The following is a 72,089-nucleotide window of genomic DNA, read 5'->3' as shown; positions in this document are numbered from 1 at the left end:
ACAATAGAATAAAGGAAGTTTAGCAACAATAGCAACAATAGAATAAAGTATCTAAAAGAATGCTATTTCTGTATGTGAACTATTTGACCCAAAAATTTCGAAAGTTTGCATTTACGTAGTGTTTGAAAAGTTCTTGCACTGAGTCATAGAGTCGTAGAGATGTACATCATGGAAACAAACCCTTCGGTCCAACCCTTCCATGCCGACCAGATGTCCCAACCCAATCCAGTCCCACCTGCCAGTGCCCAGTCCATATCCCTCCAAACCCTTACTATTCATATACACACCCAAATGCCTCTTAAATGTTGCAATTGTACAAGCCTCCACCACATCCTCTGGCAGCTCATTCCATACACGTACCACCCTCTGCGTGAAAAAGTTGCCCCTTAGGTCTCTTTTATATCTTTCCCCTCTCACCCGAAACCTATGCCCTCTAGTTATGGATTCCCTGACCCCAGGGAAAAGACTTTGCCTATTTATCCTATCCATGCCCCGCATAATTTTGTAAACCTCTATAAGGTCACCCCTCAGCCTCCAACGCTTCAAGGAAAACAGTCCCAGACTGTTCAGCCTCTCCCTGTAGCTCAAATCCTCCAACCTTGGCAACATCCTCGTAAATCTTTCCTGAACCCTTTCAAGTTTCACAACATCTTTCCAATAAGAAGGAAACCCGAATTGCACTGGCTGACACATTGTCCTGTACAGCCGCAACATGACACCCCAACTCCTGTACTCAGTACTCTGACCAATAAAGGAAAGCATACCAAACGCCTTCTTCATTATTCTATCTACCTGCGAAGCCACTTTCAAGGAACTATGAACTTGCACTCCAAGGTCTCTTTGCTCAGCAATACTCCCTCGGATATTACCATTAAATGTATAAGTACTGCTAAGATTTGCTTTCCCAAAATGAAGCACCTCGCATTTATCTGAATTAAACTCCATCTGCCACTTCTGAGCCCATTGGCCCATCTGATCAAGATCCTGTTGTAATCTGAGATAACCCTCTTTGTTGTCCACTACACATCCAATTTTGGTATCATCTGCAAACTTACTAACTGTACCTGTTATGCTCGCATTCAAATCATTTATGTAAATGACAAAAAAAGTAGAAGGCCCAGCACTGCATTGAACACACCTGACTAAAATGTCAATGTAAACAAACAAAACTTGCTCACTCCAAGGTTCAAAAAGGTTTATTTATTTAAATACAGTGAGTGGATTGTTTAAACTCATGACGTTTTTTTTAGATGATCATGAACTTGCCTCTTGTTTCTTGAGAATAACGCCAACAGAACATAAGGTTGACCCCACGAACATGACAAACGTCGTGTGAATATGAGGGTAAATGACAGAAACTAGTGAGATATGTGAGTTCAGAGCTCAGGCAACGAGCACATTTTGAAACAGCTGAACCCAGGGACTAGTAAAGGATGGAAACAATAGAAGCAGTTGATCTGATTGTCTTAATCTCAGCGACAAATAAGCTCCATGATCTCATCACACCTTTTGTGCAGGGTAGTTCATGCCTTCCAATCATTATCGATTTCTTTGAGTCGTGACCAAACAGGTGGATGAGAGTAGAATGGTATATGTGGTGTATATAGATTTCAGTAAAGTGTTTGACAGGGTTTCACATTGTAAGCTTCCGCACAAAATGCGGAGGCGTGTGATTTAGCCGTTTGGATCAGAGGTTGGCGAGCTAAAAGAAGACAGAGGGTGATGGTTGACAGAAGATGTTCACCTTGGAGTTCAGATAATAATCGTATACTGCAAGGATCTGTCTGTCATTTTTTATAAATGACCTGGATGAGGGCGTAGAGGATGGGTTAGTAAATTTGCGGATGACACAATGGTCGGGAGAGTTGTGAATATTGCTGAAAGATGTTGCAGGCTACAAAGATACTTAGAGAAACTGCAGAGCTGGGCTGAGAAGTGGCAAATGGAATTTAATTTGGAAAAGAGTGAGGTGATTCACTTTGGAAGAAACAACAGGAATAAAGAGTACTGACTAAAGTTTTGGCAGTGCAGACGAGCTCAGAGATTTCGGCATGCATGTGTATTGATCCCTGACAGTTGCTAGTGTTGCTAAGAAGGCATACAGGATGTGTTAGCTTCTATTGGTAGAGAGATTGAGTTTCAGAGCCACGAGGTCATGCCGCACGTGTGCAAAACACTGAACTTTGGAGCATTGCATACAGTTCTGGTCACTGCATTGAAGGAAGCATGTGGAAGTTTTGGAGACAGTTCAGAGGAAATTTACAGGATGTTGCCTGGTATGGAGGGAAGGTCTTATTAGCAAAGGCAGAGGGACTTGAGGCTGTTTGTGTTTCGAGAGAAGAAGGTTGAGACATATACAAGATAATCAGAGGATATTATAGAGTGGATGGTGAATGCCTTTTATCCTCGGATGCTGATGACTAGCACGAGAGGATGTAACATTAAACTGAGAGGTGATATTTTTGGAACAGATGTCGGTACAGTTTCTTTACAGAGAGTAGTGGGGGCGTGGAACGCGCTGGAGGCAACAGTATTACACTTCCCCACTTTGTCGGTATTGACATGCTCATTGGACAGACATATGGATGACAATGGAATACTGTAGGATAGACGGGCTTCAGGTACATTCCACAGGTCCACGTCACAAAGAAGGACGAAGGGCCTGTACTGCACTATAATGTTTTATGTTTTATGTGTGACACTTTACCCCCAGTTGAAACAGGTGAATAGCTTCTTTCCACTGTGGATGTGATGACGCCACAGCAGATGGGGTGACTGACTAAATCCCTTCCCATAGTTGGATCAGGAAAAGTTTTTAGATGAAGTGTGAACACGCTGGTGTGCTTAGAAGTTCGATGACTAGGAGAACATCTTCTCACAGTCAGATGAACTGATTGACTACTAGTGTTCATGCGATCTCTATGGTCAGGTAAAATGATCAGCTAAACACATTCCCACAGTGATAGCAAGTTAACTGTCTCCTGTCAGTGTGAATGCATTCGTAGTGCATCGCTTCCTCGCGACATTTAGAACATCCCACGTTGACTCAGCACGTAAAAGGTCTCTCAGCAGTGTGAACTCGGCAATGTCTCACCAACGTTGATGAATGAATGAATCTCGTCTCAAACATTATACAAGTGAATGCCGTCTCTTCCCAGGATAGATGACTGAGTCGCCCTCCGCTCTAACACAACTTGATAGGCCCCTCCCTAGTGTGCATCACCGATGAATTTTCAGCTTTGATTGATTAACGATTCTTACCAGGAGAACTCACATTTTCACAGCTTCTCATGTGTATGCATGTTTTTATATACTGAGTGGCCAGAAAATGTTTGAATCCTTATCAGCATAGAGAAGCCTTGTATGGTTTCTCCCCACTGTGAACAGTGTTTTCTCATTCCCTGTACAAGATCAGGTGATATTCGGGTTGTGATGTGTTTGACGATTCTCTCCCAGATCCTGACACGATTTTGGTTTCAGTTTTCCAACTTCAACACCTCATCTTCTGAAACCCTGTGAAAAGGGTGAGAAATAGAAAACTCAAAAATCACCAAACCATGTTATGAATTATGAACTGAATGCATGCTGCACATGCAGAGCAGAATTTAATAGTGGTGCAGTGAAAACAATGTCTTGCCATTAACGATTCTGAACGGTGTTAAAATCGTGAAGTCAGCAGTACGTGGTCAAGCGATTGACTTTGGTTTGAACTTAATTTGATGCGGTTGCCAGAAGTAACTGTAACACAGGCAACAGAGCTAAAATGCAATGCTTATTTGAATGGAGGAAGTCATACAATAACAATGAGAAGAGGAGTGTGGACTTCTGTGAAACCGAGAATTGGATGGACGCTGATTCAGACGCAGAGTAAAGGTGTCTCATCAGCCCCAGACAATGCAATTTTTCACAGATAACAAACACATACTAAAAGTTCGAAATTGCAGATAAATGTTGAAAATGACCAAAACGGAAATGTTTTCACTGCTTTTAATTTAGAGTGTTCTGCAGGAACTTCCAATGGGAAATGCAGAAACCTGCAGACAGGAGATGAGCTATCGCTTGAGAAAATATTTGGAGCAGGTGAAGTCGCTGTGTAATTATTGGTGCATAATTTTATTGCACGAAAACCAGAAAACACTACACGTTCCGATAGATGTCCTTGAGAGGATGCAGGGGAGAATTACGTGAATAGTTTAACTGATGAGGAATTTTAATAGCAACGTGGTGAGAGAGAACCTGCGCTGAGGTCCGAATAAACTGAGGTGAACCAGTTTATACTCAGTTTAAGTTAGGTTGTTAAACGAAAAGAACCTTCCAATTAGCTGACAGCAATATAAGTGCAGAAAGGGATTAAAGATTTTGAGAAAGAATTTCAGAAAGAACACGAAGTAGAAACTTTACATGGCAAGTGGGCACTATGTGGGTTTCGACGTTTGTATTCAAAATCTGATTACTATACAAGTTTTGGCGAAACGAGCCATTTTGTTCAGTTTTTAGGTGATGCCTGATTCATACTTCCTGGCACAAAATCACTTGAATACCCTTTAAACGAAATTTACAAGTGCTGGCATTATAGTAGGGTAAAAATTCAGAAAAAGTAATGCATGTTTCCCTTGGGTTGAGATTGCTGTGTGGCAAGCTTTCCTTTCAATACCTAGGTTTGACTGCCGGTTTTGGCTACAGAAATATACAATGAGTTTGGAGGTCTAAACACGTGGCTGCACATCTGATCCATGGGAGTCAATGAGAGGCTGAGCTGCTACTGGAGCTACCTTTTCGCCAGGACTCTGTATCTTTGAAATGCCTAGAAGGTTGCAGATTCTCTGAAGTCTTGGAGTGTACCTGTGGCCCCACGTTCACCAGGTCAGTTAACCACGTCCTTTCATACCTCTACTGGGTGGCAAAGGGAGAGTGACAACTGTCTAAATTGTTCCTCCTGTGCAGAGAAACGTTCATCAAACATTTTAACACTTCTGTAAAATGACTCATTAATCCTTTCTGCTTTTGCGGACAATAATCCTATCTTCGCTAGTTTCTTAACTGAATTGAAAACCCTCAACTCTAGTAATGTATCAGGAATTTTTTGACGATCTTCAAATTATCAAAACTGGTCCCAGTTCAGATATTCAGAACTGAACATCCGGATTTCAATTTATGGATGACCACGGAGGAGACTGGAAGATAGCAAATGTGGTTCCCTCGTCCAAGAAGGGGAGTAGGGATAACCCTAGTAACTATAGGCCAGTGAGTCTCACTTCTGTTGTGGGCAAAGTCTGAGAGAGAATTGTAAGGGATAGGATTTATGAGCATCTGGATAGGAATAATGTGATCAAGGATAGTCAGCATGGTTTTGTGAAGGGCAGGTCGTGCCTCATAAATCTTATTGAATTCTTTGAGAAGGTGACTAAGGAGGTGGACGAGGGTAAAGCGGTAGATGTGGTGTATATGGATTTTAGTAAGGCGTTTGATAAGCTTCTCCCTGATAGGCTACTCCAAAAAATATGGAGATATGGCATTGAGGGTGCATTAGAGGTTTGGATTAGGAATTGGCTGGCTGGAAGAAGACAGAGGGTAGTAGTTGATGGTAAACGTACATCTTGGAGTGCAGTTACTAGCGGTGTTCTGCAAGGATCTGTTTTGGGACTATTGCTGTTTGTCATTTTTATAAATGACCTGGAAGAGGGGCTAGAAGGTTGGGTGAGCAAGTTTGCGGATGATACAAAAGTCGGTGGAGTGGCTGACAGTGAGGAGGGATGTGGCAGGTTACAGTGGGATATAGATAAGCTGCAGAACTTGGCGGAAAGGTGGCAAATGGAGTTCAATGTAGCTCAGTGTGAAGTGATTCACTTTGGTAAGAGTAACAAAAAGATGGAGTACTGGGCTAATGGTCGGATACTTGGTAGTGTGGATGAACAGAGGGATCTTGGTATCCATGTACACAGATCTCTGAAAGTTGCCACCCAGGTAAATAGTGCTGTGAAGAAGGCATATGGCCTACTGGGCTTTATTGGTAGAGGAATTGAGTTCCGGAGTCCTGAGATCGTGTTGCCATTGTATAAGACGCTGGTGCGGCCGCATCTGGAGTATTGTGTGCAGTTTTGGTCACCATACTATAGGAAGGATGTTGCCTGGTATGGTAGGAAGATCGTATGAGGAAAGGCTGAGGTACTTGGGGCTGGTTACATTGGAGAAAAGAAGGTTTAGGGGTGACTTGATAGAGGTGTACAAGACGATTAGGGGTTTAGATAGGGTTGGCCTTGAGAACCTTTTTCCACGTATGGAGTCAGCTATTACGAGGGGGCATAGCTTTAAATTAAGGGGAGGTAGGTATAGGACAGATGTTAGGGGTAGATGCTTTTCTCAGCGAGTCGTGAGTTCATGGAATGCCCTGCCAGTAGTAGTGGTGGACTCTCCCTCTTTATGGGCATTTAAACGGGCATTGAATCGGCATATGGAGGATAGTGGGCTAGTGTAGGTTAGGTGGGTTTGGTTCGGAGCAACATCGAGGGCCAACGGGCCTGTATTGCGCTGTATTTTTCTATGTTCTATGTCCTATTTTCTTTGATAAAGATTCTGCATAAATTTCTTTCTTTAATATGCCGTGCACACGTTAATAAAGCCAAGGGCTACGTTTTTACAAACAGTAAAGCATGAGCAACTTAGTCTGTCGCAAAGGTTTATATACATGCAACCGCAGGTCAAACTGAAAATCCAAAGGTGGAGAATTCGAATGTTGTGTCTCAAAAGGCATGTAAACACGCATTTTGGGGAATGTGTTTGATGTACAAGGACAAATAGCTGCATGCGAATATAACAAGTAAATAACGCAGTTGTGGATTTGAAATTATCAGCACTCAACAGCGCCTACTCAATGTTACAATATGTTTGGAAAATATTGGGCAGCAAGTTAAAGGGAGGCTGTATGAGAGTACAGATTAAATAAAACATTTTTTTTAGAATAATTGCAGAATATGCAACTTTCAATAGTTAAAATATACCAGTCAAATCCTTACAGTTCTGGGAATTTGAAAGAACGAAAAATTAAAAAAAAAACAGCCCCAAGCTGTGTGAATCTTTGGAAATTCTTTGGGAACTGGAATCAAAAGAGTATAAAAGGTGAACTATCTGAATGAGCACAGTCTTTTTAGGCAGTTTCGATTTCTTTAAGGCTAGGACATTGACACTAAAGTTCTCAGTACATTTACAAATGTGAGACATTGAAAGTATTCTCGTGACCACAAATCGAGAAATCAATGTCATCTCGGCTTCAAGTGAATCATAAAACTTTCATGAGAAGTTTATAAACGTTGAGATTTGCATTTGAATGTCGCAGGTTTGAACTTTTCAGTTGGGACTGTTCTTCTGTGAACGGTCTGCTATTGCAAAAGAGTAAATTTAATTGAAATTATGACTGAACGGCCTGGAGGTCCTGTGAACAAATGGTTAATGGAACGGACACGTTGATGGGCAAAATACCTGCATTCAGTGGGACCAGGGCTAAGATGTTGAAAGCACGTCTCTCATAAATGGCAAATCGTGACTTAGAGTAGATTCCCTGTTGTGTGGAAAGAGGCCATTTGGCCCAATAACCTTTCCAAAAAAACAACCCCACCCAGACCCATTGCACACTGACTAATGCACAATGCACTAGGGACAATTTAGCATTGCCAAATCATCTGACCTGCACATTTTCGGACTGTGAGAGAAAACCCACGCAAACACCTAACAGAAGGTCGCCGGAGACAAGAATCGTGCCCAGACTCCTGGTACTGTCAAGCTAAAACGCCAACCACTGGACCACCGTGCCACCCTCATTTCAATGCTGTCTGTTCTAATCAATCACCCGTCCAAACCTTTCAGGTCATTGTCCTCGTTAATAAGTTGTAATCTTCACAATTGAGCACTATACCCCTCAGCAACAATATTGATATGTTCTGTATAACAATTTCTCTTTTTTCTCCTCTTGAACATTGTGCCTCTCAAAACTAATGACCTTACGATTCTGCGCACACATTCCAGAACTTGGATGCCTTTGTATCAAAAAAGTGCACATCTCAATACTTATTAGCTATTATGAGTTTTTCCGCCTCCTCTACCCTTGGACTCAGTGAATTCGACGTTGCTCAACTCCGTCTGGGTGACAAAACTTTCCCACACAAATCCTATAAACCTGTTGCCCTTTAGCTTGAATATATGCCCAGAACCACTGATTCTATACCAAGAGAAAACGTTCCTCCCTCTCTACCCAATCAATGTCTCTCATAATTTTAGTCATTTCAGTCAAGACTATTTTCAATGCCCTCCACTCAAAAGAAAACATCACCAGACAATCCAAATTCTCATCATAACTAAAACTCTCCAGCAAAAGCAACACCCTCATTAATCTCTTCTGCACCTTCTCCAGTGCAGTCATATAATGTGCAGTCATATACACATACAATGTGTATTCAATATATGTATGCAATAGATTTTTGTGTGGCATAACCAATATTTTCTGCAGTTTCAATGCGAGATGCCTTGGCTTATAAAGGTACGTATTCTAATATTATCTAAAGTTCTTTTTCTCTCAGAGCTTCTACCTTCCTGAACTCATGAAAATGCACGCCAAGCTCGTGCTGCTGCTCGGTCCTTCACAGGATATCATTTATTCGTTTTGCCTGTTTGTCCTCCCAAGTGCAGCACCTCATAAAGATTCGAATTTAAGTCAATTTACTCTTCATCAGATCATAAGAGTTGCCCGCATTGAACTGTACAATGCATATCTAAGGCAACTCATGAAGGATTGAGATGATTTGGTCGCCCTTTCTTGAGAAGGAATGTAGCTGCTTCGAATCCAGCTGCATTCTTGAACTGCCGCAGTCCCCCCGTGACTGACAGACCCACAATGCTCCTAAGACTTGAACTGCAGGACGTTAATCGAGCGACGCCGAGGGAACGACAATGTTCTTCCAAGTCAGGACAGAGCTCAGAAGGGAACTTCCAGGTGTTCGTGTTTTTGCATCGTTATTATTATTGTTATTATTATTATTATTATTGATATTGATACTCATATTAATTCACAGAATGCGAGAATCTATGGCTAGACTAGCATTCAATGCTCATCACTAATTGCTCAGAGGGGTAGCAAAGTGTCAAGCACATTGCTTGAGGTCTGGAATCACATCTTGGACAGGTGAGAATGGTAATTCCTTCTGTAAAGGGCATTTTTGAAGCAGATTTTTTTTCTGACAAACAACAATGTATTCATGGTCATCGTTATTCTCCCAATTCCAGATTTTTTTTTATTGAATTCAATTTATAACGTATGTCGTAATGGGATTCGGACCTGGCTCCAATGAAAATTGCCTGGATTTCTGAATTAACAGTTCAATGGTAATATCACTAAGTCATCGCCTCCCCCTAAATTCCAATATATCTGATCCCATTGACCTTCTTAATTGAAGTGTTTGTGGACTGGAATTTGCTATAGAAGGAACTTGGTGAAATTTTGCAGTGCATTTTGTCAAAAGTACACAACTTTGCTTCTGAGTGTCGGAGGTGCATGAATGGACGCGCCTGGATGTGGTGTCAAATAAGTGGGTTGGTTTGTCCTGAATGCTGGCAAGCGTCTTGAATACTTTTGGAACTGTAAACGTCCACGTATGTGGGGGTTACCTTTCATTATATTTAAACTTCAAAAGACTTCCTTTTCCATAATGCCAACTACAATGTCTGGAATCAATCCAGTGAATCTCCTCAGAACTGCCTCCAATATGCCATAACTTTTCATTTAAAGAGATAACAATTTTACGAATTACTCCAGCTGCCAGCACTTTTTATACTCCATTCCTTTTGCAGTAAATGCGAAAATTCAATTTGTGTTTTTCATTGCCTGCTGTAGCTGCAGATTAGTTTTCAAAGATTCATACTCGAGAAATTCTAGTATCTGGAAATTACTTTTCAGCGACTCTTGCTGCGGAAATTCTGAAAGCAATCTCAGCTAAACTCCTTCCCAATGAACAAAATATATACAATATTCTGACTCCGAAGAGCACAAAATAATTGGGTAGAGAGGGCCATTTTATTTTACGTCAAAGGAGATGAGCTCAGTATCTACTATTTTCGATTCTACTTGATGGAGACGCCAAGGCATATTTTGTGAAAACGGAGAAAGCACAAAATTTGCAGCCAGCTATTCACCTACGAATATAAGAGAATCATTCACGTTGATGATGCAAAACAACTGAGATAATCTGTTCGTTCACCGAAATGTAACTAAGGCACACGCCAGAACTTAATTATTTCTCTGGAGACTCTCATAAGGTATAAATGAAGGTTGAATCAAACTGCTGGAAGAAATAGTGTGCTAGAATATGGTTTTTGCTTTATTTTGTTAAACAAGATTCACGGGCCACCCAATGGCCTCTTTTTTGCAATCTGTTATCCAATTATCGCTAATATTGATGTCCCTGGTATGTTATCATTCACATTAGTGTTATTCATTAAGAGAAAACAATTCCATCCATTTTGGTGTACAACTGAATTTATTTAACATTCAGTGTTTTCTCAATGCAAAGGACTTAAACGGAATGAGACATACATGTCTGGATGATGTGGTATTGCAATGCTCTGAAAAGCATTAAAGTCCTTAGATTATATTTGTGTTATAGTGTGATAAGAGATGACAATTATGGAATAGTATTATTTAAATTTCTGACAGATACAGCTTTCTGTGGCATTGCATGATCTTTTAATGATTTGGAGGAAGGTATAGGTGGTCTGAGTAGGAAGTTGGCAGAGACAGGAACATTGGTGGAAAAGACAACATTAAAGTGGACTGTCATAGAATACAGCAGAATATTGATAGATTGCAAAGTAGGGCAGAGAAATGGTAGATGGAGTTCAGTCTGGACAAGTGTGCGGTGATGCATTTTGGAACATCCAAGTCAAGATCGAACTATAAAGAAAAAGGAAAAGTCCTGCGGAAAGGTGATGTACAGAGAAACCTGGTGCTCAGGACCAGTGTTCCCAAACGTGGTAACGCAAGTCAATAGATTGGTCAAGAAGCCTTACAGCATGTTTTCCTTCATCGGACTGAGTATTGAGTGGAAGAGTTGGCAGGTCATGTTACTCTTGTATATGACTTTGTTTCTGGCACATTTGGAATACTACGCACTTCTGGTCAACACATTATCAAAAGAATTCAGATGCTATGGATAGAGTGCAGAAGAGGTTCACTAGGATGCCAGATATGGAGGACGCTAATTATGAAGAGAGGTTGAGCATATTTAAATTATTTTCATTAGAAAGGCGTATGTTGAGCAGGACTGTGATTGAGGTTCAAAAATATTCATGAGAGGTATAGCTAGGAAGTATAACAAGAAGCTTTTTTCCACCAAAGTCGGGGTATCAATTGCTATGAGTTACGCATTCAAAGTGATGTGATAAAACTTTAGTGGAGATGTGCTTGGAACGTTCTTTGTGCAGAGTGTGTTTCCAGCGGAGGTTGTAGAGGCGAGCATGATAGCGTCATTTATGATGTATCCAGACAGAAACATGAATAAGCCAGGAACGAAGGGATACAGACCCATAGAAAATATGCGACAAATCTGGATTGGTGAAGGCTTAGAGGGCAGAAGGGCGTGTTCCTGTGAAGTTGCTTTCTGTTCTTTATTCTATTAATGTCTACGTTTTATTTTATCTAGTGGTTCACCATGTGGTATAAAAGTGTCTTTATGCAACAATTATCAGTACAGTATCAGAGGGTAAATCTTTGCATCCAATCATTCTGTTCGACGCATTGAAATATAGAAGCACTTCTGTTGATTATACAGTTTGCACTGCAACATTCGGGAGAGTGCAGGGGTGACTGTGTAGCGAGTTCCCTTCGAGCAGTCCCAACGTGGATATTCTGTTTAAAGGCGAGTTAATAATTAAGATCTTTTCGTTCTGTGTTCTGGTGATGGGATTTACGTAATATCAGGATGTGCCATAACTGAAAATTTTAACAGTCATTTAACATCTCTATTTTACACACTCGGAAGTCTTACAGCAGCTTTAATATGGAACGACATAAAGAGATAATTGCCCAAACTTTGGTTGAAGATTTAGACAATAAGGAATGCCCTAAAATAGGAGGGACAGATTCAGCACTACTGAAGAAGAGAATTGCAGTTGTGAGCTAAAGTCGAAACCGCTACTGAAGGAAGCAATAAGATCTGGGGTAGCACGATGATTTGCCATCTTGTTACTTCCATAAATAATGCACTAAGTTAGAGATACCAAGATAAATCGGTAGCTGAAGTTTGAGCCCAACATACCAACTCTTATGAATTAATTCGGAAAACACGTGAAACAGGTGAGTGAAGATGGAAGATTTTGTACTTATTGTGCTTTTTTTCATTTACTGATTAGGACTCTTTATTTGGTATTTATTTTTAAAGTAGCTAAATGTGCTTTAATCTTTGTTAAGATTGGAATATCGTTGTCAAAGTGAATCTACGTTGCTCATGTAGAGATTCCAAAAGCAGTACCGCACCAGACTGCGAATGCTACGTGTTTCTGTCTTCACAGACAAGGCCAGACCAGATGAGACTCTCCAGCAATTTCTGTTTGTGTTCAAGGGCCTGTCTCTGATATTCATCCCAAAAATTGAAGTTGAGCTTCTTTCTTCAGCTACAGTCATATAACCAGTGACTATTACTCAAAGGAGATTTAACTAACAATCCAAACCTGAATCAGACAAGGAAATATTAACACTGATAATCAGAAAATGCAATCAACGTGTTCATTTGGAAAGAACACTCTAAAAAAGGAATGAAAGAAATTCGCAGTGAAAGGGAAATGTTTGAAAGTTCAGATCACCGCCACCTGAACGTTTAACTTGCACTGATATAGTGTTTTGCATCCAGTCCGGATAGAAGGTCGGCTACGCTGTCAGAGATTCATAGAATGCTTAATGAAGGGAATGGTGAGATTATAGAAATGTTGGAAATTTCAAAGAATGAGCTCATAAAAGCTGAGAGATTTTAGAAAGGAAATTAAACGTAAGTCAATGTAGAACATAAATTGGTAGGCTTGGTATGATTAGGGCACGGGATGAAACATAATTGTTGAGTTTAAGTTGGAAAATTAGCCACCGGAGTTGATGCAGTACATAGAAGACGGAGGTGAAAGGGTTGGGGTTGATGATTGTAATAAGTGCGTTTTGGGCAAATATTTACTGCAGCGTTTGATCTCCTACCGATGTCACTGATTATGGGATAATCGGAGTGTAGAGATGGAAAATTCACGGATCAAAATTGCGCAAAATGCTGGATTGGTCTTTGGTTTCAGTTAGTAACATCTCCTTGTATTTCTGTCTGTCACAGCCAACTTGATCGCGATCATAATCCTAGCCTGAGGTCGGTGCAATCTCTCCCGATGCATCAGCTACTACCTGGTGGCAGTCGTAGTATCTGATTTCCTTGTCATCCTCACGGATGTCATCTTCAAACGCATTGCACTGATTTACTTCTGGTACAGTGTTATGTCTACCACACCTACCAGCGCACTCAGTGCGGTGTTGATCTATATCAGTCGGGATTGCTCAGTTTGACTGACTGCAGCCTTCACCATCGACCGTTTTGTAGCAATCTGCTGGCAGAGCCTGAAGGTGAGATACTGTACGGAGAAAACTGCATCGATCATCATAGTAACAATGTGTGCTCTGAGCTGTATTAAAACCTTCCTGATCTATGTTGTCTGCCAGCCTTTCGTCATTGTAGATGGTGTCCCCTGGTTCTGTGACATTAAGTCAACCGATTACACCCTGCCTGCCTGGCAAGCCTACCACTGGCTCTACCGCATCTTACTGCCTTTTCTCCCATTCTTCCTCATTTTCCTGCTCAATATTTTCACTGTGAGACACATCTTAGCAACTAGCAGAGCCTGCAGGAAGCTCCGAGGTATCGAGGACAGTGGAGACAAGGAAATGGCCAAACGTAGGAGATCCATTTTTCTGCTTTTTGCTAGCTCTCTGAGTTTCCTTCTCCTGTGGGTAACTTATGTGGGAAAGATCATCTTCGTGCGGGCTATAGGTAAGGGCTATATCAGCAACCTAAATTTCAATGACCCGCAAAACATTCTCCAAGAGACGAGCATTGTGCTCACTTTGCTCAGTTCCTGCAACAACGTTTTCATCTATGTGCTATCCCAGAACAAGTTCCGTGAGGAAATAAAGAAAATGTTTCTATGTCCTTTCGCTATGCTTGTCAGTTTCATTAAACCGTGAAATGCAATGAAATCTTTCAGATTCTCTCCCATCCCCAGCCTCCCAGTGTGTGCAAATCTCTGTCATAGGAGCATAGGCGAAGGAGTTTGCCATTTATCACGCAGAGCTCGTTCCACCATCCTCGATAAGGCTCTGGCACGAACATATTTGGAGTATTGCGCGCATTTTCCGTCGCAATATCTCAGGAGAAGTGTTACGAGAATGTTCCAAGGAATTTACAACTTCACATATGAGGAAAGACTGTGGGTTGGTACTTGATGGATTTCAGACGTATGATGGGATATCTAATTGAAACATACACAATACTGAATGCCCTGCACAGAGTAGATGTTGGGAAGTTGTTTCTGCTGGGAGCAGACGTTTGGACCCGACGGTTTAGCCTTAGAATAAAGAGAAGACCTCTGAGAACAGAGAGCAGGAGAAGCCTTTCAGCCAGACAGAAGAGAACCTAAGCGTAAACCCAGTCGACAAGCAATTCTTTACCACAGAAGGCTGTGGAGGCAGTTCAGTGAGAACAATTAAGATGGAGGTACATAGACTCATGAGTGCCAAAGAGTGCATTACGGAGAGAAAATGGGCGAATGGGTTTTAAAAACTTAACAGCCATGATTAAGTGGCATTTCTGCTCCTATGCATTATGGTCTTATGGTCTTTTGGACCTAGTGTCTGATGTGTGGACCTATTCAATTTACCAGTCCTTGGCTCATATCCTTTAAAATATTCCCTGAAGAATAACAACTATCTCAACTTTAGTACGGCCAACTGATTGAACGTCAGCTACCATTTGCGAAGTGTGTTTCAAATCTCAAACACCTCTTGTGTGTCTAAAACCTTCATGACATCTTTCCTGAACGGTTTGACTCTCATTCCAAGACTGCGGCCCCGAGTGATAGAAACCTCAACCAGTGAAATAATTTATCTTCATCGAACCTGCCTTTTCTTCTTTCATACTTTGAAGAATTCGATCAGATCACACCAGTGTCTTCCAAATTCTTGAGAAAACAGGCATAATTTGTTTAATGTCTTCTCATGACATAACTCCTTCCGTCCACATATCATTCATATAAAGCTCCATTGTACTCCCTCTCAGAGTCACCTATCGTTTCTAAAATGTGTTGCTGAAATCTGCTCAACAGTACTTCAAGTCGCGTTTGTATAACTATAATATTGCTCTTATGTCTTTATAATGCAGTGATCAAAACATAAGGGTGTCAACATTCCATAAGCTCCTTTTATTATTTTCTCTACCTGTTCGTGGCATTTTAAAGATCTATGCACCCCAAATCCATAGTCAATATTTCTATTGAATTCATACCTTCCAGGTCGTTAAATAACAAAGTATTTTTTGTCTTTGGCATCTTCATCACAAAGAAGTTTGTTCAAGCTCCCACACTCCACTGATATGGGTGCTCCGAATCCTCAATCAACAGTCTCCTGTTTCCAAAATCGATGGAATGAGGAACCACGAGAGGGGCTGCTTCACTCCACTTAATGAGTGGCATGAAAAAAGTTCAGCAGTTCAGGCAGCAACCGAGGAGCAGGAGAGTCGACATTTTAGGCCGAAGTACTCCATCAGACTTGATGGGGAGCGTCGTGTGTGGCAACGTGTCCATTCATCTTCCTTCCCATCTGTCTGCCTGATGTCCTGTTCCGATCGACCACCAACAACCCCAAATTTCATGTGTCTGTCGCCATCCTAGCTACCATCCCCCACTCCTATCTTGCTTCCATTTCTCTCTCAGCTTCTTGGGCCTTCTCGATTTCTAATGTAAGTTTCATGCCAGAAACGTCGACTCTCCTGCTTCTCAGATGCTACCTGACCTGCTGTGCTTTTCCAGCACCACACTTTTTCGCTGTCATCTCCAGAATCTGCAGTCCTAACTTTCTCCTCCTCCTCTCTTCGGTGCGTGTCCACTGAGCACGATAGAGTTGAAAAGTAGCCCTCTGCTCATTATTAAAAAAAAACGTAGAGAAAGCCTTATTCACAGGGTCTCGAGACAAAATTTAAACTAAGTGGTACCAATTATCTATTATTTTATCTCGCACTATTTCTGGACTTTCATTCAGCAGAAGTTTACAGCCAGGCTACCTGATTTTTAGTTGAAAGTTATAGGATGAGCTGTAAAGCTTGTGATTGGCACTGAATAATTCAGTGATTTGTGTAACTATAATGAACTCATGTTCTTCCTCCAGCCTTCAATCCAGCTACTGCGAAGTGTTTATTTTCTTTGACTGGTGTTCAAGACACCTCGTTGCAACCCTCCCCACTTTAAAAATCAATCGCCGTCAACAAAGAAAGCCTCGTATGTTTTCGGAAATGAGTTTATACTGTAAAACACGTCATATGTTTCAGCAACAAGACACAGTCATGGGTTAAGATACAAAAATGCATCAATTTAGTTAAGTGTTAGGTGACTGGAATCCTAGAATCGCTATGGTGCCAAAAGAGGCCGCCAATCAGCTTATCGAGACTGCATTGACTTTCAGAAGATTATCCCACTCAAATGTACCATAACCATTTATTTAGAACAATCAGCAATAAAAACAATTACACCACAGGAACATGTCCTTCGAACCTCCAAGCCTGTGCCAATCCAGATCCTCTATCGGAACCTGGCGTCTAATTTCTAAGGATCTGGATCCCTCTGCTTCCTACCCATTCATGTGTCTGTCTAGATACGTCATTAATGACGTTATCATGTCCGCCTGTACCACCTCTACTGAGAACGCATTCCAGGCACCCTCTACCCACTGCATACAGAACTTTCCACGCATACCTCCTTTCAACTTTTCCCCCTCACATTGAACTCGTGACACCTGGTAATTGAATGCCCCAGTCAGGAAAAGAAGCTTATTGCTGTCCACCTTGTTAACACTTCTCATGATCTTGTAGACCTCAGTAATTTCCCCCGCTCAACCTCCGTCATTCTCATGAAAGTAATCCTAATCTGTGCAACCTCTCTTTATCGTTCGCGCTCCTCATACTAGGCAACATCCCAGGGAACCTCCTCGGCACCCTCTCCAAAGCATGCACATCCTTTAGTCCTGTGGAAACCAGAACTGTATGCAGTATTCCAAATGAGGTCGAACTAAAATTTGATCCAAGAGTAACATGACCTGCCAACTCTGAAACTGAATTCCCCTTCCGATGAAGGAAAAGATGCAGAATTCCTTGTTTACCAATCTATCGACCTGTGTTGCCACCTTCAAGATACAATGAATCTGAACTCCCAAATCTCTCTGTACATCAGTTTTCCGCAGGGCTTTTCCATTTATGGTATATTTCGATTTTGAATTGGCTCTGCCAAAAATACATCACCTCACATTTACCGCATTGAACTCCATCTATCATTTCTCCACCCAACTCTCCAATCTATCTGTATTTTGCTGCATATTTTGACCCCTGAATAAGGGCTTATGCACGAAACGTCGAATTTCCTGTTCCTTGGATGCTGCCTGACCTGCTGCGCTTTTCCAGCAACACACTTTCAGCTCTGCATATTTTGACAGTTCCCTTCAGTATCTGATACTCCACCAATTGTAGTGCCCACTGCAAACTTATTAATCAGGCCACTTATACCTAATCCCAGATCATTTATGTATACCACCAACAAATGTGTTCGCAATGCAGATCCTGTGTGGAACATCACTGTTCACAAATGTTCATTTTGAGAAACTCCTTTCCACTACTACTCTCTTTGTTGTATTGTGCAGCCATCTACCTCGTACTCACTGGACCGCTTGCAACTTCAGTTTCGCCATCAGCGTACCATGGGGAACTAAACAAATGCATTACTGAAGTCCATGTATATGACATATACAGCCCTTCCTCATCAATAAACTATGTCACTTCCTTGAACAGTTCTGTTAAGTAGGTAAGACATAACCTTCCCCGCACAAAACAATGCTGCCTATCACTGATAAACATATTTTGTTCCAAATGGGATTCGATTCCATCCCTCACTGTTTTCTCCAGCAGCTTCCTCCCACTGACTCAGGCTCACTGATCTATAATTATCTGGATTATCCCTGCCACCCTTCCAAAAGTAGGGGACAACAGTTGCAATTCTCCAGTCCTCTGGGACCTCACCCGTGCTCAAAGATGCTGCATAACTATCTGTGAAGGCCCCAGGTATTTCCTCTCACATTTCCTTCACTAAACCTGGGATGTATCCCATCCTGAATTGGTAACTTGTCCACCTTATTGCCTGAACACACAACAATTCCTCTCTCTTATGCTGACTTGACCTAGAATAATCAAATATCTATTCCTAACCTCATACATCATGTGCCTCTCCTCGCAAAATACAGCCGCAAAGTAGTCAGGAAGAATCACATCCCTTTTCTCTGACTCTATGCATAACTTTCCTCCTCTGCCCTTGTGTGGGCCGGCCCTTTCTCTAATTACCCACTTGCTCCTTATATCTGATCGCTTTGGAATTTATCTTAATCCCGTTAGCTGAAGATGTTTTATGACCCCTTTTTACCCTCTTTATACCACCGTTCAGTTTGGTAAACCTTTTCTGATATCCTTCCAAAGATTCGTCTGTTTTCAGTCACCTGGACATTATGCATGCTTTGTTTCTTCCTCTTATCTAATTTCATAATTTCACCTGTCATCCATGGTTCCCTAATCTTGCCAATTCTCCCCCTTTCTTTTCACATGGACTTAGCTGTCCTCTGTTTAAAAACCAATCTCTCTTTAAAAGCTTGCCACATATCAACTGCAGATATGCATTCATCAGCTGATCCCAATTCGCATTCTCCAACTACTGCTGAAATTTGCTATAGTTGGCATTATCCCAGTATAAAACTCTTCCTTGAGTGCAACTCTTATCTTTGTCCATGAGTATTCTAAAACTTACATTATTGTGATCACCATTCCAAAATTACTACGCTCTGAAACTTCAAACAAATGGCCGAGCTCATTCGACAACACCAAGTCCAACTTTCTTTTTGCAGTATTTACATACGGCTTTATAAATCTAACCTGGATGCTCCTTACAAATTCGGCTCCATCTAAACTTCCAACACACTTGTTCCCCAGTCAATGTTTGAAAACATAAAATCTCCTATCGCCATCACCCCGTTGTTCCTCTATCTTTCCATAATTTGTTGACATATTTGAACCTCTACCTCACACTTGCTGTTGGGAAGCCTGCAGTACAGCCCCATCATTGTTATCGCGCCCTTCCTGTTTCTGACCGCTGCCCCGATTTCCTCACTGTTCGAATCCTTAATAGTGCCCTCCTTCAGCACAGCTGTGGTATCGTCTTGACCAGTAATGCAGCTCAACCACTCCTTTTCCTCCCTCTCTATCCCTCCTGAAGCATCTATCTTCTGGGATATTTCATTGCCAATCATGCCCTTCCCTCTACCACGTCTCTGTAATAGCAACACCATCATACTCCCAGTTACTAATCAAAGACCTAAGTTTATCTGATTTGCCGATTACGCTTCTCACATTAAAACAAATGAACCTTAGACCACCTCTCCCTTTGCATTCATCATCTGCTCCCTGCCCATTTTTCACCTTAGTCATGGTCACTTCATGATCTAGTTCTTTACAGGCTTTAGTTACTAACTCCTTACTGCCCACTTACACCTCATTTTGTTCCCATCCCCTTGCCAAATTAGTTTACCCTTCCCCAGAAGAGTTAATAAAAGCATCGCCATGGACATTGGTTCCTGTCTGGCCCAGGCATAGACCATCCAAACTGTAGTTGTACCATCACCCCCAGAATCGGTCCCACTGTTGCAAACATCTTAACCCCTCCCTCTTGCACCATATCTCAAGTCATGCATTCATCCTGCATTTTCTTTTCATTTATACTCTGACTGGCAAGCGGCACTTGCAGCAATCTGGAGATTATGATTTCTATGGTCCTGCTTTTGAACTTGGCTGCTAACTCACTGAATTCTGCTTTTAGGATCACACCCCAGTTTTTACCAATGTCATTCCCATGGCTAATTCCCTTATCTTGCTCATACTTTGACCAATGGGAAAAAGTAACATGGCCAAATCATCTTACTTTTGCAGATTTGGAATAAAGAAGGTAACCGGAGATGTTTATGTTGATTGGAAACACTGCGTACAGTTATTTGGAATTCATAATTGATGAGATTAGATTAGATTACTTACAGTATGGAAACAGGCCCTTCTGCCCAACAAGTCCACACCGACCCGCCGAAGTGCAACCCACCCATACCCCTACATTTACCCCTTACCTAACACTACGGGCAATTTAACATGGCCAATTCACCTGACCTGCACATCATTGTGACTGTGGGAGGAAACCGGAGCACCCGGAGGAAACCCACGCAGACACGGGGAGAACGTGCAAACTCCACACAGTCAGTCGCCTGAGTCGGGAACTGAACCCGGGTCTCAGGCGCAGTGAGGCAGCAGTGTTAACCACTGTGCCACCGTGCCGACCAAAACCTGAACAAATATCACAGTGCAATTAAGATATATTCTTTGCTCTCCCGTTTGATGGATTCATTAGATTATGTGTCCTTGGTGAGAAAAAAATTGTCAAAATGTCCTTCTTCTGTTATCTTTTAATAGTATTTTTTCTGCATTTCCATCAATTGTTCATCTGTGATGTTTGTTTCTGGGTCAACTTGCTAAGATGCCAGAGTCTCCTGAATAACTGTTCGATTCAACAGAATGTGACAAATATGAAGTAGTATTAATTGATGGAAATATTTTGAATACTTAGAGGCAGGGTGGATAGTTTTGCAAAACGTCGCTAGTGGAAAAAACTAACAGCAGTTATTGTTCTGGGCTGACTGGGAGGGCAGTCACTCTGTTGGAAATATGTGGATGGACTTGGAACCATTGTGGCTGTCACAGCAGGTAAATGACACCAAATGCCTCCTGTTACAGACTGTCTGAATTAATTATCAGTCTCAGTTTATTTTTGAGACATACTTCACTTCATCTGGGATATCAGAGAGGAAATCCAAGGTTCGGGTGCATTGTATCTCAATCTGCCATGGAAAATGAGGAAGAAAATCAAAGGGTAGTTGCCCCCAAAACATTTAATGTTACTCCAGTCTCAGAGCGGGTGCCAGAGTACTGGAGACCAGCTAGTGTGGTTTCCAATTTTCAAGGAATATGGTCTGAATATACCAGCAAGTAGCAGAGCAGTGATTGCCACATTGACTTCTTTTCTGATGGACAGAATTACACTCTGCTTCGAGAGGCAAGCTGTTATCAGGGATAGCTAACGTAGTTTAGACTCATGCCAATCATATCAAAGTTGACTGTTTTGAAGAGGTGGTGGTAACGTAGATGTGGATAATGTACTTGATGTAGTTCATATGGATTTCAGAAAATCCTTTGAAAAATTCCCACACACAATACTGACAAAAATGCGAAAAGGATGTGGAATCTGAGATCGCTTAGCATTTTGTATCCATGTTTGCTGCGTCCTCGGAAGTTGCTTGTGTGACTGGAGGCTGGGTGTCCGCTGGCATATCACTCAGAGTGCAAAAAGACTAATGTTATAATTCTCCAATATAAATGGTCATATTGGCAAATCAGTGCAAATCGAATCTAAATTCGATAATACAGTTTCAGGAAAGACATTTTCAATCCTTACCTGTTCAAGAATACATTTAACTTTAGACTCACGGCAGTGACACTCAAACGCCTTCTTGGTAACGAGGGATGAATAGTAAATATAAACTAGCCAGCAAAGACTATAATCCGTCAAAATTGAGAGACAGCGAGAGGGCGACACACACACAAACACACACACACACACACACACACACACACACACACAGGGAGAGAGGGGGGGGAGAAAGTCTGTCTGTGTGTGCATATGTAACTTATATTTTGGAAGATGTAACAAGATAAGACTTTCTTCATATATTTTCGGGCACTAATGAGCTGAGCAGAGTATCTTGGGTGCACAGTTTCCTGACGCAACGAGATCATTCAAAATTATGATTAGTAAAGCATACATGCCAATTGCGTTAATTCATCGTAGCGTAGTTTACAAAAGCAGTGAAGGTATAGTGGAGCTGAGCAAGAACTTGTTTCGTCCACACATATGAGATTCTCTTTCAGACTGTTAGTGCAAGCTTATTGGGTCAAATGGCCATCTTTTCTTCTGTGATCGGTCTATTTATTGTTCAGTTCAATTTTAATTTGAACGCTATCAGCTTGGACCAAGCTGCACACAATTGAATATTTCTGTGGACAGTGATATAACCAAGAAAGTGGATACGTTGAAGAACCAATAACTGTAAGTTCCAACAACATCCTGACTGATAAAGATGATTCATTCTTTCATTGCCGATCAGTAAATCCTGGAAATCACTCCTTAACTGAATTTTGGATGTACTTGCACTCAGTAGATTGCAGCAGTTCGAGAGGACAGCTCCATACCACCTACTAAAACGTAACTAGGAAGGAGCATTGAGCTCGTGTTTGGACAGTGGGTTCCAGATTTCAAATATGCATGAAAACACACACATATACTCTGATTTTACTCTCAATCAACTAATTCTGAAAGCAAGTGGCTCAGTGAAAAGGACAATTAACTATGAAACTATCGCTGAAATATTTGTATTATCCACAGTATTCAATTAAAATCAACGAATTAGAAAGAGCAGACTCTCATTATACTCTGCATCATCTTCCTGCAGATTTTTCCAATTTACTTTCAAATTGTGACTATTCCCCTGGCATTTCCCTGCGTTCCTGGAATTATTCAATGCTTCATTTCTTTTCTACGAGTTCTGTTTGCGAGTTATTCTTGAGTCATTCTGCCATGTGGTCCTGATCAGAACAACTTGCTGTTCTATTTTCCAAAAAAAAATTGGGTATCTCTCTGCTTGTCATTTTGATGTTAATTAGATAGAAAACGTCTGGAACCTGCTACAAAAGAAGAAATATGCTTTCATAGCTGTTATCACCACTTGAACGTTACCTAGATAAACGGGAATTTAACAAACTTCGGGTTTAATCCCACAGACTCCAGTTTTTTGGGGTCCCAGAGTCTCCCTTTACAAACCTCCACTGCCGACAGCACTGATAATTTAAGCTACGAATATTCAGGGTTCTCTCATTACATAGTTTACTGGTTGTGCCAAGTAACAAAGCCTGCTTCGGAGACTGAAATACCTGCTTCGGAGACAGACGTCAGGAGAGGAGAAGCAAAAGAAGGGTAGCCACTGAACATCCGTCTGCTTCCATGGGTTCTGCAGGAAAACTCGGCCAGTAAAAGATCTCTAAAATACAACTGGATGACTCCGCCCCTGTATTACTGTACACTGAGGCGGTGCTCAGCACGCACAGTGATACAGACACGGCGAGAGCTGTGCAAAAACATGAACAGGATGACGATAACAGACGCCGTAATCTAGAGTACGGAGGGAGCTGTACAAAAACCTAAATATGGTGCGATTATGTACACATTGCTGTAGACCACGGACAGAGCAGAACGAAACCTGATTATAATGCTCAATACACGCCGACAATTATAATGCTTTGTACAGGCCAGTGAACTGAATCTACAGGTTATTTTCATTTTCTGGATTTTCTTCTTCCCATTTTATAAAGGAAACCCACTAATCTCTGGATTAACTCTGTATTCGTATTTTATCTGTATTGCAATTTACTAGATGACAAAGTAACATGATTCATGTGAGAAAAACGGACTATTAAATTTTACGTAAGTGTGTGTGGATTCAACAATAAATTACAAACTTTAATTTGACGAATGATGAAGATGGCCAGGTACGTGAATAAGTGGAGAAGCTGCAAAGGACCACAAGCAATTAGATTACGTGTTACTGGAATGGGAAAATGCATGAATAAAATTCCTCCATGTTGCCCATTTCACAATTTAACATTTATTTTTCTATTTTCCTTGTGAAAAGACAAATCGAATGAAACATTCGAATGCCAATAAAAGAACAACTTCCCAAACGGGTAATTCCGAGAGTAATCTAACAGTGTTCCATTACGGCACATAGGAAAATGCAATGGAAAGTCCAGATTTCGTGACAACGAAAATCACGCGAGAAACAAAACATCGCAATATATTGAACAAGCCATGAGAGCTGCTGCCTGTTTTGCATTCTGTTTCATTGTTTCCGTGCAGCAAGACGATCGACTTTTTTTTTCAATTTTACGTTTGTTTCAGTTTTCACATGAAGGTTAACGTGAATTCTACACCGACAACACAGAGGTTGTGGTGTGACCAGCGTGAGATCGTGCCTTTAAGTCTCTCAACTGTTGCTTGCTTTCCATTTGTGCATATTCTGCTGCGGTTTTACTATTGCTCAGTGAAAAGTGCTCTTTCCACATGTGTGGCAATTTCAGTTCCCAACAACCCATTGGACCATTCGCTCCCATCTGAATTTGTCTGCATTTTACTTTAAAATCACTTTTCGATCTTGGGACAGGTTGGTCGATTCAGAATGAGGAGACACACGTTTCTTCTCCATTGGAGCCAATCTACCAATAGCGAGCTATTGCTCTTAAATATGTGTGCCATACTCCTTCCTTCGAACTCAATTTTTATTCTCCACTCACTCCACATTTGAACGAGATTATTGCTTTCATGCGTTTCTCTTGTTATGAAGTTGAAGGTGTGCACTGTTCCTATAAGACAGTGAATGGTGTGCTATCTTAAGAACTCACAAGCACCTGCGTTTTTGACTAGCTCGCCGTCTCAGAGTGCACTGCAGAATTGAAAATATGTAACAATTGGCTGCAAAATAGGTATCTGTGTTGGTTGCTGTTTTGATAGAAATTCAAATTTAATCGATCAGTCTAAATTATGATTCAAAATACTGAAACGAACTTGAGTTTGAATGTATTGTTTTGCCAACATTTTGAATCAAAAAGATGGTCCGTTGAAGGGAATGTAAAAAAGGCAGACATTTGAAGATCAATTGAGCAAGTGCCATCAACACAGATCCAAGAATTTCGAAGCACTCTCTATCAAAATAACCTTTTCATTTGAAACTTACCCACAGTAAAAAGAAAGAAGACGACGAAGGGATATTTCAGCTGGAAAAAGACAGAAACCGAAAACGATAGCTGCTGCGTGGTTTTGAAATTACCTTGTTGATATTTTCATAAGTATCTTATTGGAACAGCATATTATCACAGACTTGAAGGCAGTTAATAAGCAGTTAAGTGGAAGCGAGTCTTAGAGATGTGAAAAATTGTCGTTTAGTGTTCACTTTATTTTCTTTAAATAGTGGAAATTGGAAGTTCGCTGTCACTCACATTTTAACAGATTACGAGGCGAAGTGAGCTTTTCTAGAATTGGTTGAATAAACAGAAGAGTTCAGCACCGTATTGTGATACTGTCAAGAAACGCGCTCCATCGTAAGCTCTGTCGTGCGAGTTGTTCCTATTTATTCGAGACCTAAAATGAAAAGAAAATGGCTCCACATCCATCTCATTGAACCCGCTCATAATTTACAAGATTTCATTGAATTCGCCTTCAAGTTCCATGTTACTATGAAAACAAAAGGCCCAGCCAGCCCAAGAATTTCAGGTCGGTGCAATTTGCAGCTGATGACCTTTACGTCAGACAGTTGAATAGTCAATTAATTTTGTACGAACATAAGAACTGCGATTATTCGAGTCAGTCGAAGTTTTGAGCGTCTTTCATTATTCAATGGGATCATGGATGATTATCCATCTTTATTCAACCACAACACAATATATTTCCACAAAAGCTGATTTAAGTATTGTGTAAAATCAATTGTTAAACAACCAACCGTCCACAGCCTCTACCCTGAAAGGAGCCCTTGACAAATGAATTTGTTTCTATTTAATTAATCTCACAATTTTTTCAAAATTGTCCCTGACCGGAAACGCCCATAAACTACTGAAGTCCCTTCCCTCAAATATTAGCATTCTATACATTGCCTGAACATAGATTTTTTTTTGAGAGAGAGAAAGAGATTCCATGATATCAGATGGATCATTGAATTACTTCACAAAAACAGTGAAAAAAAATACACACACTTCACTGACGGCAGCCTGCTTTTGGGGGTTTGATGTTGACCATATCTGCTTTTAAACCCAGGCCTGCTAGGCTTTTGACCAAACAGAAAAATGCAAACGAAGATCTTCCTTATAAAACTGTTCAGTTTTCGGTTCAATACACTTGCGGTTGTACTGATGATAACAGAAAGAGGTAATGAAAGTTAACTTTAAAATCTGCACAATGGTAGGGTTTCGTGTCACTTCTCACCTGTGGCAGCTGACCAGCTTACCAGAATCCACTCAAAAAAGCACAATGATACTTTACCACGTAATATAGTTCTTCCACCTAGTAGCAAATTCTGTCATGCATTTGTATTGTAAGGCGTGATTGCTTCTAAAAAAAATTATGCCCATCACACAAGATGGTCTGTCCCAGATGATGGGGATCTGCATTCATCAGGCAAGTCTGAGGTGTTGCATCACCATCTTGAATTTTGTATTGTAGCTCATGGGCAAGGTTTAGGGGTTTGGGCAGTTAGCAGTTCAGTTATACGCTGATGTCTCTGTTGCAGATTAGCTTTCATTTCTTGTTAAGGTTCGTTTTTATCTGCAGCGTTAATATTGTGAATACATTTCAGACTCAGTCAATCCTTACCACCAGTATTTTGACATTTGGGGAGTTAAAGGATGCTGATGATCACAACATTTAAAGGATGATGATTAGATTATCAGCTGTTGCAAATTTGTACTATCTCACACATGTGTGGCATGAATGTTACCTGCCATCCAATAGAGAAGAATGCTAAAGACGAATGTGCAAAGTTTGTTACCGTTGTTCTGTTCTTAAAACTCAAGAAAAATGCAATCTAATCAACAACACCTTCCGTGTTCTCTGAAAGTGATGGAAGCCATCGTCAACAGTACCCACCAACCAGCACATGGAATGGAATAACGTGCAAACTGATATGAAGATTTGGTTATGCCACATCCATTCAGCTGGTGGCCACATTACAGCGGTCGTCCAAACAGGAATAAAAGGTAAACTCCAGAGATGAACTGAGAGTGACTACTCTTCACATCCAGACGGCATTTTAAAAAATTTAAAATCGATGAAACTGATTTTATATCTCGTTGTTTCAGTGATAACTGTTAGGAACAGAGAAGACGGTGGATTCCGAAGCTCATTCATCTCAACTGCAGCACTATCACCACATGAGTTCCTTAGTGTCGTCTTCAATATCAAAACTTGTTCTGCTGTTTCTTCAAGGATGCTCACTCTATTACATTCTTAGATGCGTAACTGTTTTTTGATATTTATCCAATGATCAATATCATTGCTAACTCGTTGCTCACTGAGTCAGTCAATCTTGTTTGCAACAAGATCAGGTCGACATTCAGCTTTGCAATGTTAAGTAAAATAATTAGCGTGGAACGTATGTGCCTGGAAGTGACTGTCAGTAGAAGTGAAGTTAACAATCGGCCCTTGACATTCAATGACATTACTGTAGCTGAATGCATGACTATCGACATTCTGGGTTAGCACTAAGCCGAAATTTTAACAAGAGAAGCAAAGAAAATATTATTGCTATAAAAGCAGGCCAGAGGCCTGAAATTACGTGGCGATTAATTCTTTTTCTTTCAACTCACACTTCCTGTCCACCATCCATCACCTACAAGAAAAAAATCTTGTGATTGAAAACACTCCGCTTGGCTGCTGAGCCTAGGTCCAACGCGACTCAAGAAGCTTGGCAGGATCCAAAATGAGGAATCCACATGATTGGTTCCCATTCACTACATTATATAAACGTTCAAATCATCATCAATGCAATTTAGAAGCAGCGTGTTCCATGCACAATGTGCATTGCAATAACTCACGGAGGTCCCTCTAACACCACCTTCGCTCTTGCGAACTCCACTGCTTAGAACAACCCAGACAGCTATAAATATGAACATGAATTGACCTAACTTGAAACGTTTCGAGGTTTTTTCACGGTCGTGGTTTCATAAATTTTGAAATATCGCTCCTATATCTCCTCTAATATCTCACAAACACTTATATTTCATTATAATGACCGAGGTTCCATCCCGATTTAGTTTGGAAATTTCCCCATTTGCAATATATTTTCCATAATTATCATTGTGAGTTTAGACCTTCTGCCTTTCATTGGTGTGTATATAAGTTCCATTGTGTGGAAACGTTCTCTGTTGCATCTGTACAACTTCTGTTGTCGAAGTACTTTAAATAGTATGTAATCATCATTTTCATCACCGTTATCACTTGTTTTAATGTAATAACAGTGTTCTTAGCCTGGTTTCATGATCAACGATATTCCTTTTCTGTGTCACTGAAGCAAAATCCCACAGGACGAAAACCAGTTTTATTTTGATGAAGTACAAACATATTATACACTGGATATCAGCATCGGACGTCAGGGTTTGACTACTTTTCCCAACGTTTTCATGTCTTCCAAATAGGAAGTGGCAAGCAGTGTCTGATGTTCAAAGAACTCTAAAGGTCTAGAGACCATAATTGGCTCTCTGTGGACTTGCAATCATTATAAATTGGCGCATCTCTGAGCCTGTCAGAGGCAATGCCTGTGATCGACAATCAGAGAGCAGAGAGCAACTTTTCAAATATTAAAAAAATGCATGGTCGAATAGATGGTCTAGTGTATGCAATTTACTATCCAATTCTTGCTGCCATTGGAGTCCCCGGTGAGTCATTGTACTGAATAAATAATTGTGTAAAGAACTGATTCAGTAAGTTAGTGCGGCCATTGACAACTGAAAACATGTCATTACGATCGACAGCTAGCTGTGGTAATGAAATATGCTCAGGAAACGTTCAACACCGAGTCATCCTAATTGAAGCCTGTTAAACCTCAAGATGATAATATTCCTTGACTGATTGAAAGGATCGATGAATATTTGGCCAGTTATTCAAGATCTAGAGTTCATGGTTGGATCTTCAAGGCTTAGCATAGGACATTTAGCATTTGTATTCACTCGATTCGTATTACTTGCATGGAAGCATGCAGTCACGTGCCTTGATTAGTATTCTGAAGGGCTTTAATATGAGTTCAAATTTCACTTTTTTTTCCGAATAAGTAAATCTCCTAAACAAATTTGACATGAGTGCCAATCTCAATCCTGGACAGTGGAATGTGTCAAAAACTCCAACTGCTTTGTTAATGCTATTTATGGAAACAAAACCACTTCAGTCGGCTGACATGCGGACACCCTTCCGTTAAACTACCACCAGTCACCTCTCCAGTGAGTACACAGCCCGTAGATCCTCTGGAATTGTGATGATTTTAACTTTCCTTGTGATTCAGTCCACACCCTCGTACTGGAGTCTTTATACCCCTCTGAAGTGTAAAACGCTGGACTTGACAACATTTCCTGATGGGCAAAAAATTCTGAGCCATAATTAATTTGCTCTTCAAGGAAGACAGTGTCCTACATTTCGATCAGCAAAATGTACGTTTGATTGAAGGCAGCATGAATGTGAAAGTACCTGTACAGCTATATCAATGTTCATGAGGTTTGAATCTGATTTGATACCAGTATTGTCTTGACGTTTTCGAGTCTGATTGTAGTTTATTTGAAGGATATATGGTAACCCAAGGTTAAATTTAGTGTTTCTTGAATATCTAAATTATGTCAGCATCGAAATTTACCCTATAACTTTTTTCTGAAGCATCTCATAACAATTATATTAAAGGTGCTATGTAAATATAAGTTGGTGCTATTATTAGTGAGATGGACGTGTCACTGGTGATGCAAACAGTTTCCATTCAGAAAGTATGCTAAAATTTCAATCCTTGCACAATTATGTATCTGGTTAGTCGCTTACAATTTCTTTCCCCCTTTCAGTAAATGTGATGGCTATCGTGATCCTCTCCCGTGGAAGATGTGATCTTTCTGGAAGCATCACTCGGTATCTGGTTTCCATGGCCTTGGCAGACTTCTTGGTGGTTATCAGTGCTGTGATATTCAATCGGATCACTGGCATTTATTTCCCAATTAGTTTTATGTCCATGACGCCTGCCTGTACACTCAGTACGGTGATCATCTACGCAGCCACAGAAAGTTCTGTCTGGTTAACTGTTGCTTTCACCTTCGATAGATTCATAGCCATTTGTTGTCAGAATCTGAAAACAAAATATTGCACAGAGAAAACAGCGGCTGTGGTCATAGGACTAGTTGGTTTGTTGAGCTGTTTAAAAAGTATCCCCTGGTACTTTATGTATGAACCACTGTATATAATCAACAAGGTGCCATGGTTTTGTAACGTAAAATCAAGCTTCTATACTTCATTAGGGTGGACTGCCTATGATTGGTTTGCACGTGTTTTAAATCCGGGCCTGCCTTTCCTCCTGATTTTATTGCTCAATGCTCTGACTGTCAGACACGTCCTTGCAGCCAGTGGAGCCCGGAGGCGGCTGCGAGCCAGCACGAGCAGTGGAGAAAATCATAATGATCCGGAGATGGAGAGCCGGAGAAAGTCCATTGTTTTACTCTTCACCATCTCAGGAAGCTTCATCCTGTTATGGATGACGTACGTTGTAGATTTCCTCTATGTGAAAATTACAAACGAACCTTATTTCTCAGGTTCCAATTTCAATGATTCAAGATTCATTCGACAAGAAAGTGGAAATATGCTTCAGCTCCTGAGCTGTTGCACCAACACTTGTATTTATGCCGTGACACAGAGAAAATTCAGAATGGAATTGAAGAAAGCAGCAAATTATCTTTGGAGACTAATAGTTAAGTTAATGAATTAGGAACAGTGTGGGTGTGTATTCCAAATAATGACCGAATTGCACTTTGTTATTATTGCATTATTTACTCTGGTGATGCAGGGTGAATAATCCTTGGGAGTTAAGGAAAACGAGTGCTGAACAACATGATACCAGCTTTTCTTTTCACTGACGTGGCAAAAACACAGTTGTAATCGATGGGGAAAAGGTGTGGCTGGTTTGTGATTGAAAATCTGTTCAATACTGACTTCAATTCAGTCTCAAGCTCGCCTTTGAGGCAATCGCTTAATAACTTGATAGAAAAAAGCAGGACAACATGATTTAGCTCATCATATCTATCTATGCCAGAAAGGCACTTGTGACTTGGCCTGTACAACGTCCTTCCACAAGGAGTTGCATATATTCATCACTGTCTAGGTGACATCCTCAGTGCTTGGGAGCCTCCTGCGAAGCGCTTCTGTGATGTTTCCTCCGGCATTTATAGTGGTTCGTCTCTGCCGCCGCCTCCAGCTATCCGCTGCAGTGGCTGGTATATTGGGTCCAGGTCGATGTGTTTGTTGATAGTATCTGTGGATGAATGCCATGCCTCTCGGAATTCCCTGGCTGTTCTCTGTTTGGCTTGTCCTACAAAAGTAGTGTTGTCCCAGTCAAATTCATGTTGCTTGTCATCTGTGTGTGTGGCTACTAAGGATAATTGGTCGTGTCGTTTCGTGGCTAATTGGTGTTCATGGATGCCTATCTTTACCTGCCTTCCTGTTTGTCCTATGTAGTGTTTTGTGCAGTCCGTGCATGGTATTTTATACACTACATTGGTTTTGCTCATGCTGGGTGTCGGGTCCTTAGTTCTGATGAGTTGTTGTCTGAGAGTGGCTGTTGGTTTGTGTGCTGTTATGAGTCCTCGTGGTCGCAGTAGTCTGGCTCTCAGTTCGGAAATGCTCCTGATGTATGGTAACTGATGTATGCTCCTGATGTGGCTCGTCCTTTGGGTTGCGGAAAGTCCTCGTTCCTTTGTCTTTCCTTAGGCATCTGTTGATGAAATTGCGCGGGTATCCATTTTTGGTGAATATATTGTCTAGGTGTTCTTCTTCCTCTTTTTGCAGTTCTGGTGTGCTGCAGTGTGTTGTGGCCCTTTTGAATAGTGTCTTGATGCAACTTCTTTTGTGCGTGTTGGGATAGTTGCTTTCATCGTTCAGGACTTGGTCTGTGTGTGTGGCTTTCCTGTGTAACTTTGTGCTGAATTCTTCGTTAGGTGTTCTCTGTACCATCACGTCTAGGAATGGGAGTTGGTTTTCCTTTTCTTCCTCTCTCGTGAATCGGATTCCTGTGAGTGTGACGTTGATGATCTGGTGTGTGTTCTCTGTTTCTGTGTTTTTAATGATTACAAAGGTGTCCTCCACATATCTGACCCAGAGTTTGGGTTGAATTTACTGTAAGACTGTTTATTCTAATCTTTGCATTACTGCTTCTGCTATGAGTCCAGAGATGGGTGAGCCCATGGGTGTGCCGTTGATTTGTTCAGATATCTGATAGTTGAATGTGAAGTGTGTTGTGAGGCACAGGTCCAGTAGTTTAAGTATGCCGTCTTTGTTAATAGGTTCATCGTCCTATTGTATGTTCTGTATGTTCAGCAGGTTGGCTGTTGTTTCTCTGACTCGGGTTTTGTCGATAGAGGTGAACAGTGCCGTTACATCGAATGCGACCATGGTTTCTTTCTTGTCTATTTATATATTTCTGATGATGTCCAAGAAGTCCTGTGTTGATTGTACAGAGTGTCTGGATCCGCTGATCAGGTGTTTCAGTTTCTTCTGTAGGTCTTTAGCCAGTTTGTGTGATTTTGTCCCTGGTAGTCCAGTCCTGATTGGACCCGAACCATAGAACACACCGTCACCCGAAGACAGAACAGGACCACACACTGCAAAAAAAGGCACTAAAAGAAAAAATGTCAAACTAACACACAACAAAGAGGATACCACAACACACACCTGGGTTAAAAACCTCCCCCATCAACAGCTCACAGACACGGGAAGAACAATCCTGGCCGACGGACTCAACTGCAGCCACAGGGACGCCAAGACAGCAGACTTCCTAGCAGCACTAGAATTCACACTCAGGAACAATGGACTGACAGATGTGACACAGCAAACAAAGTACCGTACCTCTGATAACAAGGAAAAGACAAACATATAACCTCAACACCAAGGAGAGGGAAGCACTAAAATCACTAAGAAACGATAAGAACATAACCATACTACCAGCAGACAAAGGCAGAATGACGGTCATCCTGGACACAGCAGAATACACCCAAAAATCACAACAACTACTTGCAGATACCAACACCTACCAAAAGAGGGAATTTGACCACACCCCACAGCTTACCAATAGGATAAACAACGCACTGAGGAATCCACAAAAAAACAGATTTATAAGCAGGTCTGACATACAAAGAGTGAAACCTGAAAGCAACAACACCCCCAGATTCTATGGACTACCTAAAGTGCACAAACCAGACATCCCACTCAGACCCATAGTATCACTACTAGGGACAACATCACACAAACTGGCTAAAGAACTACAGCAGAAACTGAAACACCTGATCAGTGGATCCAGATACTCTACACAATCAACAGAGGAATTCTTGAACATCATCAGAAATATACATATAGAAAAGGAAGAAACCATGGTCTCATTCGATGTAACGGCACTGTTCACCTCTATCTACAAAACCCTAGTCAGAGAAACAATAGCCAATCTGCTGGACATACAGAACATACAGGACATTGAACCTATTAACAAAGACGGCATACTAAACCACTAGACCTGTGCCTCACAACACACTTCACATTCAACAACCAGATATCTGAACAAATCAACGGCACACCCATGGGCTCACCCATCTCTTGACTCATGGCAGAAGCAGTAATGCAAAGATTGGAACAAACAGTCTTACCGCAAATTCAACCCAAACTCTGGGTCAGATATGTGGAGGACACCTTTCTTTGTAATCATTAAAAACATGGAAATAGAGAACACACACCAGATCATCAACGTCACACTCACAGGAATCCGATTCACGAGAGAGGAAGAAAAGGAAAACCAACTCCCATTCCAAGACGTGATGGTACTGAGAACACAGAACGGAGAATTCAGCACAAGGTATACAGGAAAGCCACACACACAGACCAAGTCCTGAACTATGAAAGCAACTATCCCAACACACAAAAAAGAAGCTGCATCAAGACATTATTCAAAAGGGCCACAACACACTGCAGCACACCAGGACTGCAAAAAGAGGAAGAAGAACACCTAGACAATGTATTCGCTAAAAACGGATACCCGCGCAATTTCATCAACAGATGTCTAAGGGAAAGACAACAGAACGAGGACTAGCCACACTACCATACATCGGTAGCATCTCCGAACTGACAGCCAGACTACTGCGACCACTAGGACGCATAACAACACACAAACCAACAGCCACTCTCAGACAACAACTCACCAGAACTAAGGACCCGATGCCCAGCATGAGCAAAACCAATGTAGTGTATAAAATACCATGCACGGACTACACAAAACACTACATAGCACAAACAGGAAGACAGCTAACGATCCGCATCCATGAACACCAACTAGCCACGAAACGACACGACCAACTATCCTTAGTAGCCACACACACAGATGACAAGCAACATGAATTTGACTGGAACAACACTACTTTTAAAGGACAAGCCAAACAGAGAACAGCCAGGGAATTCCGAGAGGCATGGCACTCATCCACAGATTCTATCAACAAACACTGCAGCGGACAGCTGGAACTGACAACCGGAAGTGGCAGAGACAAACCACTATAAATGCCGGACGAAACATCAGAGAAGCGGTTCACAAGAGGCTCCCAAGCACTGAGGATGTCACCGAGACAGGGGACGAAACGTTTGCAACACAAATTCCCAGCTCGGCGAACAGAACCACAACAACGAGCACCGAGCTACAAATCTTCTCCCAAACTTTGAATTCATCACTTATTCTGGCTGAATACATTCCTCCTCAACTTATTTTGAACTCGTCTACCATTCACTCGAAGATTATGCCCACAAATCCTACACCCTCCTATTATGAGAACATCCTTTCCAATTCATTCTATCCTGGCATCCCAATACTGTGTAAGTTTAAAATAGATTCCATCTCGTTCTTCTAATCTCCGTCGAATTCCTACCCAGAATCCACAAACGTTCGTTAATGTGACAAGGCCTTCGTCCACCAGATGAGTCTTGCACCACTCATTGGGACTCCTTTCAAGGCTTTCACAAAATTCTTGAGATCCAGAACTCAAAACTGCTCACAATATTCCAAATGCGGCCTTACCGGAGCTTTTGACAGCGTCTGTAATACATCTTGGTTGTTGTTTACCAGCCCTCTTGAAATGAATGCTAACATTGAATTCATCTTCCTCACGGACAACTGCAATTTCATGTTACCTTGACGAGAATCCTGAACTAGCACAACAAAGCCTGTTTGTGATTCAAACTTCCAAAGCTTTTAGAATGCAGTGCATGCCTTTATTCTTTATGTCAAAGTGCATGACCCCACATTTCCCATATTATACTACATCTGCCAGTTCTTTGTTCACGTTCCTAGCTCGCTCAAATCCTATTGCAGCCTTCCCTGCTCGCCAACATTACTTATTACACCACCTAACTGTGTCACTTGCAAACTTTGCAACAATGACCTCAGCTCCTTCGTCCAGATTGTTAATATATAATGTGATTGGTTGTGGTTCAAACTTTGACTCGTGCAGAACTCCACTGGTCATCAGCCATGTTATCTCCAATCTCTGTTTTCTACAGGTCACTCATTCAATCCATGCCAGTACCTTCCACCAATCCAGATTCGTTTTCTTTTAATTTGGGTTGAAATTTTGTTCACTGAGCTGGAGATTCGTTCTCACACGTTTCGTCACCACAGAAGGTAAGTAACATAATCAGTGAGCCTCCGATGAAGTGCTGGTGTTATGTTCCGCTTGCCATTTCGCTTGGTCTGTTGTGGTGGTGGTATCACTTCCGGTTCTTTTTCTGAGAGGTTGGTAAATAGAGCACAAATTGATATGCTTATTAATGGATTTCCAGTTTGAAGACCAGGCCTTAAGGAATTCCCATGCATGTCTTTGTTAATTCTGTCCCAGGAAGGATGTATTGCCCCAGTCGAACTGATGTCACTCTTCGTTTGCATATATTGTTGTAACTGAATAGATTGTATAGATATTTTCCTCTACTTCTCGGAGGTCCAGGTTGCTGCAGTTTGTTGGCGCTCTTTTAAATAATGTCCTGATGCCGGTCTGTTTGTGAATGTTGGGTCGGCTGTTCCTGTTGTTGAATTTTTGATCAGTTGTGTCGCTTTCCAGTAAATGCTGGTCTGCAGCTCTCCATTGCCTTTTCGTTCGACTGTGACGTTTAGGAAGGGGAGTCTCTTAATATTCTCTTCCTCTTTCGTGAACTTTATACCGATGCGGATGTTGTTTATGAGTTTGTGGGTTTCTTCTAAATCAGATAATTCTAATTCAAACAACTCTCCCTGAAACTGAAAGTTGAACTCTCGAATAGTATGGTCACTATCACCGATGATTTCCTTCAACTCATGCTAGTAATTAAGGTCTGCCTCATTGCTTCTCGCCAAAATCAGAATTATCCTTTGCTCATGAGTTCTACTGCAAGAAGTGTTAAAAACAACAACGTATAAATTTTTCACGGAACCATTTTTGGGGAATCCGTGACGCACGTTACTTTCTCAAACCGCCTACATATTGAAATCCCCCATGATTGTTGTAATTGTGTCTTTCTTACATGCCTTATCCATTTCCTGATTTTTTTGCGCCCGGTGAGGCCTTTCCATTAATTCCACAAGGGTCTCTTTTCCTTTGTTGCTTCTCAACACATTCCCACACACATTTGATGCATCCCCACCCTAAATTACTTCATGTTCATGATTAAAATTAATTTCTTCCAAACAAAACAACATCACCATTCTGCCCAAGTGCCTGTCCTTCAAGTATCTTTGGATCATTCGTGATCAGCTCTAATACAGTTACAGCCACGTGTCTCTGATATCCATAACATCGTACCCACCAATTTCAATCTACTCTGCAAGTTCACTTCCATTACTGTACGCATATTGTACGCTCTCAGTCCTGCATTGACCGCACCCTCTCAGAGTTGTGTCATTGACGGCTATTCCTGAAGTCAGATTCCTGACATTTTTTACAATCTGTCGACACTTTTACAATTTCTGGAATCTTCAGTTACCTCCGCTGAGCCTATACCACCTTTTCAAAACTGTCTTCCCCAATTATCCATGCAAGTCAAACCACACATACATTTTCATCAGGCTATCATACCAACAGTCGAGGGAGCTTTCGACGGTTTACTGTGTATTTTACACCCCAGGATTTACAATGATATGCTGGAAAGTACCTGGGCGTACTCTAAACGTAAAGGAGCCCCCTGCTTTTGGACAAGTGGCAGGTAGAAGTTCAAGGGCATAAAGTGAGAGAGAGTTTCCACACAGCTGTCTGTTGAAATCCCCACCAGTTCAGGACTGAAGCAAAAAGCTCAACAAGAGAGCTGACCACTCCTCTTTCATCCTACAGGCCACTTCTGAAACACGACCATTTTAGCCTGAAATCTCATCTGGTAACATATAAATAAAAGGCCTCTCAGACTCTTTTTCTGTACCAAACCAGACTGATTGGAGCCCGGCCTGGTTTATCTGGAAGAAAATCAAGGACAGAGCGTCCTTAAGCCAAGGAACAACTTTTAGAAAAAAGAAATGACTAGCTTTGTAACAGTTTCCCATCCCTCCTCCACAAGACGTTTGTTGTGAAACGTGTGAAGAGGAATTCCAGCCCATCTGATGATAACTGTGCTCTTCTAGTTTCTACCATTCTGTGTTTTGTCCAGGCAATTATCTGAATTGTGTTAATGGAGCTAAGAGCGGAGTTTCATCATTGAATTGAAACTCTGCCTCACAGTAGATACTTTATCCAGCATAGTTTTGTGAAATACGGACATTCCTAAAAAAACAATTCCGTTCCTATTTCTATTCCCAATCTCCACTTCAAGAATTACTGGCCATTTGTTATATTTGTGCTGCTGTTTTCACTTTCAGAGATGATTAGCAAATTCCTTGTCACAACTCTCCACAATCAGAGAGATTGCACAATTGGAAACAGCTGCAGGTAACCAGGATCTAACTTGAATCTCAACATTTTTTTTGGTTTCTATCTCTGATATTGCACTGTTGTAATGGAACCATTACATTTGAAACTGGCATTCAGCCAATCGGAGCCTCTCATGCTGCATCTTCCTGTCCGAGTTTGAGCTTTTAAAGAAACTGGCAGTGTCAGTCGGCAGCAGCCATGCGTATATTCAGCACCTGCCTTCTATTCGCAATGTTCATTGCAGGTGAGGAATAGTCCAATTGTGTCTTCTACAAACTAGAAGCACGTAGTTATTCGAGTGATATTATTAAAATACTGCATTCTTCTTTCTGAACATGTTCCAGATCTCAGTGATGGTAATTCCAGTCTCAGCTTTCTGAGAGCAGAAAAGTGGGTGAATCGGTGACTATGAGATGAACCCACAGTACAACAGAAAGCAAGTATTGTTTGTATTGGCGCCAGGAACAATCAGACACGGAGCTTCAGTTTATTGTGTGGAGACGATCTTGGGATACAGAACAAAGGAAAGGAACCCAATCCAGAGACCGTTTCTCGGCAGAGCTCCAACATGGATTAAAACTTACCAGTTTGACCATTTTGGGGCTGCAGCTAACTGACACTGCCATATATTTATGTGCTTTCAGCCGCACAGTTAAAAAAAGCAATGAGCTTGTTTAAAAACCATTGAAGAGCTTTTGAGGGTCTTTCTGTTAGAGATTGTGTGGTTTGCTCAGACTCACAAAATTAAATGCAACCACAAAGTGAAGTACAATGTTTAGCGCTCAAGGGCACGGCCGCCAGGAAACCAGAGCAAACTGGAAGCAAACTGTCACAGGATTTTTTGAAGAAACGCCTGAGAAAACCAATTGCCGAGAAGAGAGATTACTGAATCTATCATACAGTTAGCCTGTCCCTCCGGGTCAAGATCAGCACGGCTTCTTCATCCACTTACCACCATAACTCTAAGAAAACAAAACCATTGAATCATATGTTTCAGAATAGGGTTTTCATCCCATCAGGTCTGTACCACTAAAGGTTAGAGGTTCGAAATAGGAAAGGTGAGGTCACCCTGTTAGGAGTTTTCTACAGGCCTCCCAATAGTCCGAGACAAGTAGAGGAAAGTATTGCGAGGATGATTCAAGAGAAGAGTGAAAGTAGCAGGCTGGTTGTTATGGGGGACTTTAACTTCCCAGATATTGACTGGGAAAGTTATAGCTCGAGTTCGTTAGATGGATCGGTGTTTGTCCAATGTGTGCAGGAGGGTTTCCTGACACAGTATGTAGACAGGCCAACAAGAGGTGAGGCTATACTGGATTTGGTTCTAGGTAATGAACCAGGCCAGGTGTTAGACTTGGACGTAGGTGAGCACTTCGGGGACAGTGACCACAACTCGGTGACTTTTACTTTAGTGATGGAGAGGGATAAGTGTGCACTGCAGGGCAACAGTTATAGCTGGGGGCTGGGAAATTATGATGCGGTGAAGCATGACTTAGGATGCGTGGATTGGAAAAATAGGCTTCAAGGGAAGAACACAAATGATATGTGGAGATTGTTCAAGGAACAGCTATTGGGTGTCCTTGATAAGTATGTACCAGTCAGGCAGGGAGTAAAGGGTCTTGTGAGGGAGCCATGGTTTAATAAGGAATTGGAATCCCTTGTAAAAGGGAAGAGGGTGGCCTATGTAAAGATGAGCCGTGAAGGTTCAGTTGGGGCGATTGAGAGTTATAAGGTAGCGAGGAAGGATCTAAAGAGAGAGCTAAGAGCAGCGAGAAGGGGACATGAAAAGTCCTTAGTTGGTAGGATGAGGGAAAACCCAAAGGCTTTCTATAGGTATGTCAGGAATAAAAGGATGACTAGGGTAGGTATCGGTCCAGTCAAGGATAGTAGTGGGAAGTTGTGCGTGGAGGTGGAGGAGATTGGAGAGACACTAAATCAATACTTTTCGTCAGTATTCACTCAGGAACAGGACACTGTTGCTGATGTGAATATTGAATCACAAGTGATTAGAATGGATGGCCTTGAGGTATGTAGGGAAGAGGTCTGGGGAATACTGGAAAGGATGAAAATAGATAAGTCCCCTGGGCCTGATGGCATTTATCCTAGGATCCTCTGGGAAGCTAGGGAGGAGATAGCGGAGCCATTGGCCTTGATTTTTATGTCGTCATTGTCTACGGGAATAGTGCCAGAAGACTGGAGGATAGCGAATGTGGTCCCCGTGTTCAAGAAGGGGAGTAGGGATAGCCCGAGTAACTATAGGCCTGTGAGTCTCACTTCTGTTGTGGGCAAAGTCTGAGAGAGAATTGTAAAGGATAGGATTTATGAACATCTGGATAGGAATAATGTGATCAAGGATAGTCAGCATGGTTTTGTGAAGGGCAGTTCTTTGAGTTCTTTGAGAAGGTGACTGAGGGTAAAGCAGTAGATGTGGTGTATATGGATTTTAGCAAGGGGTTCGATAAGGTACCCCATGCTAATGCAAAAACTACGGAGGTATGGCATTGAGGGTGCATTAGAGGTTTGGATTAGGAATTGGCTGGCTGGAAGAAGACAGAGGGTAATAGTTGATGGTATAGGTTCATCTTGGAGTGCAGTTACTAGCGGTGTTCCACAAGGATCTGTTTTGGGACCATTGCTGTTTGTCATCTTTATAAATGACCTAGAGGAGGGGCTTGAAAGCTGGGTGAGCAAGTTTGTGGATGACACAAAAGTCGGTGGAGTTGTGGACAGTGAAGAAGGAAGTGACAGGTTACAGCGGGATATAGATAAGCTGCAGAGTTGGGCAGAAAGGTGGCAAATGGAGTTTATTGTAGCTAAGTGTGAAGTCATTCTCTTTGGTAGGAGTAACAAGAAGATGGATTACTGGTCTAATGGTGGGCTACTTGGTAGTGTGGATGAGCAGAGGGATCTTGGTGTCCATGTACACAGATCTCTGAAAGTTGCCACCCAGATAAATAGTGCTGTGAAGAAGGCATATGGTGTACTGGGCTTTATTGGTAGAGGAATTGAGTTCCGGAGTCCTGAGGTCATGTTGCAGTTGTATAAGACTCTGGTGCGGCCTCATCTGGAGTATTGTGTGCAGTTTTGGTCGCCATACTATAGGAAGGATGTGGAGGCATTGGAACGAGGAGGTTTACCAGGATGTTGCCTGGCATGGTAGGGAGATCGTATGAGGAAAGGCTGAGGCACTTGGGGCTGTTCTCATTGGAGAAAAGAAGGTTTAGGGGAGATTTGATAGAGGTGTACAAGATGATTAGGGGTTTAGATAGGCTAGACACTGAGAACCTTTTTCCGCTAATGGAGTCAGCTGTTACTAGGGGACACAGCTTTAAAGTAAGGGGTGGTAGGTATAGGACAGATGTTAGGTGTAGATACTTTACTCAGCGGGTTGTGAGTTCATGGAATGCCCTGCCAGTAGCAGTGGTGAACTCTCCCTCTTTACGGTCATTTAAGCGGGATTGGATAAGCATATGGAGGTTATTGGGCTAGTGTAGGTTAGGTAGGCTTTGGTCGGCGCATCATCGAGGGCCGAAGGGCCTGTACTGAGCTGTATTTTTCTATGTTCTATGTTCTATGTAAAACTACACGAATTCTATGCTTTGCAGCACGAAGCCCATTTCTCATCGAAGTAATTTTGGAAGATTGTGAATTTACCTACCTCAACCCAAACAATGCGTTGCAGCAAACCACTCTCTGGGTAATTTCTTCTCAGCGCAAATCCCCTCTAACCCTCTTTCCTTTCATTGTTAAATGATGCTCCATTCTTGCTGATTCTCCAACGAAGACGAATAACTGCTTTTTATCCATTCTGTCTGTACCGCCAAAATGTTATACCACCTCTACTCCACCTCGAGTGCAATCATACAATTCTGATAGAGACAAGAAGTATACACAAAACTTCAATTGTGACCTAACCAAAGTCCTGTGCAGCTTCAATAAATCCTCACTGCAGTTTAATATATACCTCCACTGATAATAGCAAGAGTCCCCTATGCATCTTAAACTGTCGCAAAAACCTTCTCAGTCACCTTCAGCGATCTGTTCACAAGCACACCACAAGATCTTACTTCCTCTGAATTTCGTAGTTTGTTAGAATTCATTTAATAATCCCTTTTTTTGCTTCTTTTGAAATGCATCACTTCACTATTATCATGACTAAATTCCATCTGCTACTGATCTGCCACATTACTAAACTGTTTACAACCGCCTGTAACCGATGACAGTCATCCTTGCTGTCAATCACCTGGCTAAGTTTTCAATCATTGCAAGCATTGTTACCTTGTCCGCCACCCCACCTCTCCTGCCATATTCTCATTGAAACAGATCGTATATGCAACGACCAATAAGGAACTCAGCATTGAACCCTGACGTAAAACACTAGTCTCCAGTCACGCAAACTATCTTCTACCACCACTTGCATTTTGGATGTGTAAGACTTTTGAATAATTAGAATGATCAACACGTTCCATGAGCCCAGCAATGTCTTTTCATTCTTATTCTCCTCAAATTCATCACAAGTTCACTCCCTGCCAGAACCTTTATATCCTGAACAGGTTACATATGTCACAAGCAAATATTTAGGGAAATAATATCTTCGAGCTTTTGAGGGGCGAATGGCTGCCTGCATCGACTTCATGAATTTTCAACACCTCCTTAAATTCTAGACTCTTGGTCAGACACAGGAACACTATTAACTGTTTTTGTTTAGATTAGATTACTTACAGTGTGGAAACAGGCCCAACAAGTCCACACCGACCCGCCGAAGCGCAATCCACCCATACCCCTACATTTACCCCTTACCTAACACTATGGGCAATTTAGCATGGCCAATTCACCTGACCCGCACATCTTTGGAATGTGGGAGGAAACCGGAGCACCCGGAGGAAACCCACGCAGACACGCGTGCAAACTCCACACAGTCAGTCGCCTGAGTCGGGAATTGAACCCAGGTCCCTGGCGCTGTGAGGCAGCAGTGCTAACCACTGTGCCACCGTGCCGCCGCATTTGTATATGCTTTTTAAATTTATGATGTCGGAGGTAGAAAATTGGATTTGACCATTGCCTAATTCCCTTATATACATGGAAACATATGAAATAGGAATGGAATGAAACCCTACTTTTCCTGCGTTAAATAAAATCATGACTAATCTGTTTGCATTTGAATTCCATACTCGTTTATCTCCTCAGCAAGTGGAAGTTCTGGGGTGATTATATGGAGAATTTTTCTGATGGTTTGATTGAAGAAGAAATTAGTTCTAAGGGGTTTGGATAACACATGTTGACATTTAACAAACTGTCAATTGCCAAAGACCCTTCCAGATGTGATTTCACTATTCCACTTCTGAATGAAAATTATGTCACTTTGGAGACGTTCTGCTCAATCCAGTGTGGACTTCCTGTTGATAAGTCTTTAAATATAAGCTTTGAATACATTATTTATAGCTGAAGATGTTTGATTGATACATCACGAGTTGTGGAACCCTCTGTTTCATATATTTGCCAAAAACTACTTTAATTGTCTGCTCAAAATAAGGGGAACAAAAGACGGAATTCCATTGAGGGAAAACATCCTCAATCCGATTATCTGAACATGGCATTAAGTCGTAGTAAATTTCCCTGCACCCAGAAACATTTTTTTTTCAATACTGACTGTGGCTGCACGTAATAATAACGTTTCCATCACTGGTAAACTCGCTGACGTCTCACGAAATTTGACGACTGGGTAAACTCTCTCCCACGGTGGGAGAAGGTGAACTGCCTCTCTCCAGTCTAATGTTTGTTTGTGTCATCTTTTTCAGCAGGTTTTCTTTTCAGCTGTTATTTTGAACAGGACATTTAAAAGGTCTATTATTGGTGTTGGCCAGTAAATGTGCACACAGTCAGGTGAATCGAGAAAACACTTCCTATGATCAGATAAAGCGAGCCGTCACTCACCAGTATGAATTCAGAGATCCATCAGCAAGTGTGGAGAAAGAATACATTCATTCTTTCTGACACTGTTAAACTCATTCTCAAACTTTCACTCATACTTAGATGCAGTGTTTCTTTCTCACATTCTCTTAGTTAAATTTACTCTCGGAAAAGCTCACACTCATTCACACGTATATGCACACTCTCCTTATTTCACACTCACAAATTCTCTTTCATTCACGCTCGTTCTCACACTGTCAAATTTAATCTCAGACCAGCTCTCATCTTCGCATACACTCTCTCATAATCATACTGACATACTCTCACACTGTTAAACTCACTATAGAAAAGCCTTACAATTATAGCATTAGAGACATAGAGTCACAAAAGTTCCAAACTGGTGGTCCCACTCTCTGGAAGAACAATCTGCATATTGCCACTTCCAAAATCTAAGCTGGGGCAGATTAAATCTCATTTTCAAAGGGTATTTTCCCATTTTCGAAATATGCACATATGCAACGTTTCTGGGAGTTCAGAGCAATCTGATTAACCTAATCCCTCAGTTCAGGGACAGTAGTGCTGCTGGAGACTGAAAGCCTCCTTCTGTAACTGGCAGGTGCTGATGTTTCAGAGAATATTCAGGACAATTATAGCAGGCATCGAATGTTCAGGCTTTTTTTGAATTCCTGGATTTACAACTGAAGGGGAAAATAGAAGCCACAACAAAGGCAGACTTCGGTATAAAAATCAAGTGCTGCAGTATCTTCAAATTGTATTGGCAGTTGAGTATAGAAAGAGGGTGCTGCGAGTGGCACTTGAGCTGCCAGTTGGAGGTCATTAAAGAGTGTGGAAAATGCAGAATAAGTAAAATTCAAAGACACTTTTACTGGCCTGGCCGATGCAGTTGAATCTTTCTAGGCGTGGCATATGTGCACATCAGCTAATCAGAAACCCACAAGCAAAAATAAAACCTGTATCTTTAATATCTATTCCAGCATTTGAGGAACCGTTCACGAGAGTTTTAAATGATGTCAGATATCCCCTACCTCAAACAACAAGTGTGAAGCAGTATTGATGAACAATAACGGATGCATCGACTGGATTTCCTGAAGTCGTCAAATTGCGTGATATCACAGCTAGAAGAGTTGAAGAAGAATTAAATCTTCTTTTGTTTATTAGATACAGACAACCAATAGTGATTCAGTCAGATTAAGGGTCAAACTTCACGTCCAAAATATTCAATGAGTTTATGGAACAACTTGGGAATTAAAAAATCTAAATCTATTGCTTGCCATCCAGAATCGCAGGGAGTGCTAGAAAGGTGGAATCAAATATTAAATACCATATTGATGGTTTATGGTCAGGATTATCCAGATGATTGGGATCGGGGAGTGCTGTTTGTGCTTTTTATGGTCAGAGGTGTACCAAAAGTATCGAACAAATGCAGTGCATTTGAAGTATTTCTAGGGCATGAAGCAAAAGGACAGTTAATCAGAATTCAGAGACCACACATCTGGATGATGTGTCAAATTTTCCAGGACAAGAGAAGAGAGCTGGGGAGTTGGCGAAACAGCATTTGAAAATATCGCAGCATACAATAGAGCAGAACGTGGACAATATATTAAATTTCGCAATTTTGCCATTGGGGATAAGGTATTAGTGTTAATTCCAGTAATAGGTGAACCTTTAACAGGAAGGTTTCGTAAACTTTATCAAACAGAGAGGAAATTAAGTGAGGTAACTACTTGATAGGAACTCGAGACAGGATGAAATTTTGCCAAGTGCATCATGTGAATATGCTCAAAAGGTATTTTGACAGGGAAGGAAAGGAAGAGGAGATGGTGTTAATGATTAGAACCAAGAAGGAAAAACTAAGTTAATGTCTCTGAATTAGACATTCCTCAAATCAAATTGGACCATGAGGAAGTTGTCAAAAATTGGGATAAATTATTGAGCTAAGTTGGACTTGCTCAGAGGCTGCTGGCAGGTACATTTGTCAGAAACCCAAAGGCAATTTTGGCTTTCGTAATGTCAGATAGATATATCAGTTTAAACTCATGCCATTTGGTATGAAAAATGCTCCGGCCACATTTCAGAAACTAACTAATAAGGCCATTGCCGAATTGCTCATATGTGTGGTGTACTTTGATGACATGGCGATTTTTGGTCACTCGTGGAAGGAACGTTTGCAGCATTTATTGAACTTGTTCGATCGACATCAGCAGGCAGGTTTAATGGTAAACCGAGCTAAAAGAAAAGTTGCCAAAGCCCAAGCCCACGTTCTTGGGCCATGTTATTAGACACGAACAAATGGCCGCACGGGGTGTGAAAAAGAAAGTAATTGGGAATTTCCCACGCCTTCGAGGAAAAGAGTTCCTGACGTTGAGTGGATATAACAGAAACGTTTTGCCAAATGTTCGAAGTGTGACGGCTACACTCACTGAATTGTTACCAAAAAGGTCAAGACATTTCAGTGGAAAACAGAGTGTCAAAAGACATTTGGCTGTCTAAAAACTGTGTCACCCATTGCCCCACTATTAGTCACAGCTGATTACACAAAACCTTTCAAGGCGGCTGTTGATGCCGGTGGTGTGGGTGTCAGTGCGATACCTCTGCAGGATGATGATGAGAGGAAAGAAAGATCCATTGGGTATGTCTCTTAGAGCATCCATGTTCATGAACAAAAATATTCAACAGCTGAGAAAGAGAATTTGACCTGCGCGTTGGCATTGAAACATTTCAGTGTATATATGACCAGCAGCGCACCTGATAATCGTGCACACTGATCATAACCCGTTGACATTTGTGCACAAATTTCAGGACAAAAATTGCCAGATTGTTTAGTTCGAGCTTGTGGTTACAGCCATTCAATTTGACAATTGTGCCTGCAGCAGTTTGCAAAAACGTGATTGCCAATATGTTGTTGAGACTCGAATAACATATGGAAACATTTGGTGGTGGGTATGCCACGGCCTGAATTCAAGTGTGGCTGTGCATGTTTGCATATATATATATATATATATATATATATATAAAATCAGTGTAGTATACATGCGGGATTTCCCGCACAAAACAAGTTTTTTTTCTCGGTGCTTTAAGCATTAAGCCATCTTGAAATTTTTTTTTCAGATGGAAGGAGATACAAAACCGTTTCTTTTTCTAACAGCTATTCCTTTTCTCAAGGATAATGTGTCCTTGATTTATTTTTGGAAGGGTTGTGTAAAAAGTCCAGACACTGAATCGGCTGGGTTGATAGAGAGGTAAAAAAATGTGTTGGGAGGCCTTTTTGCTTATCTGTAAACAAATGGGTCGTCACGGCAACGCTTTTCTGATTTAGAAGTAACCTGTACAGTCAAGGGAGTGTGGCCAGCGATCTAGCTGCGTAGTTCAGTTCAGCAGTGTGAAGAAAGGCTGCTGAAGTCAGTCAATTGAGACTGGAATTTCTCTCTCTACTTCTGCACTTCACCTTCGATCATGAAACCTCTTTGTCATTTTAACTCTGTGTTTAAGGGGTTTATTTATTAGGTCGGTTGTGCATTTTCGGAACAGCAGAATTAAGTCTAGTTGGATAGTCTAAGTTTTATGGGTAATTCTGTATTCGGTTCTTCATGTTTCAAACTGCAATTTTGTGAACTAATTTTTGTCCGTTTTAAAACCTAGTAGTCAATCTAGCTCAGTTCCTCCGGTGAATTTTCATTGTACACTTACCGAAACAAATAAGAAAGGTATGGTCTGGGCTTTCTGCTTTAGAATATTTTGAGGGGTCTGGCCCAGTCCAGAACAGACGAACCACTAAAATTATTACGAGCCTGTCCCAAAGTGAATTGAAATCGTCCACTTTGTTGAAAGGCATGAAGGAGTGAGGTAATCTCATTGTGTGTGGAATTGTCAGCAAGATTCATCTTGTAATTTAATTGCCCCCCTAGAGATTATCAATCTGAATGGATGAGGTTGCATTTAAATGTGTCGCAGAGCAAACCTCCACAGCGACAACAACTCCTGCAGTTTCTGAACGACGATGCACGAACCAGTCATTGCCCCCTTCTTCGTCGTTTCCTATTCAATTCTCGCTGCTATTGGCGCCCCTGGTAAGTCACTGATTCACATGAAAAGTATATTTTTTATTCTGTGTTTCCTGAAATACATTCCTTTCCCATTCAGGATATAGCTGAACTTTTCCAACATGCAACATTAACAGATATCAAATGATGTTCAGTGCGTATGACGGGATACTATCTGTGCTGTGTCATATCATCGTTCAGTACTGACAATTTCTCATGTATGAATGAAAAATACGTTCCTGAATTTTCCATGATGTGTACTCATAGAAAAATGGCTTATTGTCTGCTGAACTACGAACTGGGATGAATGAATATGCATGAAGTTTGGGGGAAGATTTGTAGCTCTGGCAGTCGTTGTTGTGGTTCTGTTCACCGTGCTGGGAATTTGTGTTGCAGACCTTTCGTCCCCTGTCTAGGTGTCATCTTCAGTGCTTGGGATCCTCCTGTGAAGCGCTTCTCTGATGTGTCCTCCATAATGCATGAACATTAAACTGTAATACTGATGCATTTTAAGTTCCACTGCAAAACAGTAAAAGCTTTTCAGCGTTGTAGTCCATTCTTTAATTGTTGACCATAATGTGGTACAATGCCTTTTTGCATGGGCTTATTGCAATCTCTGTCTATGATTTATTTTCCATAGTGAATAGAGTCATTGTTAATGTGATCGTCGGAATTAACTGAAGTTTAGTGTCAAAGACGTCAGCGGAGATGCAAGATTTAAAAACTGTCATTAATTTGCTTCTCTTTTGCAAGGATTCGTATGCTCTCGATATGTTTTTGGAATAATTAGCCAAAACAACATTCCTCACAATTATTAGAAAGTACACATCATCTCGAGCCACAACACCGCCCATAGCAAACACTAGAACAGCTTTAGTAAATTAATGCAATTTCGTGAGATATGAGATTTTGCAAAAAAAATGGTCGATCAAAGGAACGTCTGAAAGAAGGGAGTAGAAGCGAAGATCTGCCGTAATAATTCCAGAGTTTAGAGCTTTATTATGTAAACCTAGAACTGACACAGTTAGAAATACCAATTTGAGGCATACACGGGAGATACAAATAAAGTTAACTTGTGATTACAAAGAGTTGTGTGTGATTGCGGGAATGGACGAAGCAAGACTCTGGAGCTTTTGAAGATTCAAATGATGAGAATTGTAATGGGTGGGACACCACTAGTGAAAAGTCAACGTGAGGAAACATTTATGGGTTGAAGCGTGTCCGGGGTTTAGTATGAATACGTTCATCGGAACCACATTATTGCATTTATCCTGAATTGGACAATAGCTACTGGAGTATTGTAGCTCAGTAACGAGCCAACAAAATCTATTCCTGGGACGATTCACATTGAGAGATATATAATGTTGTATTGAATGTCCAATGCTTGTCAATGGTTTTTGGATAGACAGAGACTGAAAGTGGAAAACTGGTGTGTTAAAGTTGTTCCATAAAAGATTGAAAAAGGCAGCATACAGTGTTTTGATTAAGTTCAGTGGTATCTTTCTCTTTTGATCTCTCACAGCCAATTTGTTGGCAATCCTAATTCTATCTCGAGGACGGTGCAATCTCTCCCGATGCATCACCTTCTACCTGGTGGCTATAGCAGTGACTGATTTCTTTGTCATCATCACTGCGGTAATCCTCAATCGAATCAGCCGCATCTATTTCCGGGAAAGTGTCGTGTCGACCACTCCTGTGTGCACTCTCAGCGTCGTACTGGTCTATGCCACGCGGGATTGTTCGGTCTGGCTAACAGGCGCTTTTACCATCGACCGTTTCGTGACCATCTGCTGCCAGAAGCTGAAGACCAGATACTGCACAGAGAAAACTGCGTCTCTGGTCATTGGAATTGTCTGTGCTCTGTGCTGCGTCAAGAACATTCCACACTACTTTATCTACGAACCCTTATACATCTTAGATGGGGTATCGTGGTTTTGCAACGTCAAAGCCAACTTCTACGTCTGGCCAGCTTGGCAGGCTTATGATTGGCTCTTTCAGATTTATACCCCTTTTCTCCCATTTTTCGTTATTCTGATGCTGAACGTCCTGACCATAAGACAGATCCTAGTGGCCAACAGAGCCCGGAGGAGGCTCCGGGGTGCAGAGAAGCAACAAGACCCGGAGATGGCCCTCCGCAAGAGATCCATCATCCTACTGTTTGCCATCTCTCTCAGCTTCCTCCTCCTGTGGGCCCCTCTTGTCGGACATTTCATCTACATGCGGCTTAAAGCAGAGAGCTACTTTGGTGGATTAGATTTCAGTGACCCACAGTATATCTTCCAAGAGACGACCAACACACTTCAGTTATTCAGTTCCTGCAACAACGTCTTCATTTATGCAATATCTCAGAATTTGTTTCGAAAGGAGTTAATGAGCTTTTTGATGTACCCCTTCGCCACCCTCACCAATTTCTTTAAATGCAGAATGGAATAAATCTCTCGTGCTCTTTCTTTTCCACGACAGTAGTTTAGTGTATACTGGTCCCGTTATCACTTGCTACAGAAATGTATGGAAAGGTAGTGCCAGTACCAAAGGGATAGAAAGCCTATTGGCAGCTCTGATAATTGACTGCAGTCGAGCCTTAAGAGAATGTGCAACGATTGCAATTTTGTATTCCTCAATAAGAAGCGCAATTGCAGTCTGTGTTCACCCTCCCACATCCCCTTACTGCGGCTCGTCCAGATGACATTTGTTTATTTATTCCTCACTCTCCCTACTTGGGCTCTCTGTTCCCCCTGCGTTCCTGTCGGTGGAAATTTTGTGAAAGCATGAGAAGGAAAGTTGGCTCTCAGTCACTTCACACGTATTGAGACGATCACTATCATCACTAAACCAAAGCACCAACCTTTTTGACATACATTGGCTTCAATCCTTGATAAGCAATTCCTCAATTTCACAGTTGACTTGTGTTAAAGGTTCTCACCTTTTTCGTTTTACCAGTTCTTCACTTTGTTGCCGTTTATCTTGTTACAAATTTAATTTGTGCCTCAAAAGTGGCTACGCCAGCCATCCCAATAATTCCACCTCACACAAAAACCCATATGGCACCACAAAGTGTCGTCTCAAAATAAAGTACCTCAAGTTCTTTTTTTCTCACATCAATTTTACGTAATTTCCAAAAGACCTGTCAGCCTCCCTGACATAATTTATATCAGTTCCACCTTCATAGTGTCTATAACGTGGTGTGATGACTGGAATATTTGTTCAAAGGGCCAGGTTTTTTCTCGGAACGCAGATTCTAACCTTGCCATGGTGGAATATAAATGAGCAAATAAAATCTAATATTAGGAATAAATGATGACCGTATATTTATTAGCCAGGAAAGAAAAACCATCGAGTTGGCTACACTTCTTGAGAGAAGGAGACTGACGCTCTCCCTGGTCTGTTGAAGCTTCTACGTGACACCAGATCGACAGCAATGCAGTTGCCATTCTAATGCGTGAAAAAGCAAAAGAAACCATCAACGCAGGCAACCCCATGCATAAATAATGAAAAAAACCTCTATGATTACTTTCCTGTAATCAATCAGTGTATCTATCCAGCTCTGCCATATTGTTTCTGCATCCTTAAGGATAAAGTTTCTGTCTGTAGCCATTTTGTTTTAAAATTATCATCCCTCAAATCAAAGTGAAGCTCAATGCATTGAGACACCAAGAACATAACAGGAAGATGGAATGAAGTTGAAACTCAGGTAACGATAAAGAAATGTCATCAGAGGTGAAGACAGCTATGACAGAAACACAGAGAAACCAACAGACGTGATAGATAAATGTTAGATGGTTGGAAATGATGCAGAAATTAAATAAGAGATAGAGACACATGCCCAAGGATGCATCCATAGACTCTCAGAGACACAATGTAAGTGAATGGATTATTCAAGAACTGGTTCAGAGGTCCGTGGAAATTAAAATCAACAGCGTCAGTGATCATGTATTGATGTCTGTCATTTTTTAAAAAATGATTGTAGAGAGTGTGATGCCGGAAAAGTACAACTGGTCAGTCAGCGTCGAAGGAGCAGCTGGATCAACATTTTCAAGCATAACTTCTTCATCAGATTCCTGCATTTGTTCATCATGGAATAGTATTGGTGCATAGATGTTGCTATCTGAAAAAGACTGGCAGATCGTAGCACAGAGAAATGACTATGCTTTTTTTCCTAATAATTGGAATTTGCGTCGGATCTGCAAAGAAGACTAGAAAACACTTTTTTTTCAATGAACTGTTTACAACGGAATTGGAAACCATGTGCAATCTCGATAATTTACCATTGCGGAAGATTATGCTGCTCAGCGATGTGAGCTGAAGTGTTCAGTGGGTGATTCTCAGGTTATATTCACAAACATATGTTTCATGCATTCATGCGTTTTTAAAGCAACGATTGGCCGATAATTACTCATCCAAGAGCCACCAGAATTAGTAACTGAAAAAGGAGGGCCCGGAACGATGAACAGCCATTATATTAAAAAATATTTTTTTGAAATTCTCTTTTAAAACATGCACTTTTGCGACCAAACATCAGGATACTTCGAACAAAGAACACAGGGTAGTACGACACAGTACAGGCCCTTCAGCCCACGATGTTATTCTGAAAATTTATCTTAATCTAACATCAAACTAATTGACACATCTCTCAATTTAATGCCGTCGATGTGATTGTCGAGCAGTTATTAAATGCCTCTAATGTCTCTGACTCTACTACCATAGTTGTGGTGCATTCCACGCACCCACCATTCTCTGATTAAAGAAACTACCAATGACGTCTGTTCTATACCTTCCTCCAATCATTTAAACATAATGACAGCACGTTCAGTCATTTCTGGCTGGGGAAAAGCTATTACTCTATTAATGCCTCTCATCACTTTGTGCACCTCTATCAAATCTTCCTTCTTCTCTCTAATGAAAAAAACACCATCTCACCTAACCTCCGTTCATCAGACATGCCCTCCAATCCAGGCAGAATCCTGACATATCTCCTTTGCACCTACTCTGAAGTATGTTCATCTTTCCTACAATGAGGCACGCAGAATTGGACACAATATTCCAGCTGTGGTCTAATCATGGCTCTGAAGCTCAATCCCCCTGTTAATAAAAGCCAGATCACTGTATGCCTTCTTAATAACTGTACCAATTTGTGTGAAAACTTTGAAGGATCTATGTATCTGTACACAAAATCGCACTTTTCCTCCACACCACCAAAATCTTTTATTTAATCCTGTATTCAGCATTCAAGTTCAACATTGCAAATATGTCACTGCATTTATCCAGATTGAACTCCGTCTGCCACTTTTCAGCCCAGTTCTTCATCCTGTTTATGTCTTGTTATCGCCTGCAACAGCACTCAAAACAATCTACAAAACCATGAAATATGTGTGATCAGCAAATTTTGTAACCCATCCTTCCACTTCTTCATCCAATTCATTTATAAAACACACAAAGAGCAGAGGCTCAGGAACACATGCCTGCGGGAAACCAATGGTCACCAAACTCAAGGTAGAAAACTTCCCATCCACGACCACTCATTGTCTTCTTTCGGCTAGCCAATTCTATTAAAAGCCTATTAAAATGGTCCACAGTGTTCTCACTACCAAATAAGTCCCTCTCACTATTGAATATCGAAGCAAATAGCTCATTTTGATCCTACCCTACCCCTTCAAACTCCAGGCATCACTTTCCTCCACTATCCCTGATCGGCCCTATCTTCTCTGTGGTCATTCTCTTATTCCTCAGATAAGTGCAGAACGCTTTTTGGGTTTCCCACTTCTTCCTGCTCAAGCTATTTTGTGCCCATCAAAGCTCTCTTCAGTCCATTCTTAAAATCTGTCCAGCTACTCTGTCATCCTCGAAAGCTGTGCAAATCATTATTTCCTCAACCCTTAGTTCGCTAAATTCTTCCTTTCATCGAGAACCGCTTCTTCGCTTGAAATCTAAGTTTCCTTTACCTTATCAAACATTACTTGTCTCAGCAGGACAAAGTTATCCAACACTGACAACAACTGCTCTTGAAAATCGTCAACATTTCTGTTGTGCATTTCCCATCAAACAATTCTTCCCCATTGAAACTCCACAACTCATGTGTTTTTGCAGTATATTTTCCACTCCCCAATTAAATACATTCCCAGGCTACTTTCTCATATTTACGAAAGAGATTTGACTCGAGTGAAGGGAAAGATTCTTCAGATTCCTCTGACCAGTTTATTTTGATCAAGACAAGAAAGTGGTTAATTTAAATATTATTGGGTCTCTATCGTTCACTCTGCGATATCACTGTGTACTGGGCCCCACAAACATCGTCATTTGAACACAATGTGGCAGGATATAGCATACCTGCAGTTTGGAAGCAGGCTATTGGGATAATCAAGTGCACTCTGAAACCTGGAAGCACGATGGCTCAGTGGTTAGTACTGCCGCCTCACAGCGCCAGGAACGCAGGTTTAATTGCCTCTTCATGCGACTGCGTCGTGGAGTTTGCACATTCTCCCAGTGACTGCGTGGGTTTCCTCTGGGTGCTTCGGTTTCCTCCCACAATGCAAAGATGTGCACGTCAGGTTAATTGGTCATGCTAAATTGTCTATAGTATTTGGTGCATTAGTCGGGGGTAAATACAGAGTGAGAGAATGGGTCTGGGTGGGTTTCGGTTCGGAGGGTCGGTGTGGCCTTTTGGACTGGAGGACCAGTTTCCATATTGTAGCGAATCTAATCTAAACGAAAAAAACACTCTGAAGATCATCCTATTCAGTCCCAGTCTTCTACTGCAGCTTCACAATCCCGCAATTCCCATGGCCAGTCGACAGAGCTTACATATCGCTAAACAACACGGGCAAATTAGCAATTCCAATTCACTTGATCTGCCCATTTTGGACTGTGGGAGGCAACCAGAGCACACAGAGGAAATCCAATCAGGCACAGGGAGAATATCCAAATTCCACACAGACCTTCACCCCAGACTGGATTGGACAGGGATTCATGGTGTTGTGCTGCAGTGTGAACAACTCAAAAACCCTGAAAAATAAATTGAAAACGCATTTGAATGACATGGCAGTGGAGTCTACAATCTCCAGACATCTCTGAGTATATGCTCCCAACGTTTCTCACAGAATCAGACCTGAGACCTGAATCGTGATGTGTTCATATAATCAAAACCCAGTATTAATGTCATCATCCCGAAATGATCACTTTCACTGGTATTGAACCTATCATTCCGTAAAAGATCTGTTCTTATGTCAGTATTCCTCTTCGTCAGTGAGCAACATTTTTGATGGATAATCTTTGATACCAGCGTCAGAGCAACATTATATATTGCCAATCAGGGCCCGATGTCAAACATTGACTCTGTGAAACGATGGTAGATCAGTAATCTGAGTAATTTCCTGGACTTTCAGTTCCTGGCGTTACTCAAGGCGAATTTTGATAAGTTCATTGGGTGTCCCAATTGACATTGCCAGCGGTGAATCGAGACCGTAAATGGTTTCAGAGAAAATATTTCATCTTCGGCTTCCTCTTTTAAACACACTGTTCGCCCTGCACGAAACGAATTCAGGTTCAGCTCCATCTGTTGAAACACACCATCAGCTCTATGTTTAAACATTTCAGCTTCACCTCCATTTTTTAAAACTCACTATCAGCAGTGAAAGCCAACATCATCTGTTACTATTTACACATTTTTCATTTCTGCAAAACTCTGAACAGGTACATTCCTCACACTGTGAAAATTCTGCCTTACAGGTGGCAATGACATCTCGACCTTTCTTTGTCCTGGCCTTCCATGTGCAATGTGCTCCATTACATTGATTGCAAAGGGTAACACTAAAAACAAAGATGTTGGCATCTACACTTCTGCAGGTGTTAGTTTTACAGACTGGGTCTCACAGGAGCTGGTTGCAGCGACATAAATTGATGGAATTTCGGTAATAATTCACTTCAGATATTCGATCCCTCCTGGATTGTACTCATTTCAACGGTAAAGTTCGGGCGGTGGAGAATCTACCGTATTCTTGATTTACATCCCATCACATGGAGAGGATTTCAAACCAGAAGATGTTTGCAACCAGTTCCCTGCATTTCTATGTATTTCGAAAAGTAAGGGGATTTACAACAGAGGTGAGGTGCGACTCTCTGACAGCGCGGTTTATTACTGCGGGCTAAGAGACACAGGGACAAGAACCAAAGGTACTAAGCTCTTCTGGAATAATGAATGGTCAAGTGTCTGGGAGCAGGGTGAAAGCAAGCCTACAAACCATAAACTTGCCAGCAATTTGTGTTGTTTTAAAACTGCAGTGTAATAACATAGAAAATAGTTGCCAGGGGAGGCTATTTTGACTTTCGGGTCAGCAACACCAATCAATATGATCATGGCTGATCACGCAATTTCGATAACCCACTCACGTTTTCTCTCCATGTCCCTTGATCACTTTAGCTGACAGAGCCATGCACAGCGCCATCTTGAATATATCTAATGAAGGGCCCCCAACAGCATTTTGTGGCAGAGAAGTCCACAGGTTTGCTACAGTCTGATTGAATAAATTTTCAAAGTCTGGTTGAAGATTTGTAGCTCGGGTGTCCGTTGTTGTGGTTCTGTTCGGCGAACAGAACCACAACAATGAATAAATTTTCCCTTCTCCTATTCCTGGATGGCTTACGAACGTAACTCTTGTTCTGTATTTCACCAACAACTCGATTATTTTTCCTGCATATAAGCTGTCCAGTCCCATCTGGGTTTCATTTGTTTCTTTAAGATTCCGACACCCAAACCCGCCCATTCGTCTAAATGTCAAGGACAAACACAACCGAAATGATTTAAAATCCAAATGAGATGGACTGGAAACGTTTCATCTGTCATTTTTCGCATCAACATCGCTGTGAACACAGTGTAACAATTTATTCAGTAAAGCTCAACCTTTATTTTATTGCATTGTGTTTCAGCCGAACCCAGAAAATCAGCTAACCTGGAAAATACAAGAAGTCTACAACAAGCACAGGCAGCGCTTTGAGAATTCTGAAGAAATCGGATTTTTTTGAAAACAGAAACGAAATGTCTGTACTGATTATTTTTTGTCGCGTGATCAGATATTGTTTTGAACCTGATGCTGCATGTCTCTGCACCTATCTATGCTTGTATGTCTGTGTCAAAACGTACATGGTTTAGTAACTCTTCACCTATTATTAAATTTCACAGCCACTGAGTCACAGAATCCCTACAGCGCGGAGCCAGGCCTTTCGGATCATTGAGTCCATACTGCCCTTTCAAGGAGCATCCCGCTCTGCACCGTTTACTCTGTCCCCATAACCCTGCATTTCTCATTGCCAATTCACATGAAATGCAAATGTTTAGACTGCGAGAGGAAACCGGAGAACATTCAGGACATCCATGTGGAAACTGAGAGAATGTGTAAACTCTCCTCAGGCAGTCGGCCAGGGCTGGAAATGAACCCGCATCACTGGCACTGTGAAGCAGCAGTGCTTATTACTGAGTTGCGATGCCGTCGCTTTCAGATGTTTTCTGCCATTCTGATCGACCCAGTTAACAAAAACAAACCAAAAAACTCGTTCACAATAATTCATTTTAATTTCATTTCAGTTTAAGCAATGCCAGACCGCCAGTCTGTTTGTATGTTTTCCTCCCGACTTTCCTTACATAAGTAGCAGTTCCCTCTTCATTTGTTGTTTATTATGTTGATGACTGTATTTGCATATTCTGTATTTTGAACAATATAAACATATATTGACACGTATCTAATCAATATATTTATTTGAATTACGAGTGCATGATATCATTAAGAATAATGAGCTCAATACGGAATCAATGCTGATCAACCTCCTGTCAATGCTTCAGCTCGCACACACTCTGGTACTTTGCATGATAGTCTGAAAGGTTTCTTTACACAGGTTGACTCCAATCCTTTGTCTCTGTGGGGCTCACTGTGTTGTAAAACACGGCAGAGCTTGTCAGCTGTGCTTTCGTAACATTTAGCGGGACCGTCCAACTGGATTCATTAAGATTCACTGAAAACAGTTTCTCTTGAAATTCTACATTCCTGGTGAATCTGCTCCTATGTAGAAAAAAAATTGAATGGATCCATTTGAATATTGACGATTCCGGAAAACATAAGGCATGCTGCTGCTTGTACTTCTGTAATTACATCATACTTGAATATCATCTCCATCATTGACCGATGTTTCAGCCCGTGTCTGTGAAATAGAATGTCCTCAATAATGCACTGTAAAAGCCCAGACAGACATGAAGTTAAACAATGGCATATTACTGTGTCTTTCTCTCCAAGAATTAATGCGACAGCGGTGACACTTATTTGAGAAATAAATTAGAAATTAATATTTGAACATGAGGACAACCTACACTGCGACGAATAATTGAATTTTAATGTCTTCTACAGTGCCCACAGACACAGACTGTGTTGTAAAGTCAATAATTTAATACATTGTGAGTCCATCAAATCAAAACTTGAATTCAAGGTGCTAGGCTCAGTCAATGAGCCTAAAACCTTCGGCTTATGCGTGCCGATTTCTTTCAAGGACGAATTCGGGGAGGGTCCAATTTTTGTCGTCATTTCAGATCATGATGTCGTCATTTTTGGGCTCTAGATAAATGCAATAAATGAGACATTGTGACTTGAAGTGTTAATTATTTATTTTAACTTATCCGTTAAGACAGCTACAACGTGAACATAAAATAGAAATTAAGCTCCAACATGTTGACAAAGAAATGTTGGCGGATTTGAAATGAAGCTGGTTCCGCCTGAAATGGGCATTTGACAAGAGATGGAATGATGTACTGATAACGGACTCACCACTGATGGGTTTGCTCTGGACAGAGATACAAGAGAGCATCTAATCAAGTAGCAATTATATTATCTTGCACAAAAACTAACCTGTTCATAACCCCTTTTTTTCTACAAATGGGACGTCTGCGAAGGATTTTGTAACGGAGTGCATCTTCTGCAGTTACATCAGCACCTGACCTTATCTTTTCCACCATTTCACTGATGACTGCATCAGCGCCACTTCCTGCTCCCATGAAGAGTTTGAACAGTTCATCAACTTCACCAACACATTCCACCCCGAAGTTATGTTCACCTGGACCATCTCAGAAACCTCTGTCCCTTTCCTGGACATCTCCATCTCCATCAAAGGTGGCTGATAAAACAAGGACATCTTAGAACATAGAACATAGAACAATACAGCACAGAACAGGCCCTTCGGCCCACGATGTTGTGCCGAACATCTATCCTAGATTAAGCACCCATCCATGTACCTATCCAATTGCCACTTAAAGGTCGTCAATGATTGTGACTCTACCACTCCCACGGCAGCGCATTCCATGCCCCTACCACTCTCTGGGTAAAGAACCCACCCCTGACATCTCCCCTATACCTTCCACCCTTCACCTTAAATTTATGTCCCCTTGTAATACTCTGTTGTACCCGGGGAAAAAGTTTCTGACTGTCTACTCTATCTATTCCTCTGATCATCTTATAAACCTCTATCAAGTCACCCCTCATCCTTCGCCGTTCCAACGAGAAAAGGCCGAGAACTCTCAACCTGTCATCGTACGACCTATTCTCCATTCCAAGCAACATCCTGGTAAATCTTCTCTGCACCCTCTCCAAAGCATCCACATCTTTCCTAAAGTGAGGCGACCAGAACTACACACAGTACTCCAAATGTGGCCTAACCAAAGTCCTGTACAGCTGCAACATCACTTTACGACTCTTGAATTCAATCCCTCTGCTAATGAACGCTAATACACCATAGGCCTTCTTACAAGCTCTATCCACCTGAGTGGCAACTTTCAAAGACCTATGTACATAGACCCCAAGATCCCTCTGCTCCTCCACCTGACTAAGAACTCTACCGTTAACCCTGTATTCCGCATTCTTATTTGTTCTTCCAAAATGGACAATCTCACACTTGGCAGGGTTGAACTCCATCTGCCACTCCTCAGCCCAGCTCTGCATCATATCTAAGTCCCTTTGCAGCCGACAACAGCCCTCCTCACTGTCCACAACTCCACCAATCTTCGTATCATCTGCAAATTTACTGACCCACCCTTCGACTCCCTCATCCAAGTCATTAATAAAAATTACAATTCTTCCCGTGTCTGTGTGGGTTTCCTCTGGGTGCTCCGGTTTCCTCCCACAGTGAATTGGCCATGCTAAGTTGCCCGTAGTGTTACAGGCAGGGGTAAATATAGGGGAATAGGTCTGGGTGGATTGTGCTTCGGCGGGTCAAAGGGCCTGTTTCCACAATGTAAGTAATCTTATCTTCTAGATACACACTGATTCTCACAGCTGACTGGATCACACCTCCTCCGACCCTGCCGCTTATACAAACGCTATCTCTTATTTCCAATTTCTCAGCTTGTGCCGCATCTGCTCCCAGGAGGACAAGTTCAACCACAGAACACACCAGATGTCTTCCTTCTCCAAAGACGGGAATTTCTTCCTAGCAACTCTTCGATGATGCCCTCCAGCGCGACTCATCCACTTCCCGCAACTCCAACCTTGAAACCCAACCGTAAACATCCTCCCCCAGTCCTCACTGCCAACCAAACAACCTCCGTATGAATAGCATCATACTCCGCCATTTCCGCTATTTATAATCGGACCCTACCACCAGAGATAGATTTCTCTCCCCACCACATCTGACTTCCAGAAGGACAATTTCCTCGATGACTGCCTTGTCTGATCCACGCGCCCCACCAAACCACCTTCCCAACACTCCACCTAGCATCTTCCCCTGCCATCCCAGGGATTGCAAATCCTGCGCCCACACCTCCCCACCACCTCTCTCCAAGTCGCCAAAAGAGCCTTCCACATCCATCAGAACTTTACTTGCATTTCTACACACGTCACATAATGTTTCTGTTGCTCCTGATGTGGTCTCCTCTACATTGGGGAGACAGGACACCTACTTTCAAAGTGTTTCAAAGAACATCTCCACAACACCAGCACCAACCAACCAACCACAAGGCATCGTGCCGGAACACTTAAACACCCCCTACCATTTCATCAAAGCCATGCAGATCCTGGGCTTCCTCTATCACCACACCCTAACTACCCGACGCCTGTAGGAATAGTGCCTCATCTTCTGCCTTGGGACGGCATCAATATGGATTTCCCCAGTTTGTTAATTCCCCTTTCCTTCATAGTATCCCAGATCAACTCTGCACGACTCGGATGACATTTCCTACATGTCTGTCTTCCTTCCCACCTATAGGTTCCACCTTCCTCTCCGGCCTATCACCATGACCCTCACTCCATCTACATATCGCTCTCTCGTCTAACACTGCTCAACCCGCTCGCTCCTCCCATTTTTCTTTCCACACCTTTAGCTCACAAGACTCATTCCAGATGAGGGGCTCTTTCCTGAAACATCGATTCTCCTCCTCCAGTGCTGCCTGATATGCTGTGCTTTTACAGCACCACAGTCTCGAATCCGATCTTCAGCATCTGCAGTCCTCACTGCCTCAAAGACAAAATGTATGGGGGTCAAGCATTTTATTTTTAAATGATGTTGAAAGTATTACCCGAAAGCAGCGAATTAGCTGTGGAGCCAAATCAACGTTTGTTCTTGAAACATATTCAATCAACTTCTTGCCTCACCACCAAGTCTGTTGGTTGTGTCAGTCGATCCTTCTCCATATAATCTCCTTTCTGTCCTAATTTTCATGTTATTTAAGTTGCATTTCTCTGCATTTGCAGATTGTTTCTTTTCATCGACACTCTCCTTATTCATGTTTATCTGATAACTGCCTCAATTTTATTTTCTGTCTGCTTTTCTGAATCTGCTCCTGTCCTTTACTTCAGCCTCATTATCTCTTTTCGGGTTCTCTCTCTCTTGTTCCCTTTGTCCAATTGAATTCCACATCGATGTCTATCATGCTTTTTCTCTCAATGGCTATCCATTTTGCTGTTGCACAATCTCCTTTAATCAGATGTAAAACTTCCGTTTTACGTCTGGCAGCCGTGGCTGACGAGGAAAGTTAAGAAACATATAAAGTTAAAAGACAAAAAGTATAACATAGCAACGATAAGTGGGAAAACGGAGGACTAGGGAGCTTTTAAAGAACATCAGAGGATTACTAAGAAGGAAATACGCTGATAAAAAATGAGGTAAGAAGGTAAACTGGCCAATAATATAAAGGAGGATAGTAAAAGTTTTTTAGGTATGTGAAAGGCAAAAAAAAGGTTAAGACTAAAATGCCGTGCTTGAAGACAGAAACAGGGGAATGTATTACGAGAAACAAAGAAATGGCAGAAGATTTGAATTGGTACTTCAGATCTGTGTTCACTGGGAAGACACAAGCAATCTCCCTGAGGGAACAGTGGCTGAAGGACCTGTAGGGAATTTATATTTGCCAGGAATTGGTGTTGGAGAGACTGTTAGGTCCGAAGGTTGATAAGTCCCCGGGGCCTGATGGTCTACATCCCAGGGTGCTGGAGGAGGTGGCACGGGAAATCATGGATGCATTGGTGATTATTTTCCAGAGTTCGATAGATTCGGGATCAGGTTCTGCAGACTGTAGAGTGGCTAATGTTGTTCCACATTTTAAGAATGGTGGGAGAGAAAACTGGAAATTATAGACCAGTTAGTCTGACCTCGGTGGTAGGAAAGATGCTGGAGTCTATTATAAAGGATGAAATTATGACATATCTGGATTGTAGTAACAGGATAGGTCAGAGTTAGCATGGAGTTATGAAGGGGAAATCATGCTTGACTAATCTTCTGGATTTTTTTGAGGATGTAACTCTGAAGACGGACGAGGAAGATCCAGTAGATGCAGTGTACCTGGATTTTCAGTAAGCTTTTGATGAAGTCTCACATATGAGGTTAGTGAGCAAAATTAGGGTCCATGTCATTGGGGGGCAAAGTACTAACTTGGATTGAAAGTTGGTTGGCTGATAGGAAACAAGGAATAGAGAGAAAGGGATCCATTTCAGAATGGCAGGTAGTGACCTGTGGGGTACCGTAGGGATCAGTACTGGACTGCAGCTTTTTACAATATATGTTAATGATATAGAAGATGGTATTAGTAATAATATTAGCACATCTGCTGATGATACTAAGCTGGGTGGCAGGATGAAATGTGATGAGGATGTTAGGATATTACAGGATGACGTGGACAAGTTAGGTGAGTGGTCAGATACATGGCAGATGCAGTTTAATGTGGATAAATGTCTGGTTATCCTCTTTGGTGGCAAGAACAGGAAGACAGATTACTACCTAAATGGAATCAAATTAGGTAAAGGGACGGTACAGAGAGATCATGCAGGTACAGCAGGTAGTGAAGAAGGCTAATAACATGCTGGCCTTCATAAGAAGAGGAATTGAGAATAGAAGCAAAGAGGGTCTTCTGCATCTGTACAGGGCCCTGGTGAGACCACACCTGCAGTACTGTGTGCATTTCTGGTCTCCAAATTTGAGGAAAGACATTCTGGCTATTGTGGGAGTGCAGCATAGGTTTGCGAGGTCAATTCCTGGAATGGTGGGATTACCTTACACTGAAAGAGTGGAGCGACTGGGCTTGTATACCCTTGAGTTCAGAAGACTGAGATGGGATATGATTGAGACATATAAGATTATTAAAGGATTGGACACTCTGGAGGCAGGAAACATGTTTCTGCTGATGGGTGTGTGCCGAACCAGAGGACACAGCTTAAAAATACGGGGTAGACCATTTAGGACAGAGATGAGGAGAAAATTCCTCACCCAGAGAGTGGTGGCTGTGTGGAATGCTCTGCCCCAGAGGGCAGTGGAGGCCCAGTCTCTGGATTCATTTCAGAAAGAGTTGGATAGTGCTCTCAAGGATAGTGGAGTCAAGGGTTATGGAGATAAGGCAGGAGCAAGATACCGATTAAGGATGATTAGCCATGGTCATATTGAATGGTGGTGCAGGCTCGAAGGGCAGAATGGCGTAATTGAATGGCAATTGCCTATTGTCTATTGTCTACTCTCTTAATTTCACCTTCTATTCCCTTCTTCTCTTTCGATCGTTGTCCTTTTCTGTCTGTTTCTCTCCCATTCTATGTTCCTCTATATTTCTGTTTCACCCTATCTGTCGGACTCAGTCTTCCTCTGTCCACGTATTCTCCCATTCTGTCTCTTTGAATGCTACATTCTGTCTTTACTCCATTCACGATTTTCCCTCTATTTCTATGTCAGCTTTCTCTCCTATCTTTTTTTCACTTTCGTTTTCCTTGTCTCTGGCTTTTGTTCTCTATCTTAATATTAATTCATTTATCTGCACCCTCGCCACGACTTTCACTGTCTCCAAACTTCTGTGTCAGATTTTTGTCCTCTCTCTGCCTATTGTGCTCTGTTGATTTTCTCTATCTCGCCATTTTTTGTTCTAGATTCTGCTCCAAGGTTTCTTAGATTCTTTCGTTGTCCTCTGGCAGCCATGGCTATCTTTCTAATATTCGCAGCGTACATTTCCCCCTCCCTCTGTTCCGTCGTTTTCTGTTGGGTTCTTCCACGCAAGAGAGATATACGAAATAAGCAAGAGATGGAAAAATAGATGTATACACGGATACATGGACATATGGTGGAATAGATAAATAGATAGATAGATAGACATACAGACAAATACATAGATAGATAGATAGATAGATAGATAGATAGATAGATAGATAGATAGATAGATAGATAGATAGATAGATTTGCTTGTTTCTGTTATATTCCCAGGTGCTTCATTTAATTCTTATTTCAGTCTTCATCATGTTGGTTTTGTTCACTTCGGGTCATGTTTTCCAGCTATTTATTGTCATGCAGAAACAGTGCCAGTATCTATTCATCAAGGAAATGTCGGACAATCTACTTCTCTGTAACAAAATGACGCTGTTTCATGGAACTTTGTGTGTTCTGGTACAGGCGGTGCTTCATTCATCTCCCGAGTTCTTCATCTCCACATTCCAGGTTGAAATAATTCAAGGAATATTTACAATACGTTTGGACTGTGAGAAAGGCCCCAGTGCACTCTATGCACTAACGCTCATTACTTACGCAGTTCTGCTGTCACACTGCAGTGTACTTCAGAGCAGTGACTCATGGTGCAACAAACAAGCAGGGTTTGAACCTGTTTAAGATCTTACTTGGTAGAAGATTGAGGAGACAACAGGTCAGCGGATTGCTGAATTGTAACCAAGTCGAGACAGGTCTTTCAATATGTAGCTATAATGCGTTAAACATGTGCAATTTAGATATTTGTGGTGCCTTGCAACAGCGAGTTTATTTTATCAGGGTGAAGTGCAGAGGGATTTTTTTCTGGATCACAATGTGTGGTGCTGGAAGAGCATATTGCGAACGAAACTGATCCAAGATACATTCCATCAGAGAAAGTGAGGACTGCAGATGCTGATGATGACAGTCAAAAAGTGAGGAGCTGAAAAAATACATTCGGTGAGGTAGCATCCCAGGAGCAGGAGACTCGATGTTTACAGAAAAAGCTGTTCATCAGAAATGAAACGCTGATGCTCGAAGCGTCAACTGACCTGCTCCTTGGGTGCTGCCTGACCAACTGTGCTTTTTCAGCGCAGAACCTTTTGACTCTGATTTTCAGCATCTGCACACGTCATTTTTTCGTAGGAATTTTATCCTTCAACAGTTTCTTTCTCAATATGCTCTAACATAGTTTTCATCGGAGAGCACAATTGAAAACGTATTCTGTTCATAATCGGTGCATACTGAAATTAACAATTGCAAAATGGGATTTATTTTTGTATCGTTCATTTGAATGACAGTTTCTCAAAGGCTAATGTAGAAGGATATTTTTGTGGTGCTTAACCTACCTTGCTGCTGTTTGAAATGTTCAGGGTTTGCCGATGGGCAATTTTGATACAACTAACATTTATGAGGAATACAAATAGTAGAAGCAACTGATCAATTTCCATTGAACCATGGAATTCTGGAACCTTGACTGTGGCCCTGATGATTTGAATTCGGGCGTGTGTCAGTTTGCTTTTCTAAATCATCATTTAATGATTCTGCAGGCTAATTTATTCGCGTTAAACTGATCTGCTTATCGTAAAATAGCATTATTCTGTGATCGACGTGGGCAATTCAGGGAACTCAGAGAGGTTACCTCTGAAATAAGATAAAATTGTAAAATGGAAACAAAAAAGGCATAAGTGACGTCAATAAAAGTATTTTCGTAACAACAATGAGACTATTTTGCAGAAATAATAACCCATTAAAACATTCACCAATAATTGAGAAAAAATAGAATCAATGGCAAAAAGACATAATTTTACTGGATCGTGGTGCTGCACAGTTGCTATGACCACAATTTACAGGACTGTCAGTTCACTCGTGTCCCAGATGACAATAATCTGTAATACTTCCCTTTTTACGATGATTTCCTTTGGGGTAGGAACTCTGCATAAAGTGTTCGTTTTGGCAAAGGAGAGGACAAAGAATAACTGCTTTTTAATTAGTGTGTTCATGGTCCTCATAGACTGAATGGTGCGAAAAATATCAACAACAGTTTCATTCACATTCGTTCCCCAAGTTTCAGAAACACATTTCGGTTATTTTATGCTCGGCCATAATTGTCCAACCTTGAAAGCATTTTTTTTTAATGCTTGGACTGACACAATCGTTTAAGGGCAACATTGAATTGTCAACAGAATTTGAAAGTGATGAGAGAGTGAGAGGCGCAAAGGAAGACAGGCCTGGTTGAAGGAGATTTGGTTCCCTGTGACGTTGGTGTGTATGCAGTGGGAGGGATAAGACAGCTTCCATATCTCCACAATGAATGTACAAACCTTTATTTCAAAGTTAAGGTAAAGTGATAGAGGACAATTGCCATCCTGGGATCAGGGATCTGAAGCTTGAATTGACTGACAGTTTGCATTTGGGAATCATACAGAGTTGTGATCTGTCAATTTCTGTGGTGTATTTGGTAAGCGTGTTTTATTATTCAGAGAAAGGTTGGTGGCACGAGGCTATGATAGGAAGGTTGTTTTTAAAGCATCAGAGTTCATTGGTGCTCCGTATAGATTTCTGAAAAAGGTCACCCGAAAATAACTATTATTTGTGCAGGATCATCAAATTTGTTTCGAATCTAAATGAATATTCATTGCAAATCTGTGGATAATCTAGATCTCACATCTGACCCTTCAAAAATCTATTAAGTGATTCAATTTAAACAAACCTCTTAATGATTTACTCTTACTTAGCTCTACATTGGTGACGAGGAAAAGCAGAAAAGCAGTAAGATTTCAGACCCACGCTCTTTAATCCCCGGCTGTCAAGAGGAAGAGGCGACTGCAGCTTCACACAACGGCTTACGCCCATCCCTAGGGCCAAAACCCAAGCAAAAACTCCTAATAAACCTAACAAATGCTCAGGAAAACGTAGGGATATTATGTTCCACTCACTAAACCTCCAGGAAGCATTGGCACAATCTTTGTGTGAGAGTCCAAAATAGGAGTCACAGTAAATCTCTGAAGAAAATTCCGAGTCAAAGTTATTTAATTTTATGAAAAAAGTTTGCTATTGTGAATCCGAAAAAGAGCTAATTGGATTTTTGTCAGTCAGTGACACCATTCAGATTATTTGTTATTCAAATTGTGTGGGTGCATGAGGGAATCTGGTTTCTGAATGAGGGAAGAGTGCAGGTCAATGTAAATCCAGCAAGAAAATGGAGTGCAATGAGGAAAATGGAGGGCATTTTTTCGGAAGGAAGTGCAGGTGATAATGGAATTTGGCAATCATATAATCGATGATTCAGTGCATCCGAGCCTTGGAGATTCCACTGGGAAAATCAATCTTGAGCTCATATTCCACAGTTTTCCTGAGGACCACAGAAATGTTTCGGGTACTCTCACGGTATCTGGAGTTAGTATTTCAGGAGTCATTGCTCCATTAATCATCTGGATATTGACGACAAACGTGTCTCTCATAAATCCTAGGCCATCTGCAAATTTATATCTCTTGAAGTTTCATTGCAAGCAAAATTTCTTTAATATCTACAAGTGCAAATATTATCAATCCCTGGGGAGAGAATGAAACAATCATTTTTCAAAATGGAATATTTTCAAGGTAGGTCGATTTCAGAATATTCAGATTTTAGCATCGATGCCGAGGTTAAACAGAGACCAAGGAGTTAGCCTTCGAGTCTGCGCCGATGCTCCAAAGAGCCTGCAAAACCTTCAGCCATATTTTTATCTTTCCATGTGACACAGACCAATAGACGGTATGCACTGTCATTCAACTATTTACAGTTTTGCTTGGGCTCTTTCGTACCACAATCACCCAAATGTAACCTTGCGGTCAAGGGCTTTTGGCTGAGGTTTACAGTGAATGATTCAACTTTCTCTTCTGGACTGGTAGGCTTGATTCTCCTATCATTAAGGCTCGGGATGTTTATGGAGCCTCCACCTTCAGCGATTAGTTAGAATTGCGCACCACAGTTTACGACCGGATGCAGCAGGTTTGCAAAGTTGAGATCTGACCATTTGGTTGCGTGGTCACTTAACACTGGCTGTCACTTGCTGCTTTTACCACCGAGAGCACACAGAGTCCTGTTTCGCAGCTTCACCAGGTTTACAACGCTTTTCAGGTGTTACTGCTGATCCTTGAATGTTCCCAGGATTCTTCATTTAATTAAGGATGAACCCTTGTCATGATATGATGGAGTGGGGAAAATGCGGTGTCGTAACGTGACAGATTGTGTCGGATAGTGTTGCCACGTTGCCCGTGTTGCTACATAGATGCCACTTCTTGCATCGGTTGATCTGTTCGAAATCTATCCTGCTCAGCACTGTGACAATGTTACACAATGCAATGGAGCGAATTCTCGATTTAAAGCTGGGATTTCATAAGGATATGGCCAGTGCCGTTATGGACAAATGTCCAAACAGATTTCTGAGTTTACAAACACGTATGATTTTAGCCCTCCAGTTAGTTTTCCCATGGCACACAGCTAAGATTAAACTAGCTCGATTACTGGAGGGGCTTCCTAACCACATCTTGTGGAATGTTGGGGTTTCCCAGGCAAAGTGTTTTGTGTGCTTTTGACATTTTCAGCTCAGAGTAAAAAGTGAGGTCTGCAGATGCTGGAGATCAGAGCTGAAAATGTGTTGCTGGTTAAAGCGCAGCAGGTCAGGCAGCATCCAAGGAACAGGAATTTCGACGTTTCAGGCACAAGCCCTTCATCAGGACATTTTCAGCTCATCCAATAACTAATGTCCAAAAGGGAGGAGCACTAGCTCATCACGTAACAGGGTGAGTCAGGAACTTTCCTTGAAGTGAGTTGATCTGACGCCATGGGATATCTGGTGAACACAGGCGATGCCTTTTTGAAGCTCCTTCCTGTATTTCTACTTGATCAGGAAAAGTGGAACGTTTGCACATTTCCCAGTTAGCATGTGAGGGTGGCCACCTCACGTTTCATTTCTTGTAAGGTACTAGTGACACCGTACAGATTAATTTTGTATCTGTGACAAGTCTGAGGCAACAGGAATTTATAAGAATTTAAACCTCTGACAATAATATTTACAAATATAACAACCAAAAGAACAAAATTGCTTAGAATATGCTAGTCTTAGAAAATGTTAACTTTAGATTAGAGACAGAACCTCCACGCAGAGTCGAATATTAGCAACTCCACTCCATTAAAACTAAAAATAGGGTTTCGATGGAAGGAATTTCCAGCCAGCAGTGAGCTGACAAATGACACTGAGCCACACGCCATCCCGTTGATTAAAATGAACGACATTAAAGGTGGAGATAATGTGGTTGTTTACTGATGTGCAACTGAGAAGCATAATGAGGTTTAATGAATCCTCTAGAGACTGTCATGTCAAATGAATAAGAGACACGTTGGATATGCCACAGAGGTGAGGGCTGCAGCTTTAGCTTCTCAGATAGGATGCACGGACCAGCGAAAGGCCTGTTCTATGCTGTTTGCTATCCAATTCTCGCTATAATAGGTGCTCCTGGTATGAAATACATTCCGAATAAGTTACTAACTTATTTTGCAGTTACTTGAAATTTGTGGAGCTGTCGTTTCAGGATTAATCTCGATCATAATACGCATGGCCTCAGTGAATGACTTCAGCCTGTGGATTTTCTATGAGTATACCTATGCTCTTCTAATTCGTTAATTGCTAGCAATGCCAAGAGTTGACATATTTGATTCAAAATAATTTCAGTACATTCATAAGAACGTACTTTGATTAGATTAATGAAATATGCATTGAACACAGTGTGATATGAATTTAACATAATTCTATCTCCTATTGAAATTTTGGAGAATTCTGCTTTTGAGGAAATGCAGTGAACTCTGTAAAAAATAGTCTCACATTATGCAGTAAACCAGCAAAGTTTGATCATCTGATTATAGAAACTGGAAATAGTGTGTTAATTGCTTTTTTACGTGAGGACAGCAACTTTTTAAAACTCTGTGGGATGTGGGTCTTGCTCCTGGTCCAACAGTTAATTGTCTACTTCTACCTGTCACTTGAAAAGGTGGCAGGGAGCTGCCATCTTGAACCGCTGTAATGTATCAGCTGTATGTAGGTTCATAGAGAATGGAGGGAGGGTACTTCAGGATTTCAAGCCAGTGACAGTGAAAAGAATTGCAACACATAAAACATTCACTGCATAGTCGAATCTGCAACGTGAAAGATGGACACGATGAAACAGATCCAAAGAAGTTTATTTCCCTGCAGTGGTTTCAATTTTTAACGGGATATAAGCGATTATTTGCAAAAGGACATGAAATTTGTCAGTTGAGTGAATGGACTTTTTTTTACTGTGGTGATAAATGTTGGACTAGCATTTCGATTGAGGAGAACTGCATGTCGTTATAATTACTGGGATTTGTCTGTTGCAGTCAAGGCTACCGTTTATTACTTAACACCAATTTCTATTTGTGAATCTGTGGCTGGATTTGTTTGTCAGCCCATTCCAGTGTGCAAGGTCGGAAGCTTTAATATCCAAATTTTAACACAAGTAACATAATAGACTATCAAAGCAAAAGACGAAAGACATGATTAAAACATTAATAAAAACAACGGCCAAGGAAGATGGGGCAGGAGGGCCACTGATTTATTGATCTCCGGAGATCAGGGATCAACTTTAAAAGCTGATGAAAGAATTAATATTCAACTTGCAGCCACCCTGACAACAGAGGCGGCTGCAAAATGTGAATGAAATGGAAGTGAGTGAACTATGAATGTATGTGAAACTTGGAAGAATAAGATTATCTGAACTGTGATATTGTCGACTGGACACAATGCAAGTCAGTGAACATGAGGTCGCTGGCTGAACGTTGGTAGGTGTGGACAGCAACTTGATAATCTCTTGACGAATTCTGTTAACTCTGACAGTAGTTAATTGCCCACTTTTGTTTCCCCATGAGAACGTCGCTTTCAGTAGCTTTCTTCAAGTGCTGCAGTCCATCTGATATAGGAAGCTTCCACATTGTAGTTAGAGAGGAAGTTCCAGGATTTAGTCCCAGTGACAGTGAAGTAATAATGATATATCTCCAATCAGGATGGTAAGTGGCTGGAAGGGAACGCACAGGTGGTGGTATTCTCAGCTGTCCGCTGCCCTTGTCCTTCTTGAAGGATGTTGTCATGTATTTAGAAGGTGCTGTCTGAGGATCTTTGGTAAATTTCTGTCGTGACTTTTGTCGATGGTGTTGCAAATGAATATCAATATCTGATGGAATGTGCAATTCAGAGTATCATGCCAGTCAATCGGGCTACTTTGTCCAGGATGGTACACACTTCTTGAGTTTTGTTGGAATTGAACACATCCAGGCAAGTTTTTAGAATTCAATTACAGTCCCGCACTTATGCCTTCTAGATGATGAACCGACTTTTGGGATTTGGGAGATGAATTGTGTGCTGCAGGAATCTCTAATTTGCTGCTGTGGCAATTCATTTATATGCCTGGTCTTGTTCAGCTT

General features: G+C 41.5%; 1 protein-coding gene across 1 annotated transcript; it reads left to right on the top strand.

The window, feature by feature from the left end:
• The first annotated feature begins 48,114 nt into the window (after positions 1–48,114).
• LOC132807078 (probable G-protein coupled receptor 139) lies at positions 48,115–50,590 on the top strand. Its single transcript, XM_060821379.1, has 2 exons — positions 48,115–48,184; positions 49,680–50,590. Exons 1-2 carry the CDS (start codon positions 48,115–48,117, stop codon positions 50,588–50,590), a joined length of 981 nt encoding a protein of 326 aa, XP_060677362.1.
• Positions 50,591–72,089: the final 21,499 nt, after the last annotated feature.

The sequence above is a fragment of the Hemiscyllium ocellatum genome (assembly GCF_020745735.1).
Source record: "Hemiscyllium ocellatum isolate sHemOce1 chromosome 27 unlocalized genomic scaffold, sHemOce1.pat.X.cur. SUPER_27_unloc_1, whole genome shotgun sequence".
NCBI lineage: Eukaryota > Metazoa > Chordata > Chondrichthyes > Orectolobiformes > Hemiscylliidae > Hemiscyllium > Hemiscyllium ocellatum.
Note: the sequence above shows the minus strand (reverse complement) of the source record. Positions and strands in the feature narration are given on the sequence as shown.

Bases quoted from the DNA above. Each gene is read 5' to 3' on its own strand.
- LOC132807078 (XM_060821379.1), top strand. From the start codon at position 48,115: ATGCACGAACCAGTCATTGCCCCCTTCTTCGTCGTTTCCTATTCAATT. The intron at 48,185-49,679 runs GTAAGTCACTGA...GATCTCTCACAG, and splicing joins CGCTGCTATTGGCGCCCCTG to CCAATTTGTTGGCAATCCTA.